Genomic DNA, 72089 nt, shown 5'->3' on the forward strand with positions numbered 1-72089 from the left:
AGCAGTCACACTATGGAACCTCTACTGTAAGAGCAATCACACTATAGAACCTCTACTGTAAGAGCAGTCACACTATGGAACTCTCTACTGTAAGAGCAGTCACACTATGGAACCCCTACTGTAAGAGCAGTCACACTATGGAGCCTCTACTGTAAGAGCAGTCAGACTATGGAACCTCTGCTGTAAGATCAGTCACACTATGGAACCTCTACTGTAAGAGCAGTCACACTATGGAGCTTCTTCTGTAAGAGCAGTCACACTATGGACCCTCTACTGTAAGAACAGTCACACTATGGAACCTCTACTGTAAGAGCAGTCACACTATGGAACCTCTACTGTAAGAGCAGTCACACTATGGAACCTCTACTGTAAGAGCAATCACACTATAGAACCTCTACTGTAAGAGCAGTCACACTATGGAACTCTCTACTGTAAGAGCAGTCACACTATGGAACCCCTACTGTAAGAGCAGTCACACTATGGAGCCTCTACTGTAAGAGCAGTCACACTATGGAACCTCTACTGTAAGATCAGTCACACTATGGAGCCTCTACTGTAAGAGCAGTCACACTATGGAACCTCTACTGTAAGAGCAGTCACACTATGGACCCTCTAATGTAAGAGAAGTCTCACTATGGAACCTCTACTGTAAGAGCAGTCACACTATGGAACTCTGCCAGAGGAAGTTATTATGGTGAGATCACTGAGTTCAGTGGGGGCCGGGATGCCTTTCTTGAGTTTAATAATATTACAAGTTCTGGTTACTGAATTACTGGAGATGGGACGTTGATCCAGGGATTTATTCTTCCAGATTAGAGTCGAGAAAGAGTTTTTTCCTAAAATAAGGAAAATAGATTTTTGCCACATAGCAGAATAATCGGCTGAACTGGATGGACTTACATCTTTTCCCAGCCTTACGAACTATGTTACTTTGTATCGTGTGTAAATCTGACTTAAGTGGATTCCATTGTTGTGAATCGTTCTGTAACTTTTTAATATACTTTGTGTTTCAATTCTTCACTATTTTCAAACTCTCTGCTTACTGCCTGTGAAAAGGAACATGCTGGTTAACAGCCAGAAGCTGAAAACCTGTCCTGACCTAATACTTCTCATAGCTGAGGTTTTGGATTTTTTTTTATCCAGTCTAGACAATAATCTGCGAGCTGAGTATATCAGCAGCACAAATCTCTCTCCTGTCCTGATAGTTTGTTACAATGTATTAGTGCAGGTAAAATGTATCAGACTGGAGTCCAGGTTGTTTAGCTCACAGAGGATTTTCTAAACTGGATACAATTGTAACAAACCCTCAGTTGTGAGAAGTATAGACAGGAAACGGTGAGGAATTGAAATACAAAGTCTATTAGAAAGTTGCAGAACATGCCACGGTACAATGATGAAGCTTCATTTACAGCAGACCGGACGATCGCTTTTATGTTAGTGAGAGACACCAGCACAGATATTGGTTTTAGGGCCGGGGTGGGGGGGGGGGGGGTGGGTGCAGATTTCCTGTGATCCCACAAGACAATGTTGTATTGTGAGCGTCTGTCCTCCACTGATTGGATGTCTCACTTTCACTGGTGACGCTCTCTCGGAGCAGAATAATATCCTATCCAGGAGCAGATTATCCTTCAGGACGGGGCTTGTTGCCTGGAAACTGTATACGAGGCTGCATCGCTCTGCTCATATTCCACGTGTGATTTCCACTATAAAACACTAGATAGTTGTCACTTCAGAGCAGAAGAACACAAGAAAGAGATAGAGCTGTGCCCAGTAGGAGACGCTCCACGAGAGATGAGGTCCAGTCACTGAGACATCTACAGGAGATGAGGTCCAATTACTGAGACATCTACAGGAGATGAGGTCCAATTACTGAGACATCTACAGGAGATGAGGTCCAATTACTGAGACATCTACAGGAGATGAGGTCCAATCATTGAGACATCTACAGGAGAAGAGGTGCAATCATTGAGACATCTACAGGAGAAGAGGTCCAATCATTGAGACATCTACAGGAGAAGAGGTCCAATCATTGAGACATCTACAGGAGAAGAGGTCCAATCATTGAGACATCTACAGGAGAAGAGGTCCAATCATTGAGACATCTACAGGAGATGAGGTCCAATCATTGAGACATCTACAGGAGATGAGGTCCAATCATTGAGACATCTACAGCAGATGAGGTCCAATCATTGAGACATCTACAGGAGATGAGGTCCAATTACTGAGACATCTACAGGAGATGAGGTCCAATCATTGAGACCTCTACTGGAGATGAAGCCCAATTAAGACATCTACAGGAGATGAGGTCCATTTATTCAGAAGTCTACAGAAGATGAAGTTCAAACATTGAGATGTCTATGTGAGATGAGGTCTAATCAGTGAGACGTCTAAGGGAGATGAGGTCCAGTCACTGAGATGTCTACAGAAGAAGAGGTCCAGTCATTGAGATGTCTACAGGAGAAGAGGTCCAGTCATTGAGATGTCTACAGAAGATGAGGTCCAGTCATTGAGATGTCTACAGAAGATGAGGTCCAGTCATTGAGATGTCTACAGAAGATGAGGTCCAGTCATTGAGATGTCTACAGGAGAAGAGGTCCAGTCATTGAGATGTCTACAGAAGATGAAGTCCAGTCATTGAGATGTCTACAGAAGATGAGGTCCAGTCATTGAGATGTCTACAGAAGATGAGGTCCAGTCATTGAGATGTCTACAGGAGAAGAGGTCCAGTCATTGAGATGTCTACAGAAGATGAGGTGCAGTCATTGAGATGTCTACAGAAGATGAGGTCCAGTCATTGAGATGTCTACAGGAGATGAGGTCCAGTCATTGAGATTTCTACAGAAGATGAGGTCCAGTCCCTGAGATGTCTATGTGAGATGTGTTTTAAACAGTGAGACGTCTACAGGAGAAGAGGTCCAGTTATTGAGACGTCTACAGGAGAAGAGGTCCAGTTATTGAGACGTCTACAAGACATGAGGTCCAATCATTGAGACATCTCTGGAGCAGCAGTCATCACAACTAACATTGAGACCTCCAGCTCTGGGTCGGGTGGTTTTGATAATTTCGGGACCTCTTCTGTGGGATCAGGGTGGGCTCATTGGACTTATTGGTTCATTGTTGACCTGTTGATGGCACTGGGGGAGAGGATGGTGAATGAGATGTTGGACCTATCATGGGAATACATGAATGGCAGTGTTCTGTGGAATGGGACCAGTACCAATGAGTCCCGGGTGAATCGGACTGAGACCGGACCACCGCCGTTCCTGACGGATGCCTGGCTGGTGCCCCTGTTCTTTGCCCTCATTATGTTGGTGGGATTGATCGGGAATTCTCTTGTCATTTATGTCATTTCCAAACACAGACAGATGAGAACGGCCACCAACTTCTATATAGGTAAGTGCCCCCCCATGGTGCAGCGGAGGTGGTTGTACATCATGTTACTATAGACGCAATGACCGGTATCTCATACATTACGTTATTTAGTAAACGAGTCAATATTCATGGGGTGCAGATATCGTCTCTCTTGGGGAGGGTTGGGGTGACGTCTCATGTTGTCGCCAGGTTACAGACATTATGTAGAGTTTACATGTCACAGATATTTCTACCCTAAATCTTGCCCCATGCAGCTCATCTAATCCTCACACTTAAAGGGACAGCAAACCTGCTGCAACATTGTAGTATGATACGTGCATTTAAATGCAATCTATTGCACTCTGTTATCAGCCATTTCAGTGAGGAGGAGGCAGACAGTGGGACAGGTTAATGCAATCTATTGCTCCCTGTTGTCAGTAATTTCAGGCTGGGGAGAGGCTGACTGTAAAAGGTATATACAATCTATTGCTACCTGTTATCAGCCATTTCAGACAGGGGAGAGGCTTACTATGGAAGAGATGTATACAATCTATTGTTCCCTGTTATCAGCCATTTCGGGTTATTCTTCCAAATTCCTGCTCCCATCATTACTATGAACCTCCAGAACTACATATCTTGTTAGAGAAATATTAGATTATAAACTCACACGACGAGGGTTCTATTCTCTATGTTGTAGGTTTTCAGGTGTACAGGAATAGGATGGTGCTATAATAATATATAATAATATGCTGCTCTATAGGTGTGTGGCCCTTTAAGGATTCCATAGTTACATATTATGTGCAGGTATATAGAGACTCTATACAGCGATATGAGGGTGATCTTATCTGTATGTGATGAGAATAATATGATCCTGGAGACCCGATGTACTCATCTTCTGATAATGTCTAGTGTCAGGAATTAGATTGTAAGCTCTTTGGTGCAGGGAAAAGCAGGAACGAGCCATTAGACTATGATTGATTCAGTCTCTATCATGATTCATTAGATTGTAGTTCCAATCATTCTCACTCCCATCATGTAGGGGTCTCTGATGATTGGACTTCACATCCGTGTATTGAGGAGACATTATGTAGCGGGACGCAGACGGGATGACTGACCCCGATACAATCTCTCCAGCTATTCTATAACTACTACTCTCAGCATGGCCTGACAGCCGCACCAATCTCAGAGAACATAATAATAATAATATAATATGAGGGAAGGTTCTCCTGATGGACGAGACATTAGCAATAAGAAAAGAAGGAAAGAAACATAAATCATTGATGATAAACCTACAGAATGTGAGATACATTGTAATCATAGAGTATGTCATCCCTCTATACACTACACCCTCTATATACTCTACACCCTCTATACTCTATATACTCTACACCCTCTATAATCTACACCCTCTATATACTCTATACCCTCTATACTCTACACCCTCTATATACTCTACACCCTCTATACTCTATACCCTCTATACTCTACACCCTCTATATACTCTACACCCTCTATACTCTATATACTCTACACCCTCTATACTCTACACCCTCTATATACTCTACACCCTCTATATACTCTACACCCTCTATATACTCTACACCCTCTATACTCTACACCCTCTATATACTCTACACCCTCTATACTCTATACTCTACACCCTCTATATACTCTACACCCTCTATACCCTACACCCTCTATATACTCTACACCCTCTATACCCTACACCCTCTATATACTCTACACCCTCTATATACTCTACACCCTCTATATACTCTACACCCTCTATATACTCTACACCCTCTACACTCTATACTCTACACCCTCTATACTCTACACCCTCTATATACTCTACACGCTCTATATGCGTTACACCCTCTAACAATCTACACCCTCTATATACGCTACACCCTCTATATACTCTATTTACGCTACACCCTCTATATACTCTATTTACGCTACACCCTCTATATACTCTACACCCCCTATACTCTACACCCTCTATATACTCTACACCCTCTATACTCTACACCCTCTATATACTCTATATGCTCTACACCCTCTATACTCTACACCCTCTATATACTCTATACCCTCTATACTCTACACCCTCTATATACTCTACACCCTCTATACTCTATACTCTACACCCTCTATATACTCTACACCCTCTATACCCTACACCCTCTATATACTCTACACCCTCTATATACTCTACACCCTCTATACTCTACACCCTCTATACTCTACACTCTCTATATACTCCACACCCTCTGTATATCTACACCCTCTAACACTCTACACCCTCTATATACTCTACACGCTCTATATGCGTTACACCCTCTAACAATCTACACCCTCTATATACGCTACACCCTCTATATACTCTATATACTCTACACCCTCTAACACTCTACACCCCCTATACTCTACACCCTCTATATACTCTACACCCTCTATATACTCTACACCCTCTATACTCTACACCCTCTATATACTCTATACCCTCTATATTCTACACCCTCTATACACTACACCCTCTATATACTCCACACCCTCTGTATAATCTACACCCTCTAACACATATACTCTACACCCTCTAACAATCTACACCCTCTATATTCGCTACACCCTCTATATACTCTATATACGCTACACCCTCTAACAATCTACACCCTCTATACTCTACACCCTCTATATACTCTATATACTCTACACCCCCTATACTCTACACCCTCTATAGACTCTACACCCTCTATATACTCTACACCCTCTAACACGCTACACCCTCTATATACTATACACCCTCTAACACTCTACACCCTCTATATACTCTATATACTCTATACTCTACACCCTCTATATACTCTATACCCTCTATATTCTACACCCTCTATACCCTACACCCTCTACCCTCTATACCCTACACTCTACGTCCCCAACACTCTACGCCCTCTATACTCTACACCCTCTATATACGCTACACCCTCTAACACTCTACAACCCCTTTACTCTACACCCTCTATCTACACCCTCTAACACTCTACACCCTCTATATACTCTACACCCTCTATATGCGCTACACCCTCTAACAACCTGCACCCCCTATATACTCTATATACGCTACACCCTCTATATACTCTATATACGCTACACTCTATAATAATCTACACCCTCTATACTCTACACCCTCTATATACTCTACACCCTCTAACACGCTACACCCTCTATATACTCTACACCCTCTAACATTCTACACCCTCTATATTCTCTATATACTCTACACACTCTATATACGCTACACCCTCTAACAATCTACACTCTCTATAATCTACACCCTCTATATACGCTATACCCTCTAACACTCTACACCCCCTATACGCTACACCCTCTATATACGCTACACCCTCTAACACTCTACACCCTCTATATACTCTACATCCCCTCTATACTCTACACCCTCTATATAATCTACAGCCTCTAACACTCTACACTCTCTATACCCTACACCCTCTATAATCTACACCCTCTATACTCTACACCCTCTATACTCTACACCCTCTATACTCTACACCCTCTATACTCTACACCCTCTACACTCTACACCCTCTACACTCTACACCCTCTATACTCTATATACTCTACACCCTTCTATACTCTATACCCTACTCCCTCTATACCCTACACACTCTACCCTCTAGTCTATACCCTACACTCTACGCCCCCAACACTCTACGCCCTCTACACTCTACGCCCTCTACACCATTCTACACTCTACACCCTCTACACTCTACGCAGACTATACTTTACATCCTCTAACAATCTACACCCTCTATAGACTCTACACCCTCTATATACTCTACACCCTCTAACACGCTACACCCTCTATATACTCTACACCCTCTAACACTCTACACCCTCTATATACTCTATATACTCTACACCCTCTATATACGCTACTCCCTCTAACAATCTACACTCTCTATAATCTACACCCTCTATATACGCTACATCCTCTAACACTCTACACCCCCTATATGCTACACCCTCTATATACGCTACACCCTCTAACACTCTACACCCTCTATATACTCTACATCCTCTCTATACTCTACATCCTCTCTATACTCTACACCCTCTATATACTCTACACCCTCTATACTCTATACTCTACACCCTCTATACTCTACACCCTCTATACCCTACACCCTCTATACACTCTACACCCTCTATACCCTACACTCTCTATACCCTACACCCTCTATACTCTACACCCTCTATACTCTACACCCTCTATACTCTACACCCTCTATACTCTACACCCTCTATACTCTACACCCTCTATACTCTACACCCTCTATACTCTACACCCTCTACACTCTACACCCTATACACTCTACATTCTCTACACCCCTCTATAACCTACACCCTCTATACCCTACACCCTCTACCCTCTATACCCTACACTCTACGCCCCCAACACTCTACGCCCTCCATACTCTACACCCTCTATATACGCTACACCCTCTAACACTCTACAACCCCTTTACTCTACACCCTCTATCTACACCCTCTATACTCTACACCCTCTAACACTCTACACCCTCTATATACACTACACCCTCTATATGCGCTACACCCTCTAACAACCTGCACCCCCTATATACTCTATATACGCTACACCCTATAATAATCTACACCCTCTATACTCTACACCCTCTATATACTCTATATACTCTACACCCTCTAACACGCTACACCCTCTATATACTCTACACCCTCTAACATTCTACACCCTCTATATTCTCTATATACTCTACACACTCTATATACGCTACACCCTCTAACAATCTACACTCTCTATAATCTACACCCTCTATATACGCTACACCCTCTAACACTCTACACCCCCTATACGCTACACCCTCTATATACGCTACACCCTCTAACACTCTACACCCTCTATATACTCTACATCCCCTCTATACTCTACACCCTCTATATAATCTACAGCCTCTAACACTCTACACTCTCTATACCCTACACCCTCTATAATCTACACCCTCTATACTCTACACCCTCTATACTCTACACCCTCTATACTCTACACCCTCTATACTCTACACCCTCTACACTCTACACCCTCTACACTCTACACCCTCTACACTCTACATCCTCTACACCCTTCTATACTTTATACCCTACTCCCTCTATACCCTACACACTCTACCCTCTAGTCTATACCCTACACTCTACGCCCCCAACACTCTATGCCCTCTACACTCTACGCCCTCTACACCATTCTACACTCTACACCCTCTACACTCTACGCAGACTATACTTTACATCCTCTAACAATCTACACCCTCTATAGACTCTACACCCTCTATATACTCTACACCCTCTAACACGCTACACCCTCTATATACTCTACACCCTCTAACACTCTACACCCTCTATATACTCTATATACTCTACACCCTCTATATACGCTACTCCCTCTAACAATCTACACTCTCTATAATCTACACCCTCTATATACGCTACATCCTCTAACACTCTACACCCCCTATATGCTACACCCTCTATATACGCTACACCCTCTAACACTCTACACCCTCTATATACTCTACATCCTCTCTATACTCTACATCCTCTCTATACTCTACACTCTACACCCTCTATACCCTACACTCTTTATACCCTACACCCTCTATACTCTACACCCTCTATACTCTACACCCTCTATACTCTACACCCTCTATACTCTACACCCTCTATACTCTACACCCTCTATACTCTACACCCTCTATACTCTACACCCTCTACACTCTACACCCTATACACTCTACATTCTCTACACCCCTCTATAACCTACACCCTCTATACCCTACACCATCTACCCTCTATACCCTACACTCTACGCCCCCAACACTCTACGCCCTCTATATACGCAACACCCTCTATATACGCTACACCCTCTAACACTCTACAACCCCTTTACTCTACACCCTCTATCTACACCCTCTATACTCTACACCCTCTAACACTCTACACCCTCTATATATACACTACACCCTCTATATGCGCTACACCCTCTAACAACCTGCACCCCCTATATACTCTATATACGCTACACCCTATAATAATCTACACCCTCTATACTCTACACCCTCTATATACTCTATATACTCTACACCCTCTAACACGCTACACCGTCTATATACTCTATATACTCTACACACTCTATATACGCGACACCCTCTAACAATCTACACTCTCAATAATCTACACCCTCTATATACGCTACACCCTCTAACACTCTACACCCTCTATACGCTACACCCTCTATATACGCTACACCCTCTAACACTCTACACCCTCTATATATTCTACATGCTCTCTATACTCTACACCCTCTATATAATCTACAGCCTCTAACACTCTACACTCTCTATACCCTACACCCTCTATAATCTACACCCTCTACACTCTACACCCTCTATACTCTACACCCTCTATACTCTACACCCTCTATACTCTACACCCTCTATACTCTACACCCTCTATACTCTACACCCTCTATACTCTACACCCTCTACACTCTACACCCTCTACACTCTTCTATACTCTATACCCTACTCCCTCTATACCCTACATACTCTACCCTCTAGTCTATACCCTATACTCTACGCCCCCAACACTCTACGCCCTCTACACTCTACGCCCTCTACACCATTCTACACTCTACACCCTCTACACTCTACGCACACTATACTTTACATCCTCTAACAATCTACACCCTCTACACTCTACGCACGCTATAATTTACATCCTCTAACAATCTACACTCTCTATACTCTACACCCTCTACACCCCATATACTCTACACCCACTAACACTCTACAATCTCTAACACTACACCCTCTACAGACTCTATACCTTGGGAAATATTGTCATACTATGGAAACCTGAACACAGGGCCGGCTCCAAGTTTAAGTGGGCCCTTGGGCGACACAGACTTAATGGGCCCATTTGTGGGGGAACTCATGGCGGCAGCCTCTAACACTCTACACTCTCTATACCCTACACTCTCTATACCTTACACTCTCTATACCTTACACTCCCTATACCCTACACTCCCTATACCCTACACTCCCTATACTCTACACCCTCTATACTCTACAGCCTCTACACTTTACACCCTCTACACTCTACATCCTCTACACCCTTCTATACTCTATAACCTCTATAACCTACACCCTCTATTCCCTACTCCCTCTATACCCTACACCCTCTACCCTCTATACTCTACACTCTACGCCCCAACACTCTACGCCTTCTACACTCTACGCCCTCTACACCATTCTACACTCTACACACTCTACGCACGCTATACTTTACATCCTCTAACAATCTACACTCTCTATACTCTACACCCTCTACACCCCATATACTCTACACCCACTAACACTCTACAACCTCTAACACTACACCCTCTACATCCCCTAAGACTCTATACCTTGGGAAATATTGTCATACTATAGAAACCTGAACACAGGGCCGGCTCCAAGTTTAAGTTGGCCCTTGGGCGACACAGACTTAATGGGCCCATTTGTGGAGGAACTCATGGCGGCAGTAAAATGGCAGAAAGCGGCAGTTTGTTCCCCCATATAGAAGTTAGGCCCCAGTTTGTGCCCTCATATAAAAATTTGGCCCGCAGTTTGTGTCCTCATATAAAAGTTAGGCCCCCTATGTTCCCATATAGAAGTTAGGCCCCCAGTTTGTGCCCCCATATATACAGTGACATCTGTAGATAATGCCACTGTGCATTTTGTAGATAATGCCACAGTGCCCTCTGTAGATAATGCCCCACACAACCCCTGTAGATAGTGCCCCAAACACCCCCTGTAGATAACGCCACACCCCCCCCTTGTAGATAGTGCCACACACCCTTGCTTGTAGATAGTGCCCCAGACACCTTCCTTTGTAGATAGTGCCACACACCCTCCTTTGTAGATAGTGCCCCACACAACCTCCCTTGTAGATAGTGTCACACACCCTCCCTTGTAGATACTGCCACACACAACCTCCCTTGTAGATGTCCCACACACCCTCCCTTTTGGATAGTGCCCCACACTCCTCCTTGTAGAAAGTGCCCCAAACTCCCGCTTGTAGAAAGTGCCACACACCCCCTTGTAGAAAGTGCTACACCCCCCTCCCTGTAGACAGCGCCATTGGGGCTCCCTCTAGGAGTGAAATCCTCAGCCAGAGCATTGCTGACGCTCTGGCCGGGTATTCCTCTCCTGGAGAAGCCCATGATGTCACTGTCCATATATGAATGACAGATACAGATCAGCAGCACTGGACACACAGCTAAGGTGGGTGCAAGCCTCCTGGATCACAGTCCACTAACCCTTCAATGTAGAGAAAGAGGAAAGTGAGTCAGCAGGCTCACACTAAGCTGAAACTTTGCATGTGGATCTAAACAGGATCACTTTTTTCACTTATTTGGTTGTGTTGCCTCACTTTCCTCTTTCTGTCCATATATGGATAGTGACATCACAGGCTTCTCCAGGAGTGGAACCCCCTGGCCAGAGTGTCGGCTACGCTCTGGCCGGTGATTTAGCTCCTGGAGTAGCCCCTGGAATCACTATCCATATATGGGCAGTGATGTCAGGGGCTCCCTCTAGGAGCGGAATTCCTGGAGGAGCGATGAGCGCAGCAGCAGCGTAAAGCTGACGCTGGCCCTGCCTGTACAGATATGAATTACGAAAAGCTGCTTTAACTATGACATTTATTTGGGTGCATTTCAGGCTGCAGTTAAAGGGAAATTCCACCCAAAAGACTTAAGTGCTATCGCCACCTTCCCAATGATGTTTTTTTTTATTGTTCTCATGCATCTAAAATAAAAAATAAAGGAACTTTGCAAATAATCTTGATTTAAAAAATCTCCCCTACAGCTTCTATGCAGATCTATGTGTTTCCTTGGTAGCAGACTACAAAGATCCTGTGTAGTCTGATCCTGTAGTCACTTTCCCTGCCATCTGTCCCATACTTCTTTATAGCATATATTCCGTTGATAATCAAAACATGTCAGATGGAAGTAACACATGACTGCAAGGTCAGACTACACAGGGTTTGTTTGTAGTCTGTAAACATGGGGATACATAGTTCTGCAGAGGAGCTGTTCACACAAAGGGGAGTGGATTTTTAATCAAGGTGATCTGCAAAGTTGCTTCCTTTTTAATTTCAGATGCATTGGGGCAATAAAAATAAAGTTTTCAATTGTGTACATAGTCTGTAAAGAGGTTGTCCCTCATTGACCAGGTTTTCTGCTGGTCTTCTGCAATGTACAATGTCCTTGACCAATAAAGGGGATGCTTGCAGGCGGACCCCCGCTATTACCACCATGTGCTCACCCCCCCCCCCCCCCCCCAGTAGTGAAAATTTCTTAGCTACATGCTCAGTGATCAGAGCCAACACAATACTGGTAAATACTATGTAGAGAATTCACCTGTTCTGTTCTACAGTCAGCCTCTCCCCAATTTGAAATGGCTGATAACTTTGAGAAAAATATTGTATTCACCTATCCTACAGTGAATTTCTCCCCAGCCTGAAAGGGTTGATAACAGGGAGCAATAGATTGAAGTTATAGGATCTACAGTTAGCTTCTCCCCAGCCTGAAATGCTTAAAAACTGTGAGGGATACATGGTCTTAAAAGTGTTAAAAATATATATATATGATACATTAGGTGTGGTGTCGGATGTGGTCACTAGGTGGCAGTAAGCGCCAATGTTCTCTGTGAGCGAAATACTGTTATTTATCATGTGATACATCAGGATACATTATTATATGAAGATACATATATACATCTATTACACATCAGGATACATTATTATATGAAGATACATATATACATCTATTACACATCAGGATACATTATTATATGGAGATACATATATACATCTATTACACATCAGGATACATTATTATATGAAGATACATATATACATCTATTACACATCAGGATGCATTATTATATGAAGATACATATATACATCTATTACACATCAGGATACATTATTATATGAAGATACGTATATACATCTATTACACATCAGGATGCATTATTATATGAAGATACATATATACATCTATTACACATCAGGATACATTATTATATGAAGATACATATATACATCTGTTACACATCAGGATACGTTATTATATGAAGATACATATATACCTCTATTACACATCAGGATACATTATTATATGAAGATACATATATACATCTATTACACATCAGGATACATTATTATATGAAGATACATATATACATCTGTTATACATCAGGATACATTATTATATGAAGATACGTATATACATCCATTACACATCAGGATACATTATTATATGAAGATACATATATACATCTATTACACATCAGGATACATTATTATATGGAGATACATATATACATCTATTACACATCAGGACACATTATTATATGAAGATACATATATACATCTATTACACATCAGGATACATTATTATATGGAGATACATATATACATCTATTACACATCAGGATACATTATTATATGGAGATACATATATACATCTATTACACATCAGGATACATTATTATATGAAGATACATATACACATCTATTACACATCAGGATACATTATTATATGAAGATACGTATATACATCCATTACACATCAGGATACATTATTATATGAAGATACATATATACCTCTATTACACATCAGGATACATTATTATATGAAGATACATATATACATCTATTACACATCAGGATACGTTATTATATGAAGATACATATATACATCTATCACACATCAGGATACATTATTATATGAAGATACATATATACATCTATCACACATCAGGATACATTATTATATGAAGATACATATATACATCTATTACACATCAGGACACATTATTATATGGAGATACATATATACATCTATTACACATCAGGACACATTATTATATGGAGATACATATATACATCTATTATACATCAGGATACATTATTATATGAAGATACATATATACATCTATTACACATCAGGATACATTATTATATGGAGATACATATATACATCTATTACACATCAGGATACATTATTATATGGAGATACATATATACATCTATCACACATCAGGATACATTATTATATGGAGATACATATATACATCTATTACACATCAGGACACATTATTATATGGAGATACATATATACATCTATTACACATCAGGATACATTATTATATGGAGATACATATATACATCTATCACACATCAGGACACATTATTATATGGAGATACGTATATACATCTATTATACATCAGGATACATTATTATATGGAGATACATATACACATCTATTACACATCAGGATACATTATTATATGGAGATACATATACACATCTATTACACATCAGGATACATTATTATATGAAGATACATATATACATCTATTACACATCAGGATACATTATTATACGGAGATACATATATACATCCATTACACATCAGGATACATTATTATATGAAGATACATATATACATCTATTACACATCAGGATACATTATTATATGAAGATACATATATACATCTATTACACATCAGGATACATTATTATATGAAGATACATATATACATCTATTACACATCAGGATACATTATTATATGAAGATACATATATACATCTATTACACATCAGGATACATTATTATATGGAGATACATATATACATCTGTTACACATCAGGACACATTATTATATGGAGATACATATATACATCTGTTACACATCAGGATACATTATTATATGGAGATACATATATACATCTATTACACATCAGGATACGTTATTATATGAAGATACATATATACATCTGTTACACATCAGGATACATTATTATATGAAGATACATATATACATCCATTACACATCAGGATACATTATTATATGGAGATACATATATACGTCTATTACACATCAGGATACATTATTATATGAAGATACATATATACATCTATTACACATCAGGATACATTATTATATGGAGATACATATATACATCTATTACACATCAGGATACATTATTATATGAAGATACATATATACATCTATTACACATCAGGATACATTATTATATGAAGATACATATATACATCTATTACACATCAGGATACATTATTATATGGAGATACATATATACATCTATTACACATCAGGATACATTATTATATGGAGATACATATATACATCTATTACACATCAGGATACATTATTATATGGAGATACATATATACATCTATTACACATCAGGATACATTATTATATGAAGATACATATATACATCTATTGCACATCAGGATACATTATTATATGGAGATACATATATACGTCTATTACACATCAGGATACATTATTATATGAAGATACATATATACATCTATTACACATCAGGATACATTATTATATGAAGATACATATATACATCTATTACACATCAGGATACATTATTATATGAAGATACATATATACATCTATTACACATCAGGATACATTATTATATGGAGATACATATACATCTATTACACATCAGGATACATTATTATATGGAGATACATATATACATCTATTACACATCAGGATACATTATTATATGAAGATACGTATATACATCTATTACACATCAGGATACATTATTATATGAAGATACGTATATACATCCATTACACATCAGGATACATTATTATATGGAGATACATACATACATCTATTACACATCAGGATACATTATTATATGAAGATACATATATACATATATTATACATCAGGATACATTATTATATGGAGATACATATACATCTATTACACATCAGGATACATTATTATATGGAGATACATATATACATCTATTACACATCAGGATACATTATTATATGGAGATACATATATACATCTATTACACATCAGGATACATTATTATATGGAGATACATATACACATCTATTACACATCAGGATACATTATTATATGGAGATACATATATACATCTATTACACATCAGGATACATTATTATATGAAGATACATATATACATCTATTACACATCAGGATACATTATTATATGGAGATACATATATACCTCTATTACACATCAGGATACATTATTATATGAAGATACATATATACATCTATTACACATCAGGATACATTATTATATGAAGATACATATATACCTCTATTACACATCAGGATACATTATTATATGAAGATACATATATACCTCTATTACACATCAGGACACATTATTATATGGAGATACATATATACATCTATTATACATCAGGATACATTATTATATGGAGATACATATATACCTCTATTACACATCAGGACACATTATTATATGGAGATACATATATACATCTATTATACATCAGGATACATTATTATATGAGGATACATATATACATCTATTACACATCAGGATACATTATTATATGGAGATACATATATACATCTATTACACATCAGGACACATTATTATATGGAGATACATATATACATCTATTACACATCAGGATACATTATTATATGGAGATACATATACACATCTATTACACATCAGGATACATTATTATATGGAGATACATATATACATCTATTACACATCAGGATACATTATTATATGAAGATACATATATACATCTATTACACATCAGGATACATTATTATATGGAGATACATATATACATCTATTACACATCAGGATACATTATTATATGGAGATACATATATACATCTATTACACATCAGGATACATTATTATATGGAGATACATATATACATCTATTACACATCAGGATACATTATTATATGGAGATACATATATACATCTATTACACATCAGGATACATTATTATATGGAGATACATATATACCTCTATTACACATCAGGATACATTATTATATGAAGATACATATATACCTCTATTATACATCAGGATACATTATTATATGGAGATACATATATACATCTATTACACATCAGGATACATTATTATATGAAGATACATATATACATCTATTACACATCAGGATACATTATTATATGGAGATACATATATACATCTATTACACATCAGGATACATTATTATATGGAGATACATATATACATCTATTACACATCAGGATACATTATTATATGAAGATACATATATACATCTATTACACATCAGGACACATTATTATATGGAGATACATATATACATCTGTTACACATCAGGATACATTATTATATGGAGATACATATATACATCTATCATACATCAGGATACATTATTATATGAAGATACATATATACATCTATTACACATCAGGATGCATTATTATATGAAGATACATATATACATCTATTACACATCAGGATACATTATTATATGAAGATACATATATACATCTATTACACATCAGGATACATTATTATATGGAGATACATATATACATCTATTACACATCAGGATACATTATTATATGAAGATACATATATACATCTATTACACATCAGGATACATTATTATATGGAGATACATATATACATCTATTACACATCAGGATACATTATTATATGAAGATACATATATACATATATTATACATCAGGATACATTATTATATGAAGATACATATATACATCTATTACACATCAGGATACATTATTATATGGAGATACATATATACATCTATCACACATCAGGACACATTATTATATGAAGATACATATACACATCTATTACACATCAGGACACATTATTATATGAAGATACATATATACATCTATTATACATCAGGATACATTATTATATGAAGATACATATACACATCTATTACACATCAGGATACATTATTATATGAGGATACATATATACATCTATTATACATCAGGATACATTATTATATGAAGATACATATATACCTCTATTACACATCAGGATACATTATTATATGGAGATACATATACACATCTATTACACATCAGGACACATTATTATATGAAGATACATATACACATCTATTACACATCAGGACACATTATTATATGAAGATACATATATACATCTATTACACATCAGGACACATTATTATATGAAGATACATATATACATCTGTTACACATCAGGATACATTATTATATGAAGATACATATACACATCTATTACACATCAGGATACATTATTATATGAAGATACATATATACATCTATTACACATCAGGACACATTATTATATGAAGATACATATATACATCCATTACACATCAGGATACATTATTATATGGAGATACATATATACATCTATTACACATCAGGATACATTATTATATGAAGATACATATATACATCTATTACACATCAGGACACATTATTATATGAAGATACATATATACATCTATTACACATCAGGATACATTATTATATGAAGATACATATATACATCTATTACACATCAGGATACATTATTATATGAAGATACATATATACCTCTATTACACATCAGGATACATTATTATATGGAGATACATATATACATCCATTACACATCAGGATACATTATTATATGGAGATACATATATACGTCTATTACACATCAGGATACATTATTATATGAAGATACGTATATACATCTATTACACATCAGGATACATTATTATATGAAGATACATATATACATCTATCACACATCAGGATACATTATTATATGGAGATACATATATACATCTATTACACATCAGGATACATTATTATATGAAGATACATATATACATCTATTACACATCAGGATACATTATTATATGAAGATACATATATACATCTATTACACATCAGGATACATTATTATATGAAGATACGTATATACATCTATTACACATCAGGATACATTATTATATGGAGATACATATATACATCTATTACACATCAGGACACATTATTATATGGAGATACGTATATACATCTATTACACATCAGGATACATTATTATATGAAGATACGTATATACATCCATTACACATCAGGATACATTATTATATGAAGATACATATATACATCTATTACACATCAGGATACATTATTATATGGAGATACATATATACATCTATTACACATCAGGATACATTATTATATGGAGATACATATATACATCTATTACACATCAGGATACATTATTATATGAAGATACGTATATACATCTATTACACATCAGGATACATTATTATATGAAGATACATATATACATCTATCACACATCAGGATACATTATTATATGGAGATACATATATACATCTATTACACATCAGGATACATTATTATATGAAGATACATATATACATCTATTACACATCAGGATACATTATTATATGAAGATACATATATACATCTATTACACATCAGGACACATTATTATATGGAGATACATATATACATCTATTACACATCAGGATACATTATTATATGAAGATACGTATATACATCCATTACACATCAGGATACATTATTATATGAAGATACATATATACATCTATTACACATCAGGATACATTATTATATGGAGATACATATACACATCTATTACACATCAGGATACATTATTATATGAAGATACATATACATCTATTACACATCAGGACACGTTATTATATGGAGATACATATATACATCTATTACACATCAGGATACATTATTATATGAGGATACATATATACATCTATTATACATCAGGATACATTATTATATGAAGATACATATATACATCTATTACACATCAGGATACATTATTATATGAAGATACATATATACCTCTATTACACATCAGGATACATTATTATATGGAGATACATATATACCTCTATTACACATCAGGATACATTATTATATGAAGATACATATATACATCTATTACACATCAGGATACATTATTATATGAAGATACATATATACCTCTATTACACATCAGGATACATTATTATATGAAGATACATATATACCTCTATTACACATCAGGATACATTATTATATGAAGATACATATATACCTCTATTACACATCAGGATACATTATTATATGAAGATACATATATACATCTATTACACATCAGGATAAATTATTATATGAAGATACATATATACATCTGTTACACATCAGGATACATTATTATATGGAGATACATATATACATCTATTACACATCAGGACACATTATTATATGAAGATACATATATACATCTATTACACATCAGGATACATTATTATATGGAGATACATATATACATCTATTACACATCAGGATACATTATTATATGGAGATACATATATACATCTATTACACATCAGGATACATTATTATATGAAGATACATATATACATCTATTACACATCAGGATACATTATTATATGAAGATACATATATACATCTATTACACATCAGGACACATTATTATATGGAGATACATATATACATATATTATACATCAGGATACATTATTATATGAAGATACATATATACATCTATTACACATCAGGATACATTATTATATGAAGATACGTATATACATCCATTACACATCAGGATACATTATTATATGAAGATACATATATACATCTATTACACATCAGGATACATTATTATATGGAGATACATATACACATCTATTACACATCAGGATACATTATTATATGAAGATACATATACATCTGTTATACATCAGGATACATTATTATATGGAGATACATATATACATCTATTACACATCAGGATACATTATTATATGGAGATACATATATACATCTATTACACATCAGGATACATTATTATATGGAGATACATATATACATCTATTACACATCAGGATACATTATTATATGAGGATACATATATACATCTATTATACATCAGGATACATTATTATATGAAGATACATATATACATCTATTACACATCAGGATACATTATTATATGAAGATACATATATACCTCTATTACACATCAGGATACATTATTATATGGAGATACGTATATACATCTATTACACATCAGGATACATTATTATATGGAGATACATATATACATCTATTACACATCAGGATACATTATTATATGAAGATACATATATACATCTATTACACATCAGGATACATTATTATATGAAGATACATATATACATCTATTACACATCAGGATACATTATTATATGAAGATACATATATACCTCTATTACACATCAGGATACATTATTATATGAAGATACATATATACCTCTATTACACATCAGGATACATTATTATATGAAGATACATATATACATCTATTACACATCAGGATAAATTATTATATGAAGATACATATATACATCTGTTACACATCAGGATACATTATTATATGGAGATACATATATACATCTATTACACATCAGGACACATTATTATATGAAGATACATATATACATCTATTACACATCAGGATACATTATTATATGAAGATACATATATACCTCTATTACACATCAGGATACATTATTATATGAAGATACATATATACATCTATTACACATCAGGATACATTATTATATGAAGATACATATATACATCTATTACACATCAGGACACATTATTATATGAAGATACATATATACCTCTATTACACATCAGGATACATTATTATATGGAGATACATAGACACATCTATTACACATCAGGATACATTATTATATGAAGATACATATACATCTATTACACATCAGGACACGTTATTATATGGAGATACATATATACATCTATTACACATCAGGATACATTATTATATGAAGATACATATATACATCTATTACACATCAGGATACATTATTATATGGAGATACGTATACACATCTATTACACATCAGGATACATTATTATATGAAGATACATATATACATCTATTACACATCAGGATACATTATTATATGGAGATACATATATACATCTATTACACATCAGGATACATTATTAGATGAAGATACATATATACATCTATTACACATCAGGACACATTATTATATGAAGATACATATATACATCTATTATACATCAGGATACATTATTATATGAAGATACGTATATACATCTATTACACATCAGGATACATTATTATATGGAGATACATATATACATCTATTACACATCAGGATACATTATTATATGAAGATACATATATACCTCTATTACACATCAGGATACATTATTATATGGAGATACATATATACATCCATTACACATCAGGACACATTATTATATGAAGATACATATATACATCTATTACACATCAGGATACATTATTATATGAAGATACATATATACATCTATCACACATCAGGATACATTATTATATGGAGATACATATATACATCCATTACACATCAGGATACATTATTATATGGAGATACATATATACATCTATCACACATCAGGATACATTATTATATGAAGATACATATATACATCTATTATACATCAGGATACATTATTATATGGAGATACATATATACATCTATTACACATCAGGATACATTATTATATGAAGATACATATATACCTCTATTACACATCAGGATACATTATTATATGAAGATACATATACACATATATTACACATCAGGATACGTTATTATATGAAGATACATGTATACATCTATTACACATCAGGATACATTATTATATGAAGATACATATATACATCTATTACACATCAGGATACATTATTATATGAAGATACATATATACCTCTATTACACATCAGGATACATTATTATATGAAGATACATATACACATCTATTACACATCAGGATACGTTATTATATGAAGATACATATATACATCTATTACACATCAGGATACGTTATTATATGAAGATACATATATACATCTATTACACATCAGGATACATTATTATATGGAGATACATATACATCTATTACACATCAGGATACATTATTATATGGAGATACATATATACATCTATTACACATCAGGACACATTATTATATGAAGATACATATATACATCTATTACACATCAGGATACATTATTATATGGAGATACATATATACCTCTATTACACATCAGGATACATTATTATATGGAGATACATATATACATCTATTACACATCAGGACACATTATTATATGAAGATACATATATACATCTATTACACATCAGGACACATTATTATATGAAGATACATATATACATCTATTACACATCAGGATACATTATTATATGAAGATACATATATACATCTATTACACATCAGGATACATTATTATATGAAGATACATATATACATCTATTACACATCAGGATACGTTATTATATGGAGATACATATACATCTATTACACATCAGGATACATTATTATATGGAGATACATATATACATCTATTACACATCAGGACACATTATTATATGAAGATACATATATACATCTATTACACATCAGGACACATTATTATATGGAGATACATATATACATCTATTACACATCAGGACACATTATTATATGGAGATACATATATACATCTATTATACATCAGGATACATTATTATATGAAGATACATATATACATCTATTACACATCAGGATACATTATTATATGGAGATACATATATACATCTATTACACATCAGGATACATTATTATATGGAGATACATATACATCTATTACACATCAGGACACGTTATTATATGAAGATACATATATACATCTATTACACATCAGGATACATTATTATATGAAGATACATATATACATCTATTACACATCAGGATACATTATTATATGAAGATACATATATACCTCTATTACACATCAGGATACATTATTATATGAAGATACATATACACATATATTACACATCAGGATACGTTATTATATGAAGATACATATATACCTCTATTACACATCAGGATACATTATTATATGAAGATACGTATATACATCTATTACACATCAGGACACATTATTATATGAAGATACATATATACATCTATTACACATCAGGACACATTATTATATGAAGATACATATATACATCTATTACACATCAGGATACATTATTATATGAAGATACATATATACATCTATTACACATCAGGATACATTATTATATGAAGATACATATATACATCTATTACACATCAGGATACGTTATTATATGGAGATACATATACATCTATTACACATCAGGATACATTATTATATGGAGATACATATATACATCTATTACACATCAGGACACATTATTATATGAAGATACATATATACATCTATTACACATCAGGACACATTATTATATGGAGATACATATATACATCTATTACACATCAGGACACATTATTATATGGAGATACATATATACATCTATTATACATCAGGATACATTATTATATGAAGATACATATATACATCTATTACACATCAGGATACGTTATTATATGGAGATACATATATACATCTATTACACATCAGGATACATTATTATATGGAGATACATATATACATCTATTACACATCAGGATACATTATTATATGAAGATACATATACACATCTATTACACATCAGGATACGTTATTATATGAAGATACATATATACATCTATTACACATCAGGATACATTATTATATGGAGATACATATATACATCTATTACACATCAGGATACATTATTATATGGAGATACATATACATCTATTACACATCAGGATACGTTATTATATGAAGATACATATATACATCTATTACACATCAGGATACATTATTATATGAAGATACATATATACATCTATTACACATCAGGACACATTATTATATGAAGATACATATATACATCTATTACACATCAGGATACGTTATTATATGAAGATACATATATACATCTATTACACATCAGGACACATTATTATATGAAGATACATATATACATCTATTACACATCAGGATACGTTATTATATGAAGATACATATATACATCTATTACACATCAGGACACATTATTATATGGAGATACATATATACATCTATTACACATCAGGACACATTATTATATGGAGATACGTATATACATCTATTACACATCAGGATACATTATTATATGAAGATACGTATATACATCCATTACACATCAGGATACATTATTATATGAAGATACATATATACATCTATTACACATCAGGATACATTATTATATGGAGATACATATATACATCTATTACACATCAGGATACATTATTATATGGAGATACATATATACATCTATTACACATCAGGATACATTATTATATGAAGATACATATATACATCCATTACACATCAGGATACATTATTATATGAAGATACATATATACATCTATTACACATCAGGATACATTATTATATGAAGATACATATATACATCTATCACACATCAGGATACATTATTATATGGAGATACATATATACATCTATTACACATCAGGATACATTATTATATGAAGATACATATATACATCTATTACACATCAGGATACATTATTATATGAAGATACATATATACATCTATTACACATCAGGACACATTATTATATGGAGATACATATATACATCTATTACACATCAGGATACATTATTATATGAAGATACGTATATACATCCATTACACATCAGGATACATTATTATATGAAGATACATATATACATCTATTACACATCAGGATACATTATTATATGGAGATACATATACACATCTATTACACATCAGGATACATTATTATATGAAGATACATATACATCTATTACACATCAGGACACGTTATTATATGGAGATACATATATACATCTATTACACATCAGGATACATTATTATATGAGGATACATATATACATCTATTATACATCAGGATACATTATTATATGAAGATACATATATACCTCTATTACACATCAGGATACATTATTATATGAAGATACATATATACCTCTATTACACATCAGGATACATTATTATATGAAGATACATATATACCTCTATTACACATCAGGATACATTATTATATGAAGATACATATATACATCTATTACACATCAGGATAAATTATTATATGAAGATACATATATACATCTGTTACACATCAGGATACATTATTATATGGAGATACATATATACATCTATTACACATCAGGACACATTATTATATGAAGATACATATATACATCTATTACACATCAGGATACATTATTATATGGAGATACATATATACATCTATTACACATCAGGATACATTATTATATGGAGATACATATATACATCTATTACACATCAGGATACATTATTATATGAAGATACATATATACATCTATTACACATCAGGATACATTATTATATGAAGATACATATATACATCTATTACACATCAGGACACATTATTATATGGAGATACATATATACATATATTATACATCAGGATACATTATTATATGAAGATACATATATACATCTATTACACATCAGGATACATTATTATATGAAGATACGTATATACATCCATTACACATCAGGATACATTATTATATGAAGATACATATATACATCTATTACACATCAGGATACATTATTATATGGAGATACATATACACATCTATTACACATCAGGATACATTATTATATGAAGATACATATACATCTGTTATACATCAGGATACATTATTATATGGAGATACATATATACATCTATTACACATCAGGATACATTATTATATGGAGATACATATATACATCTATTACACATCAGGATACATTATTATATGGAGATACATATATACATCTATTACACATCAGGATACATTATTATATGAGGATACATATATACATCTATTATACATCAGGATACATTATTATATGAAGATACATATATACATCTATTACACATCAGGATACATTATTATATGAAGATACATATATACATCTATTACACATCAGGACACATTATTATATGAAGATACATATATACATCTATTACACATCAGGATACATTATTATATGAAGATACATATATACCTCTATTACACATCAGGATACATTATTATATGGAGATACATATATACCTCTATTACACATCAGGATACATTATTATATGAAGATACATATATACATCTATTACACATCAGGATACATTATTATATGAAGATACATATATACCTCTATTACACATCAGGATACATTATTATATGAAGATACATATATACATCTATTATACATCAGGATACATTATTATATGGAGATACATATATACATCTATCACACATCAGGATACATTATTATATGAAGATACATATATACCTCTATTACACATCAGGATACATTATTATATGAAGATACATATATACATCTATTATACATCAGGATACATTATTATATGAAGATACATATATACATCTATTACACATCAGGATAAATTATTATATGAAGATACATATATACATCTGTTACACATCAGGATACATTATTATATGGAGATACATATATACATCTATTACACATCAGGACACATTATTATATGAAGATACATATATACATCTATTACACATCAGGATACATTATTATATGAAGATACATATATACCTCTATTACACATCAGGATACATTATTATATGAAGATACATATATACATCTATTACACATCAGGATACATTATTATATGAAGATACATATATACATCTATTACACATCAGGACACATTATTATATGAAGATACATATATACCTCTATTACACATCAGGATACATTATTATATGGAGATACATAGACACATCTATTACACATCAGGATACATTATTATATGAAGATACATATACATCTATTACACATCAGGACACGTTATTATATGGAGATACATATATACATCTATTACACATCAGGATACATTATTATATGAAGATACATATATACATCTATTACACATCAGGATACATTATTATATGGAGATACGTATACACATCTATTACACATCAGGATACATTATTATATGAAGATACATATATACATCTATTACACATCAGGATACATTATTATATGGAGATACATATATACATCTATTACACATCAGGATACATTATTATATGAAGATACATATATACATCTATTACACATCAGGACACATTATTATATGAAGATACATATATACATCTATTATACATCAGGATACATTATTATATGAAGATACGTATATACATCTATTACACATCAGGATACATTATTATATGGAGATACATATATACATCTATTACACATCAGGATACATTATTATATGAAGATACATATATACATCTATTACACATCAGGATACATTATTATATGGAGATACATATATACATCTATTACACATCAGGATACATTATTATATGGAGATACATATATACATCCATTACACATCAGGACACATTATTATATGAAGATACATATATACATCTATTACACATCAGGATACATTATTATATGAAGATACATATATACATCTATCACACATCAGGATACATTATTATATGGAGATACATATATACATCCATTACACATCAGGATACATTATTATATGGAGATACATATATACATCTATCACACATCAGGATACATTATTATATGAAGATACATATATACATCTATTATACATCAGGATACATTATTATATGGAGATACATATATACATCTATTACACATCAGGATACATTATTATATGAAGATACATATATACCTCTATTACACATCAGGATACATTATTATATGAAGATACATATACACATATATTACACATCAGGATACGTTATTATATGAAGATACATATATACATCTATTACACATCAGGATACATTATTATATGAAGATACATATATACATCTATTACACATCAGGATACATTATTATATGAAGATACATATATACCTCTATTACACATCAGGATACATTATTATATGAAGATACATATACACATCTATTACACATCAGGATACGTTATTATATGAAGATACATATATACATCTATTACACATCAGGATACGTTATTATATGAAGATACATATATACATCTATTACACATCAGGATACATTATTATATGGAGATACATATACATCTATTACACATCAGGATACATTATTATATGGAGATACATATATACATCTATTACACATCAGGACACATTATTATATGAAGATACATATATACATCTATTACACATCAGGATACATTATTATATGGAGATACATATATACCTCTATTACACATCAGGATACATTATTATATGGAGATACATATATACATCTATTACACATCAGGACACATTATTATATGAAGATACATATATACATCTATTACACATCAGGACACATTATTATATGAAGATACATATATACATCTATTACACATCAGGATACATTATTATATGAAGATACATATATACATCTATTACACATCAGGATACATTATTATATGAAGATACATATATACATCTATTACACATCAGGATACGTTATTATATGGAGATACATATACATCTATTACACATCAGGATACATTATTATATGGAGATACATATATACATCTATTACACATCAGGACACATTATTATATGAAGATACATATATACATCTATTACACATCAGGACACATTATTATATGGAGATACATATATACATCTATTACACATCAGGACACATTATTATATGGAGATACATATATACATCTATTATACATCAGGATACATTATTATATGAAGATACATATATACATCTATTACACATCAGGATACATTATTATATGGAGATACATATATACATCTATTACACATCAGGATACATTATTATATGGAGATACATATACATCTATTACACATCAGGACACGTTATTATATGAAGATACATATATACATCTATTACACATCAGGACACATTATTATATGAAGATACATATATACATCTATTACACATCAGGATACGTTATTATATGAAGATACATATATACATCTATTACACATCAGGACACATTATTATATGGAGATACATATATACATCTATTACACATCAGGACACATTATTATATGGAGATACATATATACATCTATTGCACATCAGGACACATTATTATATGGAGATACATATATACATCTATTACACATCAGGATACATTATTATATGAAGATACATATATACATCTATTACACATCAGGATACGTTATTATATGAAGATACATATATACATCTATTACACATCAGGATACATTATTATATGGAGATACATATACATCTATTACACATCAGGATACATTATTATATGGAGATACATATATACATCTATTACACATCAGGACACATTATTATATGGAGATACATATATACATCTATTACACATCAGGACACATTATTATATGAAGATACATATATACATCTATTACACATCAGGATACATTATTATATGAAGATACATATATACATCTATTACACATCAGGATACGTTATTATATGAAGATACATATATACATCTATTACACATCAGGATACATTATTATATGGAGATACATATACATCTATTACACATCAGGATACATTATTATATGGAGATACATATATACATCTATTACACATCAGGACACATTATTATATGGAGATACATATATACATCTATTACACATCAGGACACATTATTATATGGAGATACATATATACATCTATTATACATCAGGATACATTATTATATGAAGATACATATATACATCTATTACACATCAGGATACATTATTATATGGAGATACATATATACATCTATTACACATCAGGATACATTATTATATGGAGATACATATATACATCTATCACACATCAGGATACATTATTATATGGAGATACATATATACATCTATTACACATCAGGACACATTATTATATGGAGATACATATATACATCTATTACACATCAGGATACATTATTATATGGAGATACATATATACATCTATCACACATCAGGACACATTATTATATGGAGATACGTATATACATCTATTATACATCAGGATACATTATTATATGGAGATACATATATACATCTATTACACATCAGGACACGTTATTATATGAAGATACATATATACATCTATTACACATCAGGACACATTATTATATGGAGATACATATATACATCTATTACACATCAGGACACATTATTATATGGAGATACATATATACATCTATTACACATCAGGACACATTATTATATGGAGATACATATATACATCTATTACACATCAGGACACATTATTATATGGAGATACATATACATCTATTACACATCAGGATACATTATTATATGAAGATACATATATACATCTATTACACATCAGGATACATTATTATATGAAGATACATATATACATCTATTACACATCAGGATACATTATTATATGAAGATACATATATACATCTATTACACATCAGGATACATTATTATATGAAGATACATATATACATCTATTACACATCAGGATACGTTATTATATGAAGATACATATATACATCTATTACACATCAGGATACATTATTATATGGAGATACATATACATCTATTACACATCAGGATACATTATTATATGGAGATACATATATACATCTATTACACATCAGGACACATTATTATATGGAGATACATATATACATCTATTACACATCAGGATACATTATTATATGGAGATACATATATACATCTATTACACATCAGGACACATTATTATATGGAGATACATATATACATCTATTACACATCAGGATACATTATTATATGGAGATACATATATACATCTATTACACATCAGGACACATTATTATATGAAGATACATATATACATCTATTACACATCAGGATACATTATTATATGAAGATACATATATACATCTATTACACATCAGGATACATTATTATATGAAGATACATATATACATCTATTACACATCAGGATACATTATTATATGAAGATACATATATACATCTATTACACATCAGGATACATTATTATATGGAGATACATATATACATCTATTACACATCAGGATACATTATTATATGAAGATACATATATACATCTATTACACATCAGGATACATTATTATATGAAGATACATATATACATCTATTACACATCAGGACACATTATTATATGGAGATACATATATACATCTATTACACATCAGGATACATTATTATATGGAGATACATATATACATCTATTACACATCAGGATACATTATTATATGAAGATACATATATACATCTATTACACATCAGGATACATTATTATATGAAGATACATATATACCTCTATTACACATCAGGATACATTATTATATGGAGATACATATATACATCTATTACACATCAGGATACATTATTATATGGAGATACATATATACATCTATTACACATCAGGATACATTATTATATGGAGATACATATACATCTATTACACATCAGGACACGTTATTATATGAAGATACATATATACATCTATTACACATCAGGATACATTATTATATGAAGATACATATATACATCTATTACACATCAGGACACATTATTATATGGAGATACATATATACATCCATTACACATCAGGATACATTATTATATGGAGATACATATACACATCTATTACACATCAGGATACGTTATTATATGAAGATACGTATATACATCCATTACACATCAGGATACATTATTATATGGAGATACATATATACATCTATTACACATCAGGACACATTATTATATGGAGATACATATATACATCTATTACACATCAGGACACATTATTATATGGAGATACATATATACATCTATTACACATCAGGACACATTATTATATGGAGATACATATATACATCTATTACACATCAGGATACATTATTATATGAAGATACATATATACATCTATTACACATCAGGATACATTATTATATGGAGATACATATATACATCTATTACACATCAGGATACATTATTATATGAAGATACATATATACATCTATTACACATCAGGATACATTATTATATGGAGATACATATACATCTATTACACATCAGGATACATTATTATATGGAGATACATATATACATCTATTACACATCAGGACACATTATTATATGAAGATACATATATACATCTATTACACATCAGGATACATTATTATATGGAGATACATATATACATCTATTACACATCAGGACACATTATTATATGGAGATACATATATACATCTATTACACATCAGGACACGTTATTATATGAAGATACATATATACCTCTATTACACATCAGGACACATTATTATATGGAGATACATATATACATCTATTACACATCAGGATACATTATTATATGAAGATACATATATACATCTATTACACATCAGGATACATTATTATATGGAGATACATATATACATCTATTATACATCAGGATACATTATTATATGAAGATACATATATACGTCTATTACACATCAGGATACAATATTATATGAAGATACATATATACATCCATTACACATCAGGATACATTATTATATGGAGATACGTATATACATCTATTACACATCAGGATACATTATTATATGGAGATACATATATACATCCATTACACATCAGGATACATTATTATATGAAGATACATATATACATCCATTACACATCAGGATACATTATTATATGAAGATACATATATACATCCATTACACATCAGGATACATTATTATATGGAGATACGTATATACATCTATTACACATCAGGATACATTATTATATGGAGATACATATATACCTCTATTACACATCAGGATACATTATTATATGGAGATACATATATACATCTATTACACATCAGGACACATTATTATATGAAGATACATATATACATCTATTACACATCAGGATACATTATTATATGAAGATACATATATACATCTATTACACATCAGGATACATTATTATATGAAGATACATATATACCTCTATTACACATCAGGATACATTATTATATGAAGATACATATACACATCTATTACACATCAGGATACGTTATTATATGAAGATACATATATACATCTATTACACATCAGGATACGTTATTATATGAAGATACATATATACATCTATTACACATCAGGATACATTATTATATGGAGATACATATACATCTATTACACATCAGGATACATTATTATATGGAGATACATATATACATCTATTACACATCAGGACACATTATTATATGAAGATACATATATACATCTATTACACATCAGGATACATTATTATATGGAGATACATATATACCTCTATTACACATCAGGATACATTATTATATGGAGATACATATATACATCTATTACACATCAGGACACATTATTATATGAAGATACATATATACATCTATTACACATCAGGACACATTATTATATGAAGATACATATATACATCTATTACACATCAGGATACATTATTATATGAAGATACATATATACATCTATTACACATCAGGATACATTATTATATGAAGATACATATATACATCTATTACACATCAGGATACGTTATTATATGGAGATACATATACATCTATTACACATCAGGATACATTATTATATGGAGATACATATATACATCTATTACACATCAGGACACATTATTATATGAAGATACATATATACATCTATTACACATCAGGACACATTATTATATGGAGATACATATATACATCTATTACACATCAGGACACATTATTATATGGAGATACATATATACATCTATTATACATCAGGATACATTATTATATGAAGATACATATATACATCTATTACACATCAGGATACATTATTATATGGAGATACATATATACATCTATTACACATCAGGATACATTATTATATGGAGATACATATACATCTATTACACATCAGGACACGTTATTATATGAAGATACATATATACATCTATTACACATCAGGATACATTATTATATGAAGATACATATATACATCTATTACACATCAGGATACATTATTATATGAAGATACATATATACCTCTATTACACATCAGGATACATTATTATATGAAGATACATATACACATATATTACACATCAGGATACGTTATTATATGAAGATACATATATACCTCTATTACACATCAGGATACATTATTATATGAAGATACGTATATACATCTATTACACATCAGGACACATTATTATATGAAGATACATATATACATCTATTACACATCAGGACACATTATTATATGAAGATACATATATACATCTATTACACATCAGGATACATTATTATATGAAGATACATATATACATCTATTACACATCAGGATACATTATTATATGAAGATACATATATACATCTATTACACATCAGGATACGTTATTATATGGAGATACATATACATCTATTACACATCAGGATACATTATTATATGGAGATACATATATACATCTATTACACATCAGGACACATTATTATATGAAGATACATATATACATCTATTACACATCAGGACACATTATTATATGGAGATACATATATACATCTATTACACATCAGGACACATTATTATATGGAGATACATATATACATCTATTATACATCAGGATACATTATTATATGAAGATACATATATACATCTATTACACATCAGGATACGTTATTATATGGAGATACATATATACATCTATTACACATCAGGATACATTATTATATGGAGATACATATATACATCTATTACACATCAGGATACATTATTATATGAAGATACATATACACATCTATTACACATCAGGATACGTTATTATATGAAGATACATATATACATCTATTACACATCAGGATACATTATTATATGGAGATACATATATACATCTATTACACATCAGGATACATTATTATATGGAGATACATATACATCTATTACACATCAGGATACGTTATTATATGAAGATACATATATACATCTATTACACATCAGGATACATTATTATATGAAGATACATATATACATCTATTACACATCAGGACACATTATTATATGAAGATACATATATACATCTATTACACATCAGGATACGTTATTATATGAAGATACATATATACATCTATTACACATCAGGACACATTATTATATGAAGATACATATATACATCTATTACACATCAGGATACGTTATTATATGAAGATACATATATACATCTATTACACATCAGGACACATTATTATATGGAGATACATATATACATCTATTACACATCAGGACACATTATTATATGGAGATACGTATATACATCTATTACACATCAGGATACATTATTATATGAAGATACGTATATACATCCATTACACATCAGGATACATTATTATATGAAGATACATATATACATCTATTACACATCAGGATACATTATTATATGGAGATACATATATACATCTATTACACATCAGGATACATTATTATATGGAGATACATATATACATCTATTACACATCAGGATACATTATTATATGGAGATACATATATACATCTATTACACATCAGGATACATTATTATATGAAGATACATATATACATCTATTACACATCAGGATACATTATTATATGAAGATACATATATACATCTATTATACATCAGGATACATTATTATATGAAGATACGTATATACATCTATTACACATCAGGATACATTATTATATGAAGATACATATATACATCTATCACACATCAGGATACATTATTATATGGAGATACATATATACATCTATTACACATCAGGATACATTATTATATGAAGATACATATATACATCTATTACACATCAGGATACATTATTATATGAAGATACATATATACATCTATTACACATCAGGACACATTATTATATGGAGATACATATATACATCTATTACACATCAGGATACATTATTATATGAAGATACGTATATACATCCATTACACATCAGGATACATTATTATATGAAGATACATATATACATCTATTACACATCAGGATACATTATTATATGGAGATACATATACACATCTATTACACATCAGGATACATTATTATATGAAGATACATATACATCTATTACACATCAGGACACGTTATTATATGGAGATACATATATACATCTATTACACATCAGGATACATTATTATATGAGGATACATATATACATCTATTATACATCAGGATACATTATTATATGAAGATACATATATACCTCTATTACACATCAGGATACATTATTATATGAAGATACATATATACCTCTATTACACATCAGGATACATTATTATATGAAGATACATATATACCTCTATTACACATCAGGATACATTATTATATGAAGATACATATATACATCTATTACACATCAGGATAAATTATTATATGAAGATACATATATACATCTGTTACACATCAGGATACATTATTATATGGAGATACATATATACATCTATTACACATCAGGACACATTATTATATGAAGATACATATATACATCTATTACACATCAGGATACATTATTATATGGAGATACATATATACATCTATTACACATCAGGATACATTATTATATGGAGATACATATATACATCTATTACACATCAGGATACATTATTATATGAAGATACATATATACATCTATTACACATCAGGATACATTATTATATGAAGATACATATATACATCTATTACACATCAGGACACATTATTATATGGAGATACATATATACATATATTATACATCAGGATACATTATTATATGAAGATACATATATACATCTATTACACATCAGGATACATTATTATATGAAGATACGTATATACATCCATTACACATCAGGATACATTATTATATGAAGATACATATATACATCTATTACACATCAGGATACATTATTATATGGAGATACATATACACATCTATTACACATCAGGATACATTATTATATGAAGATACATATACATCTGTTATACATCAGGATACATTATTATATGGAGATACATATATACATCTATTACACATCAGGATACATTATTATATGGAGATACATATATACATCTATTACACATCAGGATACATTATTATATGGAGATACATATATACATCTATTACACATCAGGATACATTATTATATGAGGATACATATATACATCTATTATACATCAGGATACATTATTATATGAAGATACATATATACATCTATTACACATCAGGATACATTATTATATGAAGATACATATATACATCTATTACACATCAGGACACATTATTATATGAAGATACATATATACATCTATTACACATCAGGATACATTATTATATGAAGATACATATATACCTCTATTACACATCAGGATACATTATTATATGGAGATACATATATACCTCTATTACACATCAGGATACATTATTATATGAAGATACATATATACATCTATTACACATCAGGATACATTATTATATGAAGATACATATATACCTCTATTACACATCAGGATACATTATTATATGAAGATACATATATACATCTATTATACATCAGGATACATTATTATATGGAGATACATATATACATCTATCACACATCAGGATACATTATTATATGAAGATACATATATACCTCTATTACACATCAGGATACATTATTATATGAAGATACATATATACATCTATTATACATCAGGATACATTATTATATGAAGATACATATATACATCTATTACACATCAGGATAAATTATTATATGAAGATACATATATACATCTGTTACACATCAGGATACATTATTATATGGAGATACATATATACATCTATTACACATCAGGACACATTATTATATGAAGATACATATATACATCTATTACACATCAGGATACATTATTATATGAAGATACATATATACCTCTATTACACATCAGGATACATTATTATATGAAGATACATATATACATCTATTACACATCAGGATACATTATTATATGAAGATACATATATACATCTATTACACATCAGGACACATTATTATATGAAGATACATATATACCTCTATTACACATCAGGATACATTATTATATGGAGATACATAGACACATCTATTACACATCAGGATACATTATTATATGAAGATACATATACATCTATTACACATCAGGACACGTTATTATATGGAGATACATATATACATCTATTACACATCAGGATACATTATTATATGAAGATACATATATACATCTATTACACATCAGGATACATTATTATATGGAGATACGTATACACATCTATTACACATCAGGATACATTATTATATGAAGATACATATATACATCTATTACACATCAGGATACATTATTATATGGAGATACATATATACATCTATTACACATCAGGATACATTATTATATGAAGATACATATATACATCTATTACACATCAGGACACATTATTATATGAAGATACATATATACATCTATTATACATCAGGATACATTATTATATGAAGATACGTATATACATCTATTACACATCAGGATACATTATTATATGGAGATACATATATACATCTATTACACATCAGGATACATTATTATATGAAGATACATATATACATCTATTACACATCAGGATACATTATTATATGGAGATACATATATACATCTATTACACATCAGGATACATTATTATATGGAGATACATATATACATCCATTACACATCAGGACACATTATTATATGAAGATACATATATACATCTATTACACATCAGGATACATTATTATATGAAGATACATATATACATCTATCACACATCAGGATACATTATTATATGGAGATACATATATACATCCATTACACATCAGGATACATTATTATATGGAGATACATATATACATCTATCACACATCAGGATACATTATTATATGAAGATACATATATACATCTATTATACATCAGGATACATTATTATATGGAGATACATATATACATCTATTACACATCAGGATACATTATTATATGAAGATACATATATACCTCTATTACACATCAGGATACATTATTATATGAAGATACATATACACATATATTACACATCAGGATACGTTATTATATGAAGATACATATATACATCTATTACACATCAGGATACATTATTATATGAAGATACATATATACATCTATTACACATCAGGATACATTATTATATGAAGATACATATATACCTCTATTACACATCAGGATACATTATTATATGAAGATACATATACACATCTATTACACATCAGGATACGTTATTATATGAAGATACATATATACATCTATTACACATCAGGATACGTTATTATATGAAGATACATATATACATCTATTACACATCAGGATACATTATTATATGGAGATACATATACATCTATTACACATCAGGATACATTATTATATGGAGATACATATATACATCTATTACACATCAGGACACATTATTATATGAAGATACATATATACATCTATTACACATCAGGATACATTATTATATGGAGATACATATATACCTCTATTACACATCAGGATACATTATTATATGGAGATACATATATACATCTATTACACATCAGGACACATTATTATATGAAGATACATATATACATCTATTACACATCAGGACACATTATTATATGAAGATACATATATACATCTATTACACATCAGGATACATTATTATATGAAGATACATATATACATCTATTACACATCAGGATACATTATTATATGAAGATACATATATACATCTATTACACATCAGGATACGTTATTATATGGAGATACATATACATCTATTACACATCAGGATACATTATTATATGGAGATACATATATACATCTATTACACATCAGGACACATTATTATATGAAGATACATATATACATCTATTACACATCAGGACACATTATTATATGGAGATACATATATACATCTATTACACATCAGGACACATTATTATATGGAGATACATATATACATCTATTATACATCAGGATACATTATTATATGAAGATACATATATACATCTATTACACATCAGGATACATTATTATATGGAGATACATATATACATCTATTACACATCAGGATACATTATTATATGGAGATACATATACATCTATTACACATCAGGACACGTTATTATATGAAGATACATATATACATCTATTACACATCAGGACACATTATTATATGAAGATACATATATACATCTATTACACATCAGGATACGTTATTATATGAAGATACATATATACATCTATTACACATCAGGACACATTATTATATGGAGATACATATATACATCTATTACACATCAGGACACATTATTATATGGAGATACATATATACATCTATTGCACATCAGGACACATTATTATATGGAGATACATATATACATCTATTACACATCAGGATACATTATTATATGAAGATACATATATACATCTATTACACATCAGGATACGTTATTATATGAAGATACATATATACATCTATTACACATCAGGATACATTATTATATGGAGATACATATACATCTATTACACATCAGGATACATTATTATATGGAGATACATATATACATCTATTACACATCAGGACACATTATTATATGGAGATACATATATACATCTATTACACATCAGGACACATTATTATATGAAGATACATATATACATCTATTACACATCAGGATACATTATTATATGAAGATACATATATACATCTATTACACATCAGGATACGTTATTATATGAAGATACATATATACATCTATTACACATCAGGATACATTATTATATGGAGATACATATACATCTATTACACATCAGGATACATTATTATATGGAGATACATATATACATCTATTACACATCAGGACACATTATTATATGGAGATACATATATACATCTATTACACATCAGGACACATTATTATATGGAGATACATATATACATCTATTATACATCAGGATACATTATTATATGAAGATACATATATACATCTATTACACATCAGGATACATTATTATATGGAGATACATATATACATCTATTACACATCAGGATACATTATTATATGGAGATACATATATACATCTATCACACATCAGGATACATTATTATATGGAGATACATATATACATCTATTACACATCAGGACACATTATTATATGGAGATACATATATACATCTATTACACATCAGGATACATTATTATATGGAGATACATATATACATCTATCACACATCAGGACACATTATTATATGGAGATACGTATATACATCTATTATACATCAGGATACATTATTATATGGAGATACATATATACATCTATTACACATCAGGACACGTTATTATATGAAGATACATATATACATCTATTACACATCAGGACACATTATTATATGGAGATACATATATACATCTATTACACATCAGGACACATTATTATATGGAGATACATATATACATCTATTACACATCAGGACACATTATTATATGGAGATACATATATACATCTATTACACATCAGGACACATTATTATATGGAGATACATATACATCTATTACACATCAGGATACATTATTATATGAAGATACATATATACATCTATTACACATCAGGATACATTATTATATGAAGATACATATATACATCTATTACACATCAGGATACATTATTATATGAAGATACATATATACATCTATTACACATCAGGATACATTATTATATGAAGATACATATATACATCTATTACACATCAGGATACGTTATTATATGAAGATACATATATACATCTATTACACATCAGGATACATTATTATATGGAGATACATATACATCTATTACACATCAGGATACATTATTATATGGAGATACATATATACATCTATTACACATCAGGACACATTATTATATGGAGATACATATATACATCTATTACACATCAGGATACATTATTATATGGAGATACATATATACATCTATTACACATCAGGACACATTATTATATGGAGATACATATATACATCTATTACACATCAGGATACATTATTATATGGAGATACATATATACATCTATTACACATCAGGACACATTATTATATGAAGATACATATATACATCTATTACACATCAGGATACATTATTATATGAAGATACATATATACATCTATTACACATCAGGATACATTATTATATGAAGATACATATATACATCTATTACACATCAGGATACATTATTATATGAAGATACATATATACATCTATTACACATCAGGATACATTATTATATGGAGATACATATATACATCTATTACACATCAGGATACATTATTATATGAAGATACATATATACATCTATTACACATCAGGATACATTATTATATGAAGATACATATATACCTCTATTACACATCAGGATACATTATTATATGGAGATACATATATACATCTATTACACATCAGGATACATTATTATATGGAGATACATATATACATCTATTACACATCAGGATACATTATTATATGGAGATACATATACATCTATTACACATCAGGACACGTTATTATATGAAGATACATATATACATCTATTACACATCAGGATACATTATTATATGAAGATACATATATACATCTATTACACATCAGGACACATTATTATATGGAGATACATATATACATCCATTACACATCAGGATACATTATTATATGGAGATACATATACACATCTATTACACATCAGGATACGTTATTATATGAAGATACGTATATACATCCATTACACATCAGGATACATTATTATATGGAGATACATATATACATCTATTACACATCAGGACACATTATTATATGGAGATACATATATACATCTATTACACATCAGGACACATTATTATATGGAGATACATATATACATCTATTACACATCAGGACACATTATTATATGGAGATACATATATACATCTATTACACATCAGGATACATTATTATATGAAGATACATATATACATCTATTACACATCAGGATACATTATTATATGGAGATACATATATACATCTATTACACATCAGGATACATTATTATATGAAGATACATATATACATCTATTACACATCAGGATACATTATTATATGGAGATACATATACATCTATTACACATCAGGATACATTATTATATGGAGATACATATATACATCTATTACACATCAGGACACATTATTATATGAAGATACATATATACATCTATTACACATCAGGATACATTATTATATGGAGATACATATATACATCTATTACACATCAGGACACATTATTATATGGAGATACATATATACATCTATTACACATCAGGACACGTTATTATATGAAGATACATATATACCTCTATTACACATCAGGACACATTATTATATGGAGATACATATATACATCTATTACACATCAGGATACATTATTATATGAAGATACATATATACATCTATTACACATCAGGATACATTATTATATGGAGATACATATATACATCTATTATACATCAGGATACATTATTATATGAAGATACATATATACGTCTATTACACATCAGGATACAATATTATATGAAGATACATATATACATCCATTACACATCAGGATACATTATTATATGGAGATACGTATATACATCTATTACACATCAGGATACATTATTATATGGAGATACATATATACATCCATTACACATCAGGATACATTATTATATGAAGATACATATATACATCCATTACACATCAGGATACATTATTATATGAAGATACATATATACATCCATTACACATCAGGATACATTATTATATGGAGATACGTATATACATCTATTACACATCAGGATACATTATTATATGGAGATACATATATACCTCTATTACACATCAGGATACATTATTATATGGAGATACATATATACATCTATTACACATCAGGACACATTATTATATGAAGATACATATATACATCTATTATACATCAGGATACATTATTATATGAAGATACATATATGTTATATATAAAGAATAGGCAAAGAAGCAGCACTCCAAAAATATAAGGATTTATTTAGCACCACATCTCAGTGCAACGTTTCATTTTCAATCATTCTTTCATTGTGAGAGTGAAACGTTGCACTGAGATGTGGTGCTAAATAAATCCTTATATTTTTGGAGTGCTGCTTCTTTGACTATTTTTTGTACTGACTTTGAGGAGAGGTCACTCCTTTTGAAGCTCGGCACTACCGAGAGAATGTTTTCCTTTACTGACAGCAAGCAGAGCTATTGAAAATGGTGAGAAATTGAAAATCAAAGTATCCCCCAAACATGGCTTAACTTTGATTTTCCTATGCCCCATACACCACCGTAATCTGTTATTCTTTCCGCTTTTGTGGGATCTGCTGACAATGTGTATGGATGAGGGGTTATCAGTCACCCCTGGGTATCTTATCTAGGGGAGGAGGGTAATTGGACATATTGCATTTTACCAGCTCATCCTTTACTTCATCCCCCCAAATAAGTGTTATACGAGGTGCTTAGCAGCCGCTTACCCCGATCCCTCCATTGGGACTTGTATCCACATTCAGCCGGATGATCGGCCTTCAGGGACTCAATGCTTCAGTTTATTCAGGACTTGTGGTCACATGATGCAGCCGGAGATATGGAATTATCTGACTCACTATTATTGTTGCTTTCTCCCCCAGCTAACTTGGCATCTACCGACATCATGTTTCTATTGTGCTGCGTGCCCTTTACTGCAACGCTCTACCCTCTGCCCAGCTGGGTGTTTGGAGACTTCATGTGCAAGTTTGTGGCGTATCTGCAGCAGGTAAAGGTGCAGCGGGGGATGTGTGGACTTTACAGCTGTTCTATACAGGTTTCCATACATGGTGGGATTTTCTATGAAAGAAAATGACTTTAAATGCTATGTTCACCTTTGAAAACCTGTTGGTTTTTTTTTAAATTAATAAAATTGTCTATCAGTGCGATTGGTGCAACTTTGTAACTCGTTTTTATTCAAAATGATTTTTACTTTTTGTGACACAGCTGCTTTGTATTCAGTATATAGAGCAGCTGGATTGTGTGCTAGAACCTGAATCCGTCAGTCCTGCAGGACTGACAGTTTCAGTGTCATTGGGTCCTGCATGTCTCAGACACGCAGGATCCACCTGTTATCGATCACATCTAAGTTATGAACTATCAGAGACATGCAGGACCCGATGTCACCGAACCCGTCAGTCCAGCTGATCTGACGGATTCAGGTCTCAGCGCAAGATACAGCTGCTCTCTATACAGGATACAAAGCAGCAGTGTCACAAAAAGTAAAAATATTATTTTCTGATACAGAGTTCCAAATCCCCTGCATAGATATAGGGGGAAATTTATATTAAACAACCCCTCAGCTGTAAGAACTATTAGGGCAAAGCCCCACGTGGCGGAATTGCTCTGGAATTCCGCTGCGGACACTCCGCAGCGTTAATCCGCAGTGGACCCGTTTCTCCATTGTCTTCCACTGCTTTGTGGTTGGGTTCGTTTAGACGATACGGAAAATTCCGCTGCGGAGCATAGGCTGCGGTGCGGAATTTGGTGTCTGCCGCATACAATGGTTGTTGCGGACGTGTGGCGGACTGGTTGCGGACTCATGGCGGAAGTTCTCCATTGACTTCAATGGAGATTCTAAATTCCGCAATGAAGTCCGCAGCTGTCATGCACATGTTATTTGTGCTGCGGATGCGTCTTGCTTTTTTAACATGACATTTCTTCATTCTGGCTGGACCTATGTATTTCTAGGTCTACAGCCAGACTGAGGAAGTCAATGGGGCTCCCGGAATTACGGGAGCGTTGCTAGGCGACGTCAGTAAATAGTCACTGTCCAGGGTGCTGAAAGAGTTAAGCGATCGGCAGTAACTGTTTCTGCACCCTGGACAGTGACTACCGATCTCAATATACATGTATCTGTAAAAAAAAATATAAGTTCATACTTACTGAGAACTCCCTGCTTCTGTCTCCAGTCCGGCCTCCCAGGATGACGTTTCAGTCTAAGTGACGGCTGCAGCCAATCACAGGCCAATCACAGGCTGCAGCCAATCACAGGCCAATCACAGGCTGCAGCCAATCACAGGCCAATCACAGGCTGCAGCGGTCACATGGACTGCCGTGTCATCCAGGGAGGTCGGGCTGGATGCCGAAAGAGGGACGCGTCACCAAGACAACGGCCGGTAAGTATGAAATTCTTTTACTTTCACTAGGGAAAGTGCTGTCCCTTCTCTCTATCCTGCACTGATAGAGAGAAGGGAAGTACTTTCACCTCAATACGCAACGGCTAGTCCGCATCAATTTACTGCACATTTTGGGCAGATCCGCCACAGAATCTGCAACGCAGATTCTGTGCGGCATTGATGCGGACAGTTGCGGAAGAAATGCGCCACGTGGGGCCATGCCCTTAGTCTGTCCAGGTTTTCAACATTTGGATGTAAACCAGGATGGTCCTATTCATTGACAGCAAGCAGAGATCTTGAAAGTTGTGGTGAATTGAAACAAAGTCTATTTGAAAGCTGCAGAACTGTTGATTATATGGTGATTAAGCTTTATTTGCCCCTTGTGAAGCCCCTGTCAGCTGCCATCTTGGTAGAGTCATTCTCTTGATGTATCGAGTCACTTCTCTGTGATTGGTCGCAGGTTACGGTCCAGGCCACCTGTATCACCCTGACAGCGATGAGTGCCGACCGCTGCTACGCCACATTATATCCGCTGAGGTCACTGAGGCAGCGGACCCCCAGAGTGGCCATGATCGTCAGCATCTGTATCTGGATAGGTAAGAAGTTTCTTCATCATTTAGAATAAATGAAAGACTTGAAACTATGACTTAAAGTGTAACGAAACTTTTAAAAAACTTTTGACATGTCAGAAGTTTTGATCCGTCGGGGTCTGTGCACTGATTGTAAAACTGAAGCAGCAAAAGCGCTCTGGTGGGGGCTGTTACGCTTCGTTGCTGATCAACTTTCCTCGGAGCAGTGTACGGGCTCAATAGAAAGTCTGACTCCGTACACCAAGGAAAGACGATCAGAAACAAAGCAGCACAGAAATCGCTTGAGGGCTTCTGCCGCTTCGTTTTAGCGATCGGTGGGGGTCTCAGCGCTCGGAACCCCAGCAATCAAAACTTCTGACATGTCAAAAAAATGTAAAAAGTTTAGTTACCCTTTAAGGTTGACGTGTCGCCTGTGCTCCTGACTACTCTTGACCAGTCTCTTGCTCATGTGCAGTCGCTGTGTGCAGTCTCTTGCTTCTGTGCAGTCTCTGTGTGCAGTCTCTTCCTCCTGGGCAGTCACTGTGTGCAGTCTCTTCCTCCGGGGCAGTCACTGTGTGCAGTCTCTTCCTCCTGTGCAGTCACTGTGTGCAGTCTCTTTCTCATGTGCAGTCTCCTCCTGTGCAGTCTCCTCCTCCTGTGCAGTCACTGTGTGCAGTCTCTTTCTCATGTGCATTCACTGTGTGCAGTCTCTATCTCATGTGCAGTCACTGTGTGCAGTCTCTTGCTCATGTACAGTCAGTCACTGTGTGCAGTCTCTTGCTCATGTGCAGTCTCCTCCTCCTGTGCAGTCTCCTCCTCCTGTGCAGTCTCTTCCTCCTGTGCAGTCTCTTCCTCCTGTGCAGTCTCTTCCTCCTGTGCAGTCTCTTCCTCCTGTTCAGTCTCCTCCTCCTGTGCAGTCTCCTCCTCCTGTGCAGTCTCTTCCTCCTGTGCAGTCTCCTCCTCCTGTGCAGTCTCTTCCTCCTGTGCAGTCTCTTCCTCCTGTGCAGTCCTGTGTGCAGTCTTTTGCTCATGTGCAGTCCTGTGTGCAGTCTCTTCCTCCTGTGCAGTCCTATGTGCAGTCTCTTCCTCCTGTGCAGTCTCTTTCTCATGTGCAGTCGGTGTGCAGTCTCTATCTCATGTGCAGTCACTGTGTGCAGTCTCTTGCTCATGTGCAGTCGCTGTGTGCAGTCTCTTTCTCATGTGCAGTCGCTGTGTGCAGTCTCTTTCTCATGTGCAGTCGCTGTGTGCAGTCTCTTGCTCATGTGCAGTCGCTGTGTGCAGTCTCTTGCTCATGTGCAGTCCTGTGTGCAGTCTCTTTTTCTTGGAAGCTCAGCTGTTTGAGCTTCAGACTTCTCCTACCTTCAGTTTCTGGGACAGGAAGTAGCTGTCTGATAGCTGCTATTGTCGGTCATATTAGTTGACACTTGGACTCCCAGGGGTTTCTCCCTCTCTCAGATCTTCCTAGCAGTCACTTACAGTGAGAAGACCAACTACCCCTCCCAAACCTCTCAATGTGCATTGACATGCTTGTTTAAATCTCTGTCTGTAAAGTGACTGTCAGTGACCGAATGTTTCCTAGTCCCTCAGGGAAGTGTCAGACAGAGCGGAGACTTCACCCTCTAGGGCTATAAGGGGTTTGTTTTTTTTTTTTGTTTTGTTAATTTTTTCTTTTTTTAGCAAGGAAAGAAGGAATGCTGGGTAGTTCAGTGGTGACATTAGTGATAGAGGAAGTAGCTAACTTCTCCTCCTACTCAAGTTTCAGTATAAACCAGTACAACTGCAGCCTGGTATATCACTGCAGGGGGAAAAAAAAGGTAAGACCTGGGATTATGACCAAGGGCACCAATACTTTTGCAGTGCCACCACTTTACCCTCCAGAGCCACAAGAACTACACCAGAGCCTGGACAGTGGTTACACTTTTGGGATGTATACAAGGGATGTGATGTGTAACTATGAGTCCACTCCACAGGGTCCCTGCTGCTGTCCACACCCATCATCCCTTATCAGAAGATACAGAATGGCTACTGGTACGGGCCAAGGATCTACTGCATAGAGAAGTTTCCATCAGACACCCTGAAGAAAGCTTGTATCCTCTACCAGTTCCTTGCCGTCTACCTTCTGCCATTGCTGACCATCTGTCTGTGCTACTCATTAATGCTAAAGAGAGTCGGACAACCACTGGTGGAGCCCACGGACAACAACTATCAGGTACCACGGCTGTAAATCCACCACAATGTATCACCGAGGATCTAGAAATGTGTCAGGAACGTAACTAAAAATTGCTGAGCTCCATAGAAACACTTTTAATGATACCCAAGAGCATTTACCAGCCCCATGTCAATGTTAGGGTGAGGGCACACTTGCCTTCTCAGTCGCAGTGAGAAAATAAATAAAGTACAACTCCCATCGTGGACTGACAATTGATCACCATCAGACTACTGTGTCCCAGAGATATACTGTGCTTTCCCGAGCCCAAAATAAATACAACCCCCATTCTGATGCCTAACAAAAATTCAGAGACCGGAGCAGACGCCAAAATAAATGCAGGCGCCAGACCCCAAAATCCAAAATGAATGAAGACCAAGAACCAGACCCCTAAAAAAATTCAGACCCCAGAACAGACCTCTAAATTAGTTCAGACTACAGACTTGACCCCCCAAAAATTTAATTCAGGCCCCAGACCAGACCTCTGTTGCCTTTCCTCTGCTCGCTCCAGGGTCCTCTTCACTTCAGGGGGCTGCCACCCACAGGGTCCTAACATGGACCAGCGTCAGGATGTTGTGTGCGCCCGGAGCTGAAGAGGACTCTAGAGCGGTAAGTGCATAAGATTATTATTATTACCCGCTTCCATGGCCCCTTGAGTACCATGGGCCCCGTAGCTGTTACTATGGGTGCTCCGGCGGCAGTTACGTTCCTGAATTGTGCGCAGTGGATTATCAGATCTGGTACAGCACAGACGCATCAGCCAAATGCTCACTATATCGTGTTATATATACATTTTCTGTATGTGCCGATTCTGCAGTCACATTCAGAGCTGCATTCAAAATTCTCAGAGCTCTGACCTCACATCTCTCTACTGCCCCCTGTTGGTTTAGTTACTCTACCATCCGCTTTGTTGGAGATGGTTTATACCATAGATTCTTCCAGAATTCAATGCAGCAGAGTATCGTTCATCAGAGGATCCTAGCTCGGCCTGTTGGCGTCCATCTCTCGGCACAGTATCCCAAGTGGCAACCAGTAGAATTGTGAATGCAGCTCTAGGTGTGACTTGAGTATAAGACATGATGCACTTCAAGTTGAGTGCAAGATAAATGAAGCAACACATCTACAAAGTTACCCAGATTATATATAGATTATATCTACAAGTAAATCGGAATCGTTTCTTCATCCTACCAGGTGCAGCTGCTCTCTGAAAGAACCGTCGCCATGAGGAGCAAAATATCCAAAATGGTGATAGTGATTGTCCTTCTCTTCACCATCTGCTGGGGCCCCATCCAGCTCTTCAGCCTCTTCCAGGGATTCTACCCAGAATTTCAAGCCAATTACGCCACATACAAAATCAAGACTTGGGCCAATTGCATGTCCTACGCCAACTCGTCCATTAACCCCATCGTCTACGGCTTCATGGGCGCCAGCTTCAGAAAGTCCTTCAAGAAAGCCTTCCCTTTCATGTTCCGAAATAAAGTGAGGGATGGAAGCATCACCTCTGGGACTGCCCACAATGAAATGAAATTTGTCGCGATGGAGTCGCCCAACCAAGAGCCGAAGTGAAAGAGTTAAATGTACTTTTCATTACGTTTATGGAACCAAGCAAAGAACTGATGACGAACTCAGGAGATCTCATCCATGTCAATAGATCCGTAAAAAACCTGCGCAAGAAATGAAAACACGGCGCTCCAGAGTGAAGAAAACTTGTGGTATGACGAAAAATGATCGGAGAGAAATAACTGCTGCCGGGCGAGATGTGGTAATACCCGGCGCCAGTCTGACGTGGAGCAGTTTAAGACCAGGTGCAGATCCTTCTTGGCCGCACGTGCATTAAAGCAACCGCAATACGTAGCAGGAGCGAAGAAGAAAACCAGGGATAACCGGGCGCTGGTGGACGAAGGACGGAGAATGGAAACTGAACAAGATTATTTTAGAAAGATCCACGTTTCCACACAGAACTGGCGTCTTCCTCAGGTGGATATCTAACAGCAGCACAGTATACCGGGGTTTATATACAGATATATGGGAGACATGACATCATAGGGTCAGGGGGCGGGGTCTAAAGGGTTAAGGTCAGATAGTATTATGATCAATAAAAGTATTATAATAAATATAGGAAGTGCATTATATTAAAAAAAAATCATTAGTGGAATAAATACAATCATATAGACAGAAATCAGAGGATAGAAAATACAAGTCACGAAGGTTCATGTTACAGTGCGTGAGAGGGGCCGGCGGGAAAACTGGGGAAACCAACAGGCTCCCCGGGCACAGCGGCGGCAGCCACAACGATGGGCATTAAGTATTTACATATATATTGCAGAGCGGGGGATTTTGTGTTTGGACGGCGTGATTAAGTAATGGAGCGGGGGACCAATCAGAGCGCTCTGTAATTGTCAAGGCTACAGGGCGCAAATCAATACATAAAGTATAAATACCTATAAAGTCCAAGCCAAACAGAAACATTTCGACAATAAACATCCATATATATCAACACTGGAAATAAAGTACCTATAGAAATATATATATATATAGACATAATGGTATCCCAAACACAAGCAATAACCGATAGTACAAAATATAGCGCTGTCCAGTATATCAAAAATACTTTATTAGAACATATTATAAAAACATAAAGGCCATCAAAAAAAGGATATAGAAAAAATAACATACAATAAAATGTGGTGTATGAGGGATCACAAGGCATCAAATCCCATCCACAATCAGCACAGGGGTCCGGTCTATAAACACTGAACAGCAATATACAAATATACACCTCAAAAATGATTGTGTGTAGAAACATTACACTAGACAAGGGGTACAGATGTACAAGTAACAAGGATCAAAGACCCAAATTAAGTCAAATACCAACCGTGTTTTGCATATTGATCCCCCAAAAAATCCACAGACCACAACAAACTCCCCGACACGCGTTTCGCCGTCATCTTTTTCAAGGGGTAATGAACAGTGAGGAAGCTTGGTCCTAAGTAGGAGGGATAGGGTGAAATAGTCCAATCAGGGCACAGGTTTTGTATAAGTAAATATATACATGGATTTCCAGTTAATTACGCACCTTGCAAATAACTTCCGTGACGTCACACTACGCCGCCCCGATCCCACCATCCCAGGACAGCGGGGAGGACGGACAACGCATACCCATGCGTGCCTGCGTCACCACACAGCGCCAGAAGGGAGAGAGCGGGACGGCGCATGCGCCACGCATGAAACTTTGCAGGTCATCTTTCAAAAGGGCAAAGTTGCCAGGAGTATGTCACTGTATGCCCATCCGTGACGGACGCGAAACACCGGCCCCTCCAAAGGAAGAGGGACCGAAGATCGGCATGCAGCACAGACGCGCACCAGCAGCGCAGGGTAAAGTACTTCGAAAAAATATATAAAACATCAACCAAATACATTAGATTGGGACATACTAAAAAACAACCATTATTTCCATCAGTGTCATAGTATCTGGCCCCCCGCGATGGAAGTGCGACCCCGACCCAATCAAACCAAGAAGAGGAACGAAGTCGCGCATGCAACACAAAAGGACCTGGTCGCTTAAATCCACCCCCACGTATTCATTATTTTCGGACATGCTCACTGGTTTGTGCTTGTCCGATGTTGCCCCCCTTTCCCTCGCTGCCACTGTTGCTGCGGTAGGTACCGTGTTCAGCGCATATCCCTGTACTCGGCCGCCAGCAATTCCTAAGATGCATAAACCCAGGAGTCCCCCTTTACCATGCGCTTCACCACTAATTGCTGCGGAAAACCAATTCAGTTTTTGCGTATGGCACCACGCGCCCGATCCTTCCCGCAATCAAACACTGTATGTATATGAATTACTTAAAACCAACAGGTAGTCCAGCTAAATTAAATAACCCTTAAAAATTAAACGCCGACACATGACTTCTTTGAAAGTAGGATGACCCGGGGGTCGGCCACAGATTTATTAATTTAAATAAGTAATTAAATAACATTTTATTAACTTTATCAAAAATACCAACTCTAAATGACCTTAACAGAGGTCAGTGGAAACCCGTCTGCCGGCCTATCCCAAGGACCTTTATGTAAATACCCCTTAAAATACCGCCAGCTGCGACACGGAACAAACAACATACAACTAAATAAAACACCAACAACCAACATGCCGGAAAGAATAAAAACTGTGCATGGAAATAAAAACTGTGTTCCAATTTATGTTTTGTTTTGGGTTTTTTTTTGTATTTCTTTTCTTTTTTTTATGTTTTTTTTTTTTTGCGGTAATATCTATGTTTGTTGTTTTTGAGGTTTTTTTTGCGGTAATATCTATGTTTGTTGTTTTTGAGGTATTTTTTGCGGTAATATCTATGTTTGTTGTTTTTGAGGTTTTTTTTGCGGTAATATCTATGTTTGTTGTTTTTTGTTTTTTTTAATTATCAAAGGCGTTCTTTTGTGAAATTGCGTTGTTTTTTTTGTTTGCTGCAATTAATCCCCCTCCTTTATCCTGGCTAGTGCCAGGAGAAAGGAGGGGGTTGAATGTTCAAACCTCCTACACTGTGTGCCGCCGTGTCTTGAGCGAATGCACAGTGTAGTAGGCTTACATACAGTGGTAATCGCACAGTAAAACACGAACATACACAAACATAACTTACCTGCTCCTGCCGCTGCCGCCGCTCTCTCCGCTCCTAGTCCTTGCTTCTGAACACATGTCCGGAAGCCGCGAGCGGAAGTCATCATCTTACTGTCCGGCCGCGGCTTCCGGTCCACAAGAAAATGGCGCCGGATGTCGCTCGGCCGAAGACCTTCCTTTTGGACTGTGTGGGAGCGGCACAGACGGCGTACGCTATAGTGAATGGAACGGCTGCCGTTGTTGACCACTACGATCTTATGGAGGGTGTTTTTACAATACCAATATTCAGAGTGAGCCCCAATTTTATTTATTTTTTTATGACAAATTGGTGGGTGTCCAATCTCTGGCATGGGTGGATGAAGGTTTCTGCTTTATATGCTGCATGGCATATAAATTATTTTAGCGGATGATTAAATTTAGGATGTCGTCAGTAATAAATAAACTGAAGTAATCCATTTGGGCAAAATTTGCATTGTCCACAGTTATGTCAGGAGTGGCAGTAAATCCGTGGATTCTAGACCCAAAAGATGGAGCAGGTGCCCGACAAGAGCCTGAACTGGAGGGGCCAGGCCGTCCTGTGCGGCATAATGTCACTAACCAACCAAATTATTATAAAGATATACACAAACTAACTGATATATATTATATATATTTATATATATATAATTATATATGATCGAACCGACTATATATGTACACTAGCGCTGACAAAAAAATACACCGCTGATAATATATATATATAAATGTTATATTCCCCACCTGCCTATCCTAGTAAAGATAGAAAGGTTGATAGATGGATAGATTGTATAGATAGATTTCTATCTATCTATACATAGAATGTATTATGGTGTACGGCTACATTCACACGAGCGTATCAGATTCATGCGTGTGAAAACGCGCGTGCATCTGGTCCGTGCGTTGCGTTATGCATCAGTGTGCTTTGCGAGTGGCATACGTTTTTCACGCCCTCGCAAACCACTTGTCTTTATTTCTTTTTTAAAGCGAATTGATGCGCAAATCACGCACGGCACACGGATGATAACAGCGTGGCCGCAGGGCTGTGTGCACACTATATTTCCTTTAGAAATGTATGTGATCGCTGTGATTTGTTTGCACAGCGATCACATGCTCAGGGACCAACAGATTGGTCCTGGATACTCTGCCCAGTGCCCAGGGCTGTGTGCAGGTGATCGCACGTGCACAATCTCTGAAGTTCCGCCATAACTAATCTATATGGCGGACTTCAGGGACCCTGACCGCTGGCCGTAAAAACACAGCCAGCGGTCTGGAACCTATTAAAGAACGCTCCATTCCCTCCTGTCCGCCTGCATCTCTGCGGAGCAGGACCCGCTCTCCGCTTCCCCTAGATCGCTCAATAGGTTTATAAAATGGTCCATGAGACTCTTTTGTCCCTTCTCGGCCTCCATACTCTTTGTATTGATTAGCGTCCTGTAGTCTTGACAACTATAGAGCACTCTGATTGGTCCCCGCTCCAATACTTACCAATGTATTTTATATAATACACTTCCAATTTTTAGTAAAATAATAGACTTTTATTGATCATGTTTGTTTGGTCATAATACTATCTAACCTTAACCCTTTAGACCCTGCCCCCTTGACCCTATGATGTCATGTCTCCTATTTATCTGTGTATATTTATCCCTGTATACTGTGCTGTTGTTATATCCGCCTGAGGAAGATGCCTGTTCTGTGTGGAAACGTGGATCCTAATGAAATAAACTTGTTCATATTCCATTCTCCGTCCAGAGCGCCCGGTTATCCCTGTTTTTCTTCTTTCCTCATCCTAATAGATATATAAAGTGTCACAAACATCTCAGATAATAATAAATCATCTCATCTATAATAAAAATCCAAATATTTTCCTATAGTTAAAGAGATAGCGTTTCTCTACAGTAATCCTCATCACCACGAGCAATCTCTATCCCTGACGGACAATTTATCAAGGATTTCGCCATAAGACTTGTGGTTTTCTACCTGAATAAGATGTTGTGTGTTCTGTCTGTAAAAAATCTTTATTTTGTATTTCTATTATGTCTATTCATTAAAGGAGAATATGAAACTGACACAAAAAAGTCCTAAAAATACACAATAAAGTGGTGATATAAGTATAAAACATAAGAGCAGCTCTGCCAGAAGAAACATCTTTCAATTCCCAGACATAATAAATGCTGATGTGACTGAAACCTTTAGGGCCGGCACTCAGAATCCCCTAAAAATGTTGAACATGACTATAACTACTATAATACTGCCCCCTATATACAAAAATATAACTACTATAATACTGCCCCCTATATACAAAAATATAACTACTATAATACTGCACTCTATATACAAGAATATAACTACTATAATACTGCTCCTATATACAAGAATATAACTACTATAATACTGCCCCTATATACAAGAATATAACTACTATAATACTGCTCCCTATACAAGAATATATCTACTATAATACTACTCCTATATACAAGAATATAACTACTATAATACTGCCCCTATATACAAGAATATAACTACTATAATACTGCCCCTATATACAAGAATATAACTACTATAATACTGCCCCTATATACAAGAATATAACTACTATAATACTGCTCCTATATACAAGAATATAACTACTATAATACTGCCCCCTATATACAAAAATATAACTACTATTAGGGCATGACCACACATGGCGGAATTCCTCCGCAACTGTCCGCATCGATGCCGCACAGAATCTGCGTTGCAGATTCTGCAGCGGATCTGCACAAAATGTGCAGTACATTGATGCGGACTAGCTGCTGCGGACTGCGGGAAAAGTGCTTCCCTTCTCCCTATCAGTGCAGGATAGAGAGAAGGGACAGCACTTTCCCTAGTGAAAGGAAACGATTTTCATACTTACCGGCCGTTGTCTTGGTGACGCGTCCCTCTTTCGGCATCCAGCCCGACCTCCCTGGATGACGCGCCAGTCCATGTGACCGCTGCAGCCTGTGCTTTGCCTGTGATTGGCTGCAGCCGTCACTTACACTGAAACGTCATCCTGGGAGGCCGGACTGGAGACAGACGCAGGGAGTTCTCGGTAAGTATGAACTTATATGTTTTTTACAGATACATGTATATTGAGATCGGTAGTCACTGTCCCGGGTGCAGAAACAGTTACTGCCGATCGCTTAACTCTTTCAGCACCCTGGACAGTGACTATTTACTGACGTCGCCTAGCAACGCTCCCGTCATTACGGGAGCCCCATTGACTTCCTCAGTCTGGCTGTAGACCTAGAAATACATAGGTCCAGCCAGAATGAAGAAATGTCATGGTAGTAAAACCAATACGCTCCGCAGCACACATAAGATCTGCGGACTTCATTGCAGAATTTTGACTCTCCATTGAAGTCAATGGAGAAATTCCGCCATGAGTCCGCCACTGCTCCGCAACAGACAGAGCATGCTGCGGACACCAAATTCCGCTCCGCAGCCTATGCTCCGCAGCGGAATTGTACGCATCGTGTAAACGAACACTGCTAATTTAAAGTGAAAGTCAATGGAGAAACGGCTCCGCTGCGGATTAACGCTGCCGAGTGTCTGCAGCGGAATTTAAGTGGAATTCCGCCATGTGTGAACCCGCCCTAATACTGCTCCTATATACAAGAATATAACTACTATAATACTGCTCCCTATATACAAGAATATAACTACTATAATACTGCCCCTATATACAAGAATACAACTACTATAATACTGCTCCTATATACAAGAATATAACTACTATAATACTACCCCCTATATACAAGAATATAACTACTATAATACTGCCCCTATATACAAGAAAATAACTACTATAATACTGCCCCCTATATACAAGAATATAACTACTATACTACTGCTCCTATATACAAGAATATAACTACTATAATACTGCTCCCACATACAAGAATATAACTACTATAATACTGCCCCCTATATACAAGAATATAACTACTATAATACTGCCTCCTATATACAAGAATATAACTACTATAATACTGCCCCCTATATACAAGAATATAACTACTATAATACTGCCCCCTATATACAAGAATATAACTACTATAATACTGCCTCCTATATACAAGAATATAACTACTATAATACTGCTCCTATATACAAGAATATAACTACTATAATACTGCCCCCTATATACAAGAATATAACTACTATAATACTGCCTCCTATATACAAGAATATAACTACTATAATACTGCCCCTATATACAAGAATATAACTACTATAATACTACCCCCTACATACAAGAATATAACTACTATAATACTGCCCCTATATACAAGAATATAACTACTATACTACTGCCCCCTATATACAAGACTATAACTACTATAATACTGCTCCTATATACAAGAATATAACTACTAGAATACTGCCCCCTTTATACAAGAATATAACTACTATAATACTGCCCCTATATACAAGAATATAACTACTATAATACTGCCCCCTATATACAAGAATATAACTACTATAATACTGCCCTCTATATACAAGAATATAACTACTATAATACTGCCCCCTATATACAAGAATATAACTGCTATAATACTGTCCCTTTATACAAGAATATAACTACTATAATACTGCCTCCTATATACAAGAATATAACTACTATAATACTGCTCCTATATACAAGAATATAACTACTATAATATTGCCCCTATATACAAGAATATAACTACTATAATACTGCTCCCTATATACAAGAATATAACTGCTATAATACTGCTCCCTATATACAAGAATAGAACTACTATAATACTGCCCCCTATATACAAAAATATAACTACTATAATACTGCTCCCTATATACAAGAATATAACTACTATAATACTGCCCCTATATACAAGAATATAACTACTATAATACTGCTCCTATATACAAGAATATAACTACTATAATACTACTCCTATATACAAGAATATAACGACTATAATACTGCTCCTATATACAAGAATACAACTACTATAATACTGCTCCTATATACAAGAATATAACTACTATAATACTACCCCCTATATACAAGAATATAACTACTATAATACTGCCCCTATATACAAGAAAATAACTACTATAATACTGCCCCCTATATACAAGAATATAACTACTATAATACTGCCTCCTATATACAAGAATATAACTACTATAATACTGCTCCTATATACAAGAATATAACTACTATAATACTGCCCCCTATATACAAGACTATAACTACTATAATACTGCTCCTATATACAAGAATATAACTACTATAATACTGCCCCCTTTATACAAGAATATAACTACTATAATACTGCTCCTATATACAAGAATATAACTACTATAATACTGCCCCTATATACAAGAATATAACTACTGTAATACTGCCCCCTCTACACAAGAATATAACTACTATAATACTGCCCCTATATACAAGAATATAACTACTGTAATACTGCCCCCTCTACACAAGAATATAACTACTATAATACTGCCCCCTGTATACAAGATTATAACTACTATAATACCTCCCCCTATATACAAGAATATAACTACTATAATACTGCCCCTATATACAAGAATATAACTACTATAATACTGCTCCTATATACAAGAATATAACTACTATAATACTGCTCCTATATACAAGAATATAACTACTATAATATTGCCCCTATATACAAGAATATAACTACTATAATACTGCTCCCTATATACAAGAATATAACTGCTATAATACTGCTCCTATATATAAGAATATAACTACTATAATACTGCTCCTATATACAAGAATATAACTACTATAATACTGCCCCTATATACAAGAATATAACTACTATAATACTGCCCCTATATACAAGAATATAACTACTATAATACTGTCCCCTATATACAAGAATATAACTACTATAATACTGCCCCCTATATACAAGAATATAACTACTATAATACTGCCCCTATATACAAGAATATAACTACTATAATACTGCCCCTATATACAAGAATATAACTACTATAATACTGCTCCTATATACAAGAATATAACTACTATAATACTGCCCCTATATACAAGAATATAACTACTATAATACTGCTCCTATATACAAGAATATAACTACTATAATACTGCCTTCTATATACAAGAATATAACTACTATAATACTGCTCCTATATACAAGAATAAAACTACTATAATACTGCTCCTATATACAAGAATATAACTACTATAAGGCTGGGTTCACACGTGGCGGAATTTCACTTAAATTCCGCTGCGGACACTCCGCAGCGTTAATCCGCAGCGGAGCCGTTTGTCCATTGACTTACACTTTAATTTAGCAGTGTTCGTTTAGACGAGGCGTAAAATTCCGCTGCGGAGCATAGGCTGCGGAGCGGAATTTGGTGTCCGCAGCATGCTCTGTCTGTTGCGGAGCAGTGGCGGACTCATGGCGGAATTTCTCCATTGACTTCAATGGAGATTCTAATTTCCGCAATGAAGTCCGCAGCTGTCATGCACATGTTATGTGTGCAGCGGATCCGTCTTGCTTTTTTAACTTGACATTTCTTCATTCTGGCTGGACCTATGTATTTCTAGGTCTACAGCCAGACTGAGGAAGTCAATGGGGCTCCCGTAATGACGGGAGCGTTGCTAGGAGACGTCAGTAAATAGTCACTGTCCAGGGTGCTGAAAGAGTTAAGCGATCGGCAGTAACTGTTTCTGCACCCTGGACAGTGACTACCGATCCCAATATACAGCAACCTGTCAAAAAATAGAAGTTCATACTTACCGAGAACTCCCTGCTTCTGTCTCCAGTCCTACTTCCCAGGATGACGTTTCAGTCTAAGTGACGGCTGCAGCCAATCACAGGCCAATAACAGGCTGCAGCGGTCACATGGACTGCCGCGTCATCCAGGGAGGTCGGGCTGGATGCCGAAAGAGGGACGCGTCACCAAGACAACGGCCGGTAAGTATGAAATTCGTTTACTTTCACTAGGGAAAGTGCTGTCCCTTCTCTCTATCCTGCACTGATAGGGAGAAGGGAAGCACTTTTCCCGCAGTCCGCAGCAGCTAGTCCGCATCAATTTACTGCACATTTTGTGCAGATCCGCAGCAGAATCTGCAACGCAGATTCTGTGCGGCATTGATGCGGACAGTTGCGGAGGAAATCCGCCACGTGTGGTCATGCCCTAATACTGCCCCCTATATACAAGAATATAACTACTATAACACTGCCCCCTGTATACAAGAATATAACTACTATAATACTGCCCCTATATACAAGAATATAACTACTGTAATGCTGCCCCCTCTACACAAGAATATAACTACTATAATACTGCCCCCTGTATACAAGATTATAACTACTATAATACCTCCCCCTATATACAAGAATATAACTACTATAAAACTGCCCCTATATACAAGAATATAACTACTATAATACTGCTCCTATATACAAGAATATAACTACTATAATACTGCTCCTATATACAAGACTATAACTACTATAATACTGCTCCTATATACAAGAATATAACTACTATAATATCGCCTCCTATATACAAGAATATAACTACTATAATACTGTTCCTATATACAAGAATATAACTACTATAATACTACTACTATATACAAGAATATAACTACTATAATACTGCTCCTATATACAATAATATACCTACTATAATACTGCTCCCTATATATAAGAATATAACTACTATAATACTGCCCCCTATATACAAGAATATAACTACTATAATACTGCTCCTATATACAAGAATATAACTATTATAATACTGCCCCTATATACAAGAATATAACTACTATAATACTGCCCTCTATATACAAGAATATAACTACTATAATACTGCCCCCTATATACAAGAATATAACTACTATATTACTGCCTACTATATACAAGAATATAACTACTATAATACTACTCCTATATAAAAGAATATAACTACTATAATACTGCCCCTATATACAAGAATATAACTACTATAATACTGCCCCCTATATACAAGAATATAACTACTATAATACTGCCCCCTATATACAAGAATATAACTACTATAAGGGCGGGTTCACACATGGCGGAATTCCACTTAAATTCCGCTGCGGACACTCCGCAGCGTTAATCCGCAGCGGAGCCGTTTCTCCATTGACTTTCACTTTAATTTAGCAGTGTTCGTTTACACGATGCGTACAATTCCGCTGCGGAGCATAGGCTGCGGAGCGGAATTTGGTGTCCGCAGCATGCTCTGTCTGTTGCGGAGCAGTGGCGGACTCATGGCGGAATTTCTCCATTGACTTCAATGGAGATTCTAAGTTCCGCAATGAAGTCCGCAGCTGTCATGCACATGTCATGTGTGCTGCGGATGCGTCTTGCTTTTTTAACTTGACATTTCTTCATTCTGGCTGGACCTAGGTATTTCTAGGTCTACAGCCAGACTGAGGAAGTCAATGGGGCTCCCGTAATGACGGGAGCGTTGCTAGGAGACGTCTGTAAATAGTCACTGTCCAGGGTGCTGAAAGAGTTAAGCGATCGGCAGTAACTGTTTCTGCACCCGGGACAGTGACTACCGATCCCAATATACATGTATCTGTAAAAAAACATATAAGTTCATACTTACCGAGAACTCCCTTCGTCTGTCTCCAGTCCGGCCTCCCAGGATGACGTTTCAGTGTAAGTGACGGCTGCAGCCAATCACAGGCCAAGCACAGGCTGCAGCGGTCACATGGACTGGCGCGTCATCCAGGGAGGTCGGGCTGGATGCCGAAAGAGGGACGCGTCACCAAGACAACGGCCGGTAAGTATGAAAATCGTTTGCTTTCACTAGGGAAAGTGCTGTCCCTTCTCTCTATCCTGCACTGATAGGGAGAAGGGAAGCACTTTTCCCGCAGTCTGCAGCAGCTAGTCCGCATCAATGTACTGCACATTTTGTGCAGATCCGCTGCAGAATCTGCAACGCAGATTCTGTGCGGCATCGATGCGGACAGTTGCGGAGGAATTCCGCCATGTGTGGTCATGCCCTAATACTGTCTACTATATACAAGAATATAACTACTATAATACTGCCCCCTATATACAAGAATATAACTACTATAATACTGCCCCTATATACAAGAATAGAACTACTATAATACTACCCCCTATATACAAGAATATAACTACTATAATACTGCCCCCTATATACAAGAATATAACTACTATAATACTGCTCCCTATATGCAAGAATATAACTACTATATTACTGCCTACTATATACAAGAATATAACTACTATATTACTGCCTACTATATACAAGAATATAACTACTATAATACTACCTCCTATATAAAAGAATATAACTACTATAATACTGCCCCTATATACAAGAATATAACTACTATAATACTGCCCCCTATATACAAGAATAGAACTACTATAATACTGCCCCCTATATACAAGAATATAACTACTATAATACTGCTCCTATATACAAGAATATAACTACTATAATACTGTCTACTATATACAAGAATATAACTACTATAATACTGCCCCCTATATACAAGAATATAACTACTATAATACTGCCCCCTATATACAAGAATATAACTACTATAATACTGCCCCCTATATACAAGAATATAACTACTATAATACTGCTCCTATATACAAGAATATAACTACTATAATACTGTCTACTATATACAAGAATATAACTACTATAATACTGCCCCTATATACAAGAATATAACTACTATAATACTGCCCCTATATACAAGAATAGAACTACTATAATACTACCCCCTATATACAAGAATATAACTACTATAATACTGCCCCCTATATACAAGAATATAACTACTATAATACTGCTCCCTATATACAAGAATATAACTACTATAATACTGCCCCCTATATACAAGAATATAACTACTATAATACTGCCCCCTATATACAAGAATATAACTACTATAATACTGCCCCCTATACACAAGAATATAACTTCTATAATACTGCTCCTATATACAAGAATATAACTACTATAATACTGCCCCTATATACAAGAATATAACTACTATAATACTGCCGCCTATATACAAGAATATAACTACTATAATACTGCCCCTATATACAAGAATATAACTACTATAATACTGCCCCCTATATACAAGAATATAACTACTATAATACTGCCCCTATATACAAGAATATAACTACTATAATACTGCCTCTATATACAAGAATATAACTACTATAATACTGCTCCTATATACAAGAATATAACTACTATAATACTGCCCCCTATATACAAGAATATAACTACTATAATACTGCCCCTATATACAAGAATAGAACTACTATAATACTACCCCCTATATACAAGAATATAACTACTATAATACTGCCCCCTATATACAAGAATATAACTACTATAATACTGCTCCCTATATGCAAGAATATAACTACTATATTACTGCCTACTATATACAAGAATATAACTACTATATTACTGCCTACTATATACAAGAATATAACTACTATAATACTACCTCCTATATAAAAGAATATAACTACTATAATACTGCCCCTATATACAAGAATATAACTACTATAATACTGCCCCCTATATACAAGAATAGAACTACTATAATACTGCCCCCTATATACAAGAATATAACTACTATAATACTGCTCCTATATACAAGAATATAACTACTATAATACTGTCTACTATATACAAGAATATAACTACTATAATACTGCCCCCTATATACAAGAATATAACTACTATAATACTGCCCCCTATATACAAGAATATAACTACTATAATACTGCCCCTATATACAAGAATATAACTACTATAATACTGCCCCCTATATACAAGAATATAACTACTATAATACTGCCCCCTATATACAAGAATATAACTACTATAATACTGCTCCTATATACAAGAATATAACTACTATAATACTGTCTACTATATACAAGAATATAACTACTATAATACTGCCCCTATATACAAGAATATAACTACTATAATACTGCCCCTATATACAAGAATAGAACTACTATAATACTACCCCCTATATACAAGAATATAACTACTATAATACTGCCCCCTATATACAAGAATATAACTACTATAATACTGCTCCCTATATACAAGAATATAACTACTATAATACTGCCCCCTATATACAAGAATATAACTACTATAATACTGCCCCCTATATACAAGAATATAACTACTATAATACTGCCCCCTATACACAAGAATATAACTTCTATAATACTGCTCCTATATACAAGAATATAACTACTATAATACTGCCCCTATATACAAGAATATAACTACTATAATACTGCCGCCTATATACAAGAATATAACTACTATAATACTGCCCCTATATACAAGAATATAACTACTATAATACTGCCCCCTATATACAAGAATATAACTACTATAATACTGCCTCTATATACAAGAATATAACTACTATAATACTGCTCCTATATACAAGAATATAACTACTATAATACTGCCTCTATATACAGGAATATAACTACTATAATACTGCTCCTATATACAAGAATATATCTACTATAATACTGCTCCTATATACAAGAATATAACTACTATAATACTGCCCCTATATACAAGAATATAACTACTATAATACTGCCTCTATATACAAGAATATTACTACTATAATACTGCTCCTATATACAAGAATATAACTACTATAATACTGCCCCCTATATACAAGAATATAACTACTATAATACTGCCCCTATATACAAGAATATAACTACTATAATACTGCCCCTATATACAAGAATATAGTTACTATAATAGAAGTGATACATTGTAAACATCTATGACTCTAGTACTGGCCACCGGTCATAGAAATTTGTTTCCTTGGAATTCATATAGTTGCCGGCTATGCAGTGACTCATTGGTTTAAATCATTGTTTGGCCTTTAGAGACTTTGTTCCGCACGGTGCAGGATATTTTTATTGGAATGCTTAAGCCAAAAACAGCACATTTTTAGAATTGTGAATGGCTGCTGGCAATCACATCATGGCAGTTAGTAATATGTGCCGTAGAGGAAAGGAGGAACCTTCAGTGAGTCAGTCGGGTGAGTCACGTCGCCAACTTTACCCTTTTCCTATTAATAAAGGCTGATGTTGTGTCTCCACAAAGCAATTTAAACCGCCTGTGATTTTCCCAGCGCACCCTCCGGGCTCACGTGTTCATGCCCAAAACTGGTAAAGGTCACCCTGAAAATCACATTACAATTGATTGTTGTTTTTTTTACAAAGCAGCGCACGCAAAATCCATTCCTGAACGTCTTCCACCATCTGATAAGAGGTTTTCATCAATCACAAATGAGTTTTCACCAAAGGTAACAGGATTTCAGCAGAAAATCCTGACCGGGGATCACGGCTTTCTTATAAGCAAATTGATCTCCATGAGATACAGGTGTAACGGACGTCTGTAGGAGAAAGGTGCAAGATGAGCATTGGAAGGATTTCATATATCACATAAAGTCTATAAATCTTGGAGTGATGTGGTCTGGATGTATGAGACTTCAGCAGTCGACAATCCATGAAGAAATGCATGGTTACAATGTATGAGTGTTGACCAATAATGAAGGCATGGATGATTACAATGTATCAGTGTTGACCAATAGTGAAGAAATGGATGATTACAATGTATCAGTGTTGACCAATAATGAAGACCTGGATAATTTCAATGTATTAGTGTTGACTAATAATGAAGACGTGAATGATTACAATGTATCAGTGTTGACCAATAATGAAGACCTGGATAATTTCAATGTATTAGTGTTGACCAATAGTGAAGACCTGGATGATTACAATGTATCAGTGTTGACCAATAATGAAGACGTGGATAATTTCAATGTATTAGTGTTGACCAATAATGAAGACCTGGATGATTTCAATGTATTAGTGTTGACTAATAATGCAGACATGGATGATTACAATGTATCAGTGTTGACCAATAGTGAAGAAATGGATGGTTACAATGTATGAGTGTTGATCAATAATGAAGGCATGGATGATTACAATGTATCAGTGTTGACCAATAGTGAAGGAATGGATGATTACAATGTATCAGTGTTGACCAATAATTAAGACCTGGATGATTACAATGTATGAGTGTTGACTAATAATGAAGACATGGATGATTACAATGTATGAGTGTTGACCAATAGTGAAGAAATGGATGATTACAATGTATCAGTGTTGACCAATAATGAAGACCTGTATGATTACAAAGTATTAGTGTTGACCAATAATAAAGACATGGATGATTACAATGTATTAGTGTTGACCAATAATGAAGACATGGATGATTACAATGTATTAGTGTTGACCAGTAGTGAAGACCTGGATTATTACAATGTATTAGTGTTGACCAATAGTGAAGACCTGGATGATTACAATGTATTAGTGTTGACCAATAGTGAAGACCTGGATGATTTCAATATATTAGTGTTAACCAATAATGAAGGCATGGATGATTATAACGTATGAGTGTTGACCAATACTGAAGACACGGATGATTACAATGTATGAGTGTTGACCAATAGTAAAGACCTGGATGATTACAATGTATTAGTGTTGACCAATAATGCAGACATGGATGATTACAATGTATGAGTGTTGACCAATAATGAAGGCATGGATGATTACAATGTAGGAGTGTTGACCAATAATGCAGACATGGATGATTACAATGTAGGAGTGTTGACCAATAGTGAAGACCTGGATGATTACAATGTATTAGTGTTGACCAATAGTGAAGCTCTGGATGATTACAATGTATGAGTGTTGACCAATAGTAAAGACCTGGATGATTACAATGTATCAGTGTTGAGCAATAGCGAAAACCTAGATGATTACAATGTATGAGTGTTGACCAATAGTGAAGACACGGATGATTACAATGTATTAGTGTTGACCACCAATAGTGAAGACATGGATGATTACAATGTGTTAGTGTTGACCAGTAATGAAGACCTGGATGATTACAATGTATGAGTGTTGACCAATAGTGAAGACACGGATGATTACAATGTATTAGTGTTGATCAATAGTGAAGACACGGATGATTACAATGTATTAGTGTTGACCAATAGTGAAGACCTGAATGATTACAATGTATTAGTGTTGACCAATAGTGAAGACCTGAATGATTACAATGTATTAGTGTTGACCAATAATGGAAACCTGGATGGTTAAAACATCGAGTTTGTCACGTTGGGTATGTGGACCCACTGGGCCATACCGTCTTGATGGTATGGCAGCTGGCCAACAAGACACAGGTCACAGTCTATAGTTTGTATAGTGTACCTGTGGTAGCTCAGACAGTCTCGGCTGGGACTAGGCAGCATGCAGGCGCCAGGTGTGGCGTAGCAGGACAGGTGTGGTATGCAGCACAGCACGACTACAGCACAGCACGACTTCAGCTCGACACAGCACTTGACCAGGATAGCACGGGATACAGGTTACAGGTAGCGGGAACGGGGAACACTGGGAACTGGAAAACACTTAGGAGACCATTTGCATAGACATATTAGGATAACAACAAGGCTTTATGCTATTGAGTTTCTCAATGGACAACTGGGCGTGTTTTACTTTTTGGCCAAGTGGGCGTTGTGGAGAGAAGTGTATGACGCTGACCAATCAGTGACCAATCAGCGACCAATCAGCGTCATACACTTCTCCCCATTCATTTACACAGCACATAGCGATATAGCTATATCACTATGTGCTTCCACATACACACACTATAACATTACTGCAGTGTCCTGACAGTCAATACACATGACCTCCAGCCAGGACGTCATGTGTATTCAGAATCCTGACACTTCGCTAATGCAATCCCGACACTACAGTACAGCAAGCGAGATTACGTTGTAAACTGTCATTTCAAACGTGATTACGCTTGCTGTGCTGTAGTGTCGGGATTGTATTAGCGAAGTGTCAGGATTCTGAATAGACATCACGTCCTGGCTGGAGGTCATGTGTATTCACTGTCAGGACACTGCAGTAATGTTATAGTGTGGTTATGTGTCTGCACATAGTGATCTAGCTATATCGCCATGTGCTGTGTAAATGAATGGGGAGAAGTGTATGACGCTGATTGGTCACTGATTGGTCACGGATTGGTCACTGATTGGTCACTGATTTTACACTTCTCTCCGCAACGCCCACTTGGCTAAAAAGTAAAACACGCCCAGTTGTCCTGTACTGATTAAAATGTAACACTGCTGACCTATAATGTAGACATAGAGGATTTCATTGTATCAGTGCGCACGACCTGCTACCTGTATTATCATTTATGATTACACTAGGAATTACCAGATACATTATGTATAATATACTTTACGTGGGACGCTCTACGACCCCTATTGATACGCCACAGGCTGTTCTTGGAATCCAGCACCTTAGGTTTGTGGCCACGTTGGGCGCTGACTCTGCGCTTCTCAGTGGTTAGCACTAGCGCCTTGCAGTGCCGAGGGCCTTGAGTTCAAATCCACCCAAGGACAACGTCTGCATGGATTTTGTATGTTCTCTGTGTTTGCGTGAGTTTCCTCTGGGTAATCCGGTTTCATCTGACACCCCAAAAGAAAAAAACATACAGATCAAGAATTTGGATTGTGAGCCCCAATGGGAAGCGTGAGTGAGGACGACCTCTGTACAGCGATGCGGAATATGTTGGCGCTATATAAGTAACATAAATAAATAATAGAAGATGGCTGAATAGCGCAAATACAGCAGGAGTCCCTAACACTACAGGACACATTCCCCACCATGCTGTGACTAAACACCCACAAAGAGTTAACACATCGTGCAAATACAGAACCACTTAATAGTGATGTCATCCAGCCAGTGTCTAGTCGGAGATTATATAGCGAACTGCCGGTAATAACGTAACCCACACACAATACTTCACCTGTGCGGCGAGGGACACAGTCCGGGCAGCAGGAACCCCGGGATTGTAATATTTATGGTGAAGCCCGATCACTATGTAGCTGCCCCTGATTACATCAGATCACCGCGATTATCTCATGAGAGCTCACATACATTAATGTCTGCTGCACCTCTGTATCTAAGCCTGTCATGTGTGATACTCTGCTGAGCCGCTGTATCTAATCCTATCATGTGTGATACTGTCTGCTGAGCTGTGTATCTAATCCTATCATGTGTGATACTGCCTGCTGAGCTGTGTATCTAATCCTATCATGTGTGATACTGTCTGCTGAGCTGTGTATCTAATCCTACCATGTGTGATACTGTCTGCTGAGCCGCTGTATCTAATCCTATCATGTATGATACTGTCTGCTGAGCCGCTGTATCTAATCCTATCATGTGTGATACTGTCTGCTGAGCCGTGTATCTAATCCTATCATGTGTGATACTCTCTGCTGAGCCGCTGTATCTCATCCTATCATGCGTGATACTGTCTGCTGAGCTGTGTATCTAACCCTATCATGTGTGATACTGTCCGCTGAGCTGTGTATCTAATCCTATCATGTGTGATACTCTCTGCTGAGCTGTGTATCTAACCCTATCATGTGTGATACTCTCTGCTGAGCTGTGTATCTAATCCTATCATGTGTGATACTGTCTGCTGAGCCACTGTATCTAATCCAATCACGTGTGATACTGCTTGCTGAGCCGTGTATCTAATCCTATCACGTGTGAAACTGTCTGCTGAGCCACTGTATCTAATCCAATCACGTGTGATACTGCCTGCTGAGCCGTGTAT

At 34.5% G+C, this 72089-nt stretch overlaps 1 protein-coding gene across 1 annotated transcript; it reads left to right on the forward strand.

Annotated features, from left to right (window-relative positions):
• Positions 1-1726: 1726 nt before the first annotated feature.
• LOC142657015 (G-protein coupled receptor 54-like) lies at positions 1727-52653 on the forward strand. The gene is made up of 5 exons (XM_075832068.1): positions 1727-3393; positions 46358-46482; positions 48333-48468; positions 50412-50650; positions 51839-52653. Exons 1-5 carry the CDS (start codon positions 3129-3131, stop codon positions 52211-52213), a joined length of 1140 nt encoding a protein of 379 aa, XP_075688183.1. The 5' UTR covers positions 1727-3128; the 3' UTR covers positions 52214-52653.
• Positions 52654-72089: the final 19436 nt, after the last annotated feature.

The sequence above is a fragment of the Rhinoderma darwinii genome, chromosome 7, assembly GCF_050947455.1.
Source record: "Rhinoderma darwinii isolate aRhiDar2 chromosome 7, aRhiDar2.hap1, whole genome shotgun sequence".
Lineage (NCBI taxonomy): Eukaryota > Metazoa > Chordata > Amphibia > Anura > Rhinodermatidae > Rhinoderma > Rhinoderma darwinii.

What these genes read in the sequence shown, in the direction of transcription:
- LOC142657015 (XM_075832068.1), top strand. Translation starts at nt 3,129, where the DNA reads ATGGCACTGGGGGAGAGGATGGTGAATGAGATGTTGGACCTATCATGG. An exon ending in GGCCACCAACTTCTATATAG is followed by an intron (nt 3,394 to 46,357) that starts GTAAGTGCCCCC and finishes TTTCTCCCCCAG; the next exon opens with CTAACTTGGCATCTACCGAC. An exon ending in CCACGGACAACAACTATCAG is followed by an intron (nt 50,651 to 51,838) that starts GTACCACGGCTG and finishes TCATCCTACCAG; the next exon opens with GTGCAGCTGCTCTCTGAAAG.